Source organism: Saccopteryx bilineata, chromosome 11, assembly GCF_036850765.1.
Source record: "Saccopteryx bilineata isolate mSacBil1 chromosome 11, mSacBil1_pri_phased_curated, whole genome shotgun sequence".
NCBI lineage: Eukaryota > Metazoa > Chordata > Mammalia > Chiroptera > Emballonuridae > Saccopteryx > Saccopteryx bilineata.
The window spans coordinates 36809075-36881163 of NC_089500.1; the positions used below are offsets into that span (position 1 = coordinate 36809075).

A 72089-nucleotide genomic window follows, 5' to 3' on the forward strand; every position below is an offset into this window, starting at 1 on the left:
TGTTGGAGTCCCTATGCCATCATCCTGTGAGCTCTCTACTCCTCCTCCCCGCCTTCCCACCACCAGATCTTTGTTTTTGTGAATGATTAAGCTTGCTTTATTTATTTATTTATCTAGCTAGCTATTTATTTATTTATTTATTTATTTTTGGCCTTTGAGGTTTTCACTGGGTTTCTATCATTTGCAGCCAAAAGAATTTTAATTCAATAAAAATTCAAAAGCCCTTAGATTTCATATACTGTTTAGGAAAAAAATCACATTATTTAATTTTCTCTTATAATGCACTTGTTAAGGAGATGAGATAGAAGAAAGCAATTTTATTACTGGCTATTCCCACATAAATTTTCACTGCTGGTTATTTTTGGGAAAACAGGAAAAGACCAGCAGGAACAACAAAGCCTCTTAAGAAATGTAGGATTATGCCAAAGGAGGGGTAATAGCTACAAGAATCAATTTCAATAGTTATTTCTGACTATATTTTCTATTTATTATTTTGCATAAATGTAAATAATTGCACACCTCAATTTCTTATAGACCACATTTGCTACTGTATTTTGAGTTCAAAATACCACTGATTTAAAAAAAAATACTTTCCAAGTAAGCTAAATTTATTACACAAACATTTTTAAGTTCTGATAAGATATTAGATATGTTTATCTTTAATTCAAGTTGATGTTATTTTTAGTTAATTATATTAACAAAATCTCATAAGTGATTGGAAATAATCAATGTTCTTTTCTGAACCTGACACTTTCATCCCAATTTATCTATAATCTTAGTTTTGGTTATTATTTGACCTAACATATTAAACATTTTCAAACTTTCGAACAGCAAAATATCCCCAGATGTCTTATGTTCTGAACAATTGCAATGATTTTATTTTCATTGTTTATTAGCTTATCAGACCTGAATTATAATATTTAGTGTAATGTTCAAGTCTATTGTGTCTTTATTGATTATCAGCCTAACTAGCATAGACCATTACAGTTTCAGTCTATAGAGTCAAAAGTGTGAGATATAATCAAAGGGCCAGTGCACTTTTTTGAGCTTGCTAAATGCCATGCTTCTTGCCTCATGTGAAGTCATGAAAAATATGTTGTAAGGCCACAGGTGATGCTGACTATAGTGTTAATTTGTCTTTATGACAGGCATGGGAAAATCTCTGCAGGAATGTGTCTGCATTTCTCGTCAGTAAGTATGTGTTGAGCAGCCACTATATGCTCAGTATTTGAGATAGGAATTGTGAAAGAATCACAGTGTGTATAAGGCATAGTCTCTTTAAATTAATGTACATAAAAACACGAGAAAACAACAAGGAATACGTTATACTTTTCATTAGAATTTCAGCAAAAAAAATACAGGACAAATCTGTTTTCTTGGAAAATATAGTACCATATTTTTTGGAAATATAGTACTCTTGGAAAATGAGTGACATATATATACAGAAAAAATTGAAGAAGGTATTCCTAGTACCAGGCTAACCCCCACCCCCACTCTGAAGTGGAACCCTCCTGTATAATATCCTGATCAAATAATTAATCCATACTCATGTGAGTCCTCATTAGTGGCAAGGACCTTGCCTTGGAGGGAAAGTTATAATTAGAAGTTTTTTTCTTATGTTTGAGATTAATCTGGACTGAAAGTTTGGCACTATCTTATAATTGGGCTCCTACCACCTTCAGGCTAGTCACACAATCTGGCACCTTCTCAGGAGGGACTGAGCCCTGTCTTCTCGTTTTACATTCCGCCAAACAAGGAGTTGAGGACCTTGAAGCTTCCTGGAGTTGTGTGGAAATTCCTGTGCCTCGAAGACTGTTTGGAGAAAAAGATGCTTTAACTCTTTTGCCATTTCTTTGGAACAATGGCATTCATCTTAGACTTTTCTTCTGATGTGATAAAGGGAAAAGGGAAATGAATGAACTGAGACTTGAACTTTTTGAGAGCTTATCATGTTCCAGCCTCTTTTTTTTTTTTTTTTTTTTTTTTGGCAGAGACAGAGTCAGAGAGAGGGATAGATAGGGACAGACAGATAGGAATGGAGAGAGATGAGAAGCATCAATTATCAGTTTTTCTTTGCGACACCTTAGTTGTTCCTTGATTGCTTTCGCATATGTGCCTTGACCGCAGGCCTTCAGTAGACCGAGTAACCCCTTGCTGGAGCCAGCGACCTTGGGTCCAAGCTGGTGAGCTTTTGCTCAAACCAGATGAGCCCGTGCTCAAGCTGGCGACCTTAGGGTCTCAAACCTGGGTCCTTCTGCATCCCAGTCTGACGCTCTATCCACTGCACCACCGCCTGGTCAGGCTCCACCCTCTTCAATGCAGTGTTTGTTGAAGGAATACTTTACTTATGTTACTGCATTTAATCCTCATAACTACATTGTGAAATATATGTCATTATCTATATTCCTTGTAAAAAAAACTAACATTTAGGAGGACAAGCATTAGGGTTGAGCATTTCCTCTTTCTCTTTCCCCACTGTGGCTTTCTATTACCTTTCTTTTGGAGAAAGGCCTTTAGGTATAGAAATATGCACTAAAGTTAAGGTGATCTTAGTGATCACATATTTCTCACCCAATCCAGAAGACTTTTGGGTTAGAAGTTATAATTATATCTCAAAAAAGATATAGAATGGAGCTGTCTGGCCAAATCTGGATCTCAGGTTATCATAACTTAGGGTCACTCTCAAGCCACCAGAAGGTCCTAGCTATGAACACGCTAGCTTAAGGACTTGATTACAGTAGTCATATCTTTTGTTTCTAAGTTTCGTGGTCCTTGTCTCTATGCATAGTGTGAGAAAGAATATATCAACATCTACTCAAGGAATTGTTTTCTTGTTTTCATAAAGGATATATTTTTACCTAAACTCACCTGAGTTCCTGAAAAAAAAATTCCAAACAAACAAAAAAAGACTTATTTAACCTTCAGGACAATAGTTGAGGTGAAGTGTAGTCTGGCATGGCCTTGTTCCAAATACTGAGCAGACAGCTCACTTGTGGCTTCCTATCCACTCAGTTTCTCCAGGGTTGAACAGGTTAAAGCTGTTTTCCAAGTCTTTGCTCAGTCCTATGCAATTGCTATCCCTACATAGCTCAGGAAAAGGTTAAATTAGTATTTGCAGAATCCTCTTAAGATAGTTGATGAAAGATGGTATAAGATATTAAAATAAGCAGACCCTGGGATACTCTCCTAACATGAACACCATTGAAGAGATGAACTGCGAAGATCCACTTGGTAGTATCTCCTAGCACCTTTCATTCGTTTTGGATAAGCAAATGTTTAGTCCATCCACAGTGAGAAACGCTCCGTGTGATTGTTACTTAAGAAGAAACTAAAACTTGTTCTACATGTACAAGTAGATTGACTCATATTTTGAGTTGGGATGAGCACTAATAATACAGGTGGAAACTTGCTCAAATTGCCTTGAAAGAGCCAACTACCAAACAGAAGGTTAAATTTGTCAGCATTATCCGAATTGATTCAAGTTTGGAGAAAGCTGAATTAATAGGATCCTTGTCCACTTTTACTTTAAGTTACCTTAAAACTTGCAAGTTTAAAAAGGAATTCTGTCATTTTATGCTAAACTAAAGAACAAGGAAGTTGATGCTAGCTATACTCTATTAAATAAATTTATTATATAATAAAATATATAAAATTATAAAATTCAATGTGGAAAAATGATTTAAATTTATCTGTTTTTCTTAATTTTCATCAACCTTCAGACTTAAGACATTATTCTTTGCCTCAATTATATTTTGGATAATCTGATGTATCCTCATACAATGATAAGTGGTAAAATCATTATACAAAGGGGAGGGGAACATAAGCAGCTTTACAGCTGTAAGTACATAGAAACAGTTTATTCTTATTTGTTAATTATTTATTTGTATTACAACTATAAACCTACTTTTGCTTACCATTGTATGTTACTGAACTTAGCAACAGATATTCATGTATGTTTTATATCTTGGCATTTGAAAATATACAGTATTTTGAACCACAAAGACTATTTTTAAAACAAAATACTTGATTGTGAAAATTTACAATGAGATACTTATATAAACATTTCTTACATAAATGAAGAAAGATACTTTAAAGCACCGAGACACAACAGTAAGATATATTATTATAAGAGCAGACTAATGAATTTTTGATTTTGTAAAGTTCTCTGACTATAAATTTATTAGGATTAGGTTGGTTATACCAATCTTATTGAGGTATGATTTTGGATCTCTTTCATAGGAATAAAAGGTGTTTGTGTTTTCCCATCTGTTCACCACATCCAAGGAAAAATCAGGCTCTAAGATAAACAAGCTCATTATGTACGTTGATGTTCTGGTCCCAGGACTGCAAAGTCTAGGTAAAGAGAATTACTTTGCAGTTATTTCAGTACTACAGATCAATGTAAAAATTGTACATGCGGAAAACTTGTAAAGCAGTAGTTTCCAAACTTTACGGTAAAGAAATACTACCTGTGAGTTTTGCTAAACATGCATTTTCCTTGATTCCTTCCCTTCCCCCATCTCAGGACAAATTTCTCCGGTCTGGAATGAGATCAGGTGGTTGCCAGTTGAAAGCTTTGTTTGAGAAGAAAAATGCTATTAGTTAAATACCTGCTAAACTTGTTGATGACACAAAAGACTGGAAACAAGGACTCCAAGAAGATAAGGAAATAAGTAAACTACTTTACATTAGAAATAAACATGAATTCAGAGGATAAAAGAGAAGGGAGCAGAAGAGAGAGAAAAGTACAGAAAAGACATGGAATTCAAGCAGGTTAGCATGGACCAGAGCCCAAGAATGACAGAAGCTGCTAGGAAATTCTTGTTACATGGTTGGGTAAATTATGAGATTTTAAGAGAAAGCATTTCTAATGTTATAACATTCTGTTTTGTTTTGCTTTGTTGTTTTTATTCCTCATATCTCTCATATGCATTTCTTCTGGGTGCTATTGTGAATACAGGGCAGGACTGGAAAAGCCATGTGGCCGACTGGACATGACACAGAGAGAAAGAGTGGTCAAGGAATTCCACGGGGTGAGTTGCAGGAAAGCAAATGGCAGACTATGGCAAAATTGAGGTTGCTTAGACAAGCAGTTACAGGGTTGCCGTGACTTGGCAGTGGGCAAGACCACCTCTTTCTCTCCCCATTTAGTAAGTAATATGTAATACATTGAGCATACAATATATGCAATGCACTATTTATGTACTATACACATATATATTATCACTTAAACCTCTCAAGAAACGATCAGGTAGGGACTAGTATGCCTTTTATATAAACAAAAAAACTTGCCCTGGCTGGTTGGCTCAGTGGTAGAGCGTCGGCCTGGCGTGCAGGATTCCCAGGTTCGATTCCCGGCCAGGGCACACAGGAGAAGCACCCATCTGCTTCTCCACCCCTCCCCCTCTCCTTCCTCTCTGTCTCTCTCTTCCCCTCCCGCAGCCGAGGCTCCATTGAAGCAAAGATGGCCCGGGTGCTGGGGATGGCTCCTTGGCCTCTGCCCCAGGCGCTAGAGTGGCTCTGGTCACAGCAGAGCGACGCCTAGGATGGGCAGAGCATCGCCCCCTGGTGGGCATGCCGGATGGATCCCGGTCAGGCGCATGCGGGAGTCTGTCTGACTGTCTCCCCGTTTCCAGCTTCAAAAAAGTACAAAAAAAACAACAACAAAAAAACACCTGAGGCATAGTCAGTCTAATTCATTTGTCTAAGATCATACAGCTAGTAACTGGCAGAACTGGGATGTAAAAATGGCTGTCAGATCTAGAGCACTGTGTAACACTCTTCACTGCAACACTGTGATACCTTGGTTGACTTTGGGGATGGAAGGATAATGGTAGTGAGAGCAGCACAGACAAGTTAAGTGGGAACCTAAGTAGTCGGTATAAACAGGAAGGTGGGTGTTTAGAGCTAGTAATGACTGTAAACAGCCAAGGCAACAGTTTGGGGGTGGCAGAGACACCTCTTGTCTAACTAGGATTTTGTAGCTCACTGTGGCATGATGTGGTGGAAGGTCAACCCCATTTAAAGCATGAAAGGGTAGAAAATCTTTAAAGGTAAAACATGGCTGCTCCAATTAAATTTAGAAATGAAAGAAAAATGCTTCATTGTGCTATTACTTAACATTATTCTAAGTATAATAAGACCTACAATAAAAAAAAATGAGATAGGCCCTGGCCGGTTGGCTCAGTGGTAGAGTGTTGGCCTGGCCTGCAGTAGTCCTGGGTTCAATTCCCGGCCAGGCCACACAGGAGAGGCACACATCTGCTTCTCCACCCCTCCCCCTCTCCTTCCTCTCTGTCTCTCTCTTCCCCTCCCGCAGCCAAGGCTCTATTGGAGCAAAGTTGGCCCCGGGCACTGAGGATGGCTCTGTGGCCTCTGCCTCAGGTGCTAGAATGGCTCTGGTCGCAACGGAGCAGCGCCCCAGATGGGCAGAGCATCGCCCCCTGGTGGGCATGCCAGGTGGATCCCGGTCGGGTGCATGCGGGAGTCTGTCTGACTGCCTCCCCATTTCCAACTTCAGAAAAAAATACAAAAAAAAATGAGATAGAAAATTGGAAAAGGTTAGAAGAATACAGAAAAATTGTTGCTGTCTGCATATAACATTTTAATTTCAATCACACATTACTTGGGCATGAAGTTAGTAAACAACTCATAGATGATTGCTCATAGAAACCTTGGTGAAACACATCTTAATTATTTATTTTATAGACATATTTATAGTAAACTGACTATAGTTCTGATTAGAAAATATAGGTTTGGTCATCTTTATAAATTCTTTTGCCTTCTTTATGAGGTTTTTTAATTTAACCCTTAAGGTATTATTAACTATAAATAGAAGGTCTTGACAAGTCAAAACACCAATGCCCAGAAACTAAGCAGCAACTAGTATTTCTATCCCACTGTACCTTTGTTCTGAGAAAGCATATTAGGGTTTAGTGAAAGAATAATTTTAAAAATTAAGTATATTGCTTGTGAAAGTGGATGAACAGAAAAAATATATACAAAAATTTACATAGCCTATTTTAAAATACAAATATTACAAGATTAATCTTCTCTCCTCAAAACACAGATACACAAATGGATAACATGGGGTCTAGTAGGAACCTTTCTGTGAAATAAAAAAAGAAGCTATTCTTCTGGCAGACACAGCTAATATCAGGGCACACAGCGGGTGCAAGAGGACTGTGGCTGAATTTCCTCTCCCACTCACCCTTCCCTTGCTACACTTATTCAGGGCACACCTCAAGTAAATACAAGTTCTTTTGGAAAAAGAACTTATTAGCAACCACAACCACAATAAAATATGTTACAATTAGGTTTGGCCTAAATAAGATACAAGCATAATTTATATGAAGAAAATTGCAAAAATTTATGGGTAAATATAAAATAATAAATTGAGAGTCATAGCTTGTACCTAAATTGAAAAACTAAACATTTTAAAGACATCAACTCTCCGTGAAGATATTTATAGACTTTGGAAACTTTTGGCCCTGCAGGTTGGTTCACTGGATAGAGCATTCGCCTGGCATATGGACATCCTGAGTTCAATTCCCTGTCAGGGCACACAGGAGAAGTGAACATCTGCTTCTCTTCCCCTCTCTCTCCCTCTTCTCTCTCTCTTCCTCTCCTGCAGCCAGTGGTTCCCTTGGTTCCAGTACTGGCCCTTCGAGCATCTGCCCCAGACCTGTGTGCAGGTCCTAGTCAGGGCATATGTGGGAGTCTGCCTCACTATCTCCCCTCCTCTCACTTAAAAAAAAAAAAGAAAAAAAAGGGAAACTCCTGTGTTTGGAAAATACTATGTTCTACATCAGAGGCTGGGAAATCTAAAAGGTGTTTCTTAGATCAGAAAACATTTATTGACCACCCACAGAAATGCATGTCGTCTTCAACATTCCAAGTTTGTATAAGCAACACTCACTCCCAAGTGGAGATAACTTATAGGCAACCAGAAAAAAGGTAAGGAAGCTGAAATGCTGAATGTTTATTATAAATAGACTGATACTATATAAGATGAAACTAATATTAGCAGATGGATCTGTATATTATTGTTCATTTTTACCACTACTATAACCATCACCACCACACTTCATCCCAAATTTCTCCAGTCTTCTAATTTTATTTTCTCTGAGGATTTTGACAAAACAGCCTGGCCATTCATTACTGCTGCCCAGGAGTTCACAAATATCCATAGTTTAGGCCGCTTCCTCCTCTATACAGTGTAAAAAACCAAGCACAGGCATCCTCGGGTTACCATAGTCTTGATATACGGTCTTTTGAGTTTATGACGCTACTCCCATAAAAACTTAAAGAAAAAATGAGACGTGAGTGTTTCGGCTTACAATGTTTGCGTTGTACTTATAGATGATGTGGGTGAACTAGTTCGGTTGCGTAGAGTGAAAGAATACACAATAACATGGCGTATAATGGAGAGAGTTGTGTTTTTATGTTCTAGATTATGATTTTACAACTGTGTTAGGATAGGTAAGTGACTTAGGCTATGATGTGTTTTGACTTACACCAATATTTGGGTTACCTTACTGTGGTAGGAATGGAACTGTGTTGTAACCTGAGAATTCTCTGTATACTACTCTTGGCTTTACCCATTGGGAGAATTTTTCTTTATTATCTAGGCCACTTCTGAATGAGTCTGTAATGTGGCAGTAGTCTCCTTATAATTAGCTCCAACATATTGTGCTAACCTATTTGTAAGCCAGGAGCAGATCTTGTTTTTGCTTCTGTTTTTTTTCTCTACTTCATCAGTTGACCATAGTTAACCTCCTTGAGGTTTTGTGTATAGTTTGGGAAAAGTCATGAATATAGAAGAAATGTGTGTCATGAGCCATTCTGGGCCATCTGGTCATACAAGTTACTTGCATCTTCTGGGCCTTGTGCCCAATCCCAAATATAAAGCATTGACCATCTAATGACTTTTTCATGCTTTCACAAGTGAGACCAAGATCTTATGTCTTGGTGGATTTTATAACATACAGAACATGCTAGAAAGACTCAGTTGCCTTATAGGACCCTTCCTCCTGGAGACCCAATTTAGCCTTTAATCAATGGACTCTGGATCTGTTAGGTCACTTACATCTAGAAACTAGATGAAGAACAATGAATTTTCTATTACTATGGTTATCAGCCTTTTGCTCACCACCTCTTGATGAAGCAGTATCCTGATGGCTCATCCTCTAGCTCAACTCTTAGAAGACCACACTATTAACCATGACCACAGATACCAGTAGGTCCAGGCACCTTAATTGCCATTCTAGCCTTACCACCCATAATAACTATGTCAAGCTTACAGTTGGCCTCTCCCATCCTGAAATTTAATTATTCCCATTGCTACTAGGATGTTGTGGTAGCATCTTCTCCAGTAAATTCCATCCAATAGAGGACAATCACTATCAATTTTCTCAAAATACCAGTGTTCTTGCACCAGTGCATTCTTCATTTCTCTCAGTTAAGTAATGCCCACTAGACCCTCTCAAGAGACATAATCAGATGATGGAGTCTACCATCTCACATAATAAATTCATTAAAGTATTTCCACTTCCCTACCCTACTGATCTCTAACCTTTAGCATCTCTACTTCATTTATGTAGATCATTTCCATGCCCAGAGTTCAAGAAACATTCTCAGCAGTGTATTAGGACTGGTTCAAAGTATTCTTGAAAGACATTAAATCCTTAGTCACAGAAAAGTGCTCTTGTATAAAAAATTCTCTCTTATCCATTTCGTATTCTACCTTCTATAAAACAACACTAACTCCCATCTATAACCTCATAGTTCCTGCCAATACAAATGGACCAGCACTTTCAACTCCTAAGGTATATCAGCTATTTCTCTCCAAAAAAGAGATTGTATTTACCCAAAAGCTATGTTGAGACTTCTGTTGCTTAATCTTACGTGTGAACTAGGCAAGTCTGGTATCAATTGTTTGTTCAAACACCAGTCTAAATGTTGTTATGAAGGTATTTTTTACATGTGTTTAGTCGATAGACTAAGTAAAACAGATTAACCTCAATAATATGAGAAGCACTCATCCAATCAATTGATGGTCTTAAGAGCAAAGACAGAATTTCCCTGAAGTAGAAGGGATTCTCACGCCTGCAAATCCTGCCTGAGTTTCAAGACTGCTGCTCAGTGGAATTTGAACTCATGATATCAACTCTTACCTGAATTCCACATAAACCAGTTTCTTAAAATGAGTCTCATTTTTTTTTATCTCTCACTCTCTTTTTACACACACACACACACACACACACACACACGCACACGCACACACGCACACACGCACACGCACACGCACACACGCACACACACCCTTGTTGGATATATATTTTGGTTCTATTAGTTCTCAATCTCCACAGAACTAAACGCAAAGCCTCAATTTAATTATAGACCTGAAGGCAATGAATAGGGACAGGTTTGATCTTGAAAGAGGATGCTCACTTACAGCCAGGAGCATTCATGTTGACGATTTGTTTTCTAGGGTTACTTCCTGTTGTTTTGGTCCGGGTTCTTCCAGAAGCAGAGCCTGAGGCAAGATAGAGCCTTGAATTCAGGTGTTTATCCTTAGAATTCTCTGGCCAGAGAATGAAAGGAAGAATCATTTATCTATCACTTTGCACCCTCCATTGTTCATGACTGTGCTCCATATTGTAGCCACATGGGCACAATATGGACTCACTTTCTCCATAATGGACCTTGAAACTTGTCACATAGTTACATAAGAAGCAAAATAATAAAGTCAAACATTCTATTCTCTGACCATAACCAACCTCCTGTAATTTAATTCTTTTATTTTCTTACTTTCATTTTACCTGCTTTCCAAATCCTAACTTTTGATTTCTGCATTTTGTCCCATTCAAAGCCCTACTGGTTTCAAGTAATCTCAAATCTTGTCTTCATCACTTACTAGCTCTCTGACCTTGAGGAAGTTACTTGAACTCTAGGCCTCAGTGTTCTTGTCTGTAAAATGGGATAATGACAGTACTAACTTTTTAAAGTTGTTATGAGCATGACTGGAAATAATGCATGTGAAACATTTAACAGTGATACATAGATAACAGTCATTAAATCATAGTTATTATGACTATGATGGTGATTATAATAATGATATTTGTCTAGCTTAGGTACTATAGTTCATGATTTCATCCACTTCTTACCATTTGACATTTGGGCTTTTTTTGGTGTTGACCAACAAACTTTAAACCTTATTTTATAATCTCTTTATCTGAGTTGAAAAACTATAGCAAAGTTAGATATAATTACCAAAAAAAAAAAAAAGAGAAGATTAGGGTTTATATCTATTCAGGGTCCCTAGCTGAATTCTGTCCTAATCTCACCTCTGCTCTACAATGAGGTCTTTACTTCTGAGCGAAAACTAAAATTCTGACATGAACCACCTCAAAACCTCTCTCCTCTCCTTGCTTGTATGCACATATATGGGCATCTCATCCTTCCTCCCTGCCTTTCCTATTGAGAAGATACTTTGCACCATTGTCTAAATCTAAGAATCTAACATTTGTTCTTGCTTCATTAAATCAACAAACATTGCGTTACCTAGATACGTTAGACAGGGTGTAAAACCCAGTCTTAAAAGAGCTCTAGAACTTGCTAGGCTCCCAATTTTTGCTCTGTCATTTCCTAGCAGTATAGTATTTGGAAAGCCATTAGCCCCTGGATTTTTCAGTTTGATTTCTAATAAAATAAAATGTAATTAATTACATAGGGTGGTTGTAAGGATAAGTTAATATCTGTAAAGTGCTCAGAACAGGGATTATAATATAATGAAGGTTGTATGACAAATAGCTGTTATTCTTCTTGATGTATGGGGAACATCCACTGAGAGGCTCAGTGGGAGGCAGTGTAAAAGGGAAATGCCCTCACCCTGCCTTCTAGAGTCCTGAGCTAGGAGAGTAGATGTAGATCCCCCCTCTCAGGGATTTGATACCTGAGCAAGGAAAACAAAGACTGAGGAGTAGGGGAGAAGATTGTTAAGGCTATGTCAGGGACTTTCAAGGTGACAATGTCAAGTGTCCTCTGGTAGTGTTGTCAGCGTGACAGGACCTTCACTGTACTTTCTTATGGCCAAGTCTCCCTAGTCCCGCCCAGTTGTCTGAGCCTTGTTCATCAGCTTTTCTATTGATCCTGTGATGTATTTGTTACTACTTCATTAAACTTATTTTCTGTTATGTTAACTGGTGCCCATTTCCCTGGTTTGGGGCCTGGAATCCTAGTGACTATAGTGATCACTACTGCTTCTGAAGTGCCCTCCTTCCATGGGAAACATCATTCTCTTGTTCCTACCTGAACACTCTTCACATTTATATTTTTCTGATTTTTTTTTGCCAAACAGTGATTTTTAACTTTATAATATCTTTCTGTTCCTTTCCTGGATTTTATTTTTCTTTCATTATTTTCATTTTTTCTAATTGAGCTCCCCCATGTCAATGTCTTCAACTACTTCAATTTTAATTGAAATGATTCCCGCACTCTCTTCCCACTTAACCTATCAGTCTTAAAGTCCAGATGCAGTGTCTGACTTCCTACTTGTTTTGAGACTGGGACGAACTGACTTTATCACCTCTACACCAGAATGGGCTCATATCTCTGCACTCTCCCAGTAAGTGATAGATAAGCCAAAATTATGCAGGAACCGTTCTAACTCTCCCCTTTCCTCCTATTTTCTTCTCCTTTTGTTACTGCTTTATTTCTGATCTCTCTTCTTCAGACTGAACAACTTAAGTCATTCTAAACCTGTACATGTAAAAATGCAAATCTGAAATGGCTCTCTGTTCAGCTATTACAGATAGTTCTGATTATTTTCCATGTCACACAAAGTAATTCTAGTCAAATTATTTCCATTCAAACTAATCAACTCAAGACCATTGTGGAGGCCTTACTAAGAGGTATGAAGGACTAGAAATGCGAAGACACATACAACTGATTCCTTACTCTTAGAAAGCTTAATGTCTTCTGGGAAAGAAAACACAATGTTTCAGACACTTCTCACGTTCCACTTTAGGTCTCTCAGTGTTGCCTTTCCCTTGTCTCTCTCCCAGATGTGCATGATTCCTGGATTGCTTAACACAGACACAAAGCATTTTGCCTCCTGTTCACACAGATACTCTCTTGCCACTTTCTTTCCACATTCCAGTCATCACACAGATCGTGAGTGACATAAAGTCTTAAATGTCATTCAGAAAATATTATTTTAATTTAATAAAATTTAAACACATCAGCATTGATTATAAACAGAACCTAAATAAAAATGACCAAGCAGGCATGGAGGATGTTTGGGAATTTATTCCTTATATATACTTTTATATTGTTTCTAGTCACTTCTAGTTTATAATAGTGGGAGGTATCTTTTTAAATAAAATTCTCCCCATAAAGCCAGCAGCTACTTCGTTGGAGTGATGTATTAAACAAGTAAACATACTAAGAGTATTAATTAATTCTTTTTTTTTCTTTTTTGTATTTTTCTGAAGCTGGAAACGGGGAGGCAGTCAGACAGACTCCCGCATGCGCCCAACCGGGATCCACCCGGCACGCCCACCAGGGGCGATGCTCTGCCCATCCCGGGCGTCGCTCTGTTGCAACCAGAGCCTCTCTAGTGCCTGAGGCAGAGGCCACAGAGCCATCCTCAGCGCCCGGGCCATCTTTTGCTCCAACGGAGCCTCAGCTGCGGGAGGGGAAGAGAGAGACAGAGAGGAAGGAGAGGGGGAGGGGTGGAGAAGCAGATGGGTGCTTCTCCTGTGTGCCCTGGCTGGGAATCGAACCTGGGAATCCTGCACGCCAGGCCGACGCTCTACCACTGAGCCAACCTGCCAGGGATTCTTTTTATTAATGAAATTCCCCTCAGTCATTAAGCTAAAACTAGAGTTTAACATTTTATATCCTCAATAAAATAAAATTTATTTTATTAAATTAAATTTATTAAATTTTCTCAAATTATCTTTATTAAAATGTTCTCTCTTACAAATGAAAAGTTAAGTAAACAAAATTCCTGCAACCACACATCAGGATGTTTGCTGTAAAACATATTTACATTTTAGGATCACTTATAAATATTTGCTTAAGACATCAAAATGCCTTGACTATTTGACTTGTGTATCAGCAATTCAAAAAATATTAAGACATATGTGTCTATATTACGATCTTTGTTTTTAACTTTGAAATCTTGTATTATGAGAGAAATTTATACTTACACAAGAATTGTGCAAATAGCATACATTCTGTACCCAGCCCTTTCACACATTAACATCTTACATAATTCTAGACACATTATAAAAATTAAGAAATTAATCTTGATACAATACTATTAACTAACCTGCAGAGTTGGAGGAGGGGTTCTACAATTTCTTCACGAGTGCCATTTTTCTGTTCCAGAAGCTAATTCAAGATGATATTTGCATTTAATTGTCTTATCTCTTGATTTCTCCAATCTGTAACAGTTCCTGAGTAAACTTTTTGGCTTTCATTACCTCAACATGTTGAGAAATATGATCAACTATGTTGTAGAATATCCCTCAATTTAAGATTGTATGATATTTTCTCGTTATTAGATTGAGGTTCTACATTTTTTTGAATGATACCACAAAGGTAATACGTGCTTCTCCGTACATTGTAGCAAAAAGTATATGGAGTTGATATATATTATTAATGATGTTAACCTTTATTGTGTGATTACTGTGGTCTCTGACAAGATTCTCTATTATAAAATCATAATTTTTCTTTCATAATTAATATTTTAGCCGAGATACCTTGAGGCTATGCAAATATACTATTTATATATAACTTTAATCCACACCTTTTTATGACCATGGATGGATCTTGCCGGTGGCAGTTATTATTGTGGCATTCTAAAGGTGATTTTCTATTTCCTTCTTTCCTTGTACATTTCATTAATTAGAGTTCATCTATAAAGAGGATTGTCTATTTACTCTATTTATTGGGCTAGTTATTTATATCAGTCTAGGCTTGTAATAATGTAATGTTTGTTTTAATTTTGGTGTTATAATTCAATAATAATATATAATTATTTCATTCTTCAAGTTGTTCTAAATTTGATTATTGGGAACTCTTTTATGTTGACTTCTGTGTTTTTTGGCATACCACCATGCCTTTTTCTTTTTGAAAATTTCCCTACTGTCTGACAAATTGAAAATGCTCTAAGCTCAACTTATACTTTTCCTGCCCCAGACTTTCAATTGATCAATTATCAAGGATATTTGGATCATTTATTGGAGATTTAGAAACAAAGATCTGAACACTGGGTGTGCTCATTGCTACCAGGGCATCAGAAATTATAGAATACCCTGGCTGGTTGGCTCAGTGGTAGAGCGTCGGCCTGGCATGCAGGAGTCCCAGGTTCGATTCCCAGCCAGGGCACACAGAAGAAGCAAAGAGAAATCCACATATAGAGTTATATTGGCAATTTTTTTCACTCCAGGTCAAAAGAATTCTAAAAGTACACAGGCAAAAATATAACAATTAACATAAAATAAAGTAAAATATGTTAAAGATAAATAAATAAAAACTGTGACTCAAGAATATTATACCCTGTCTACTTTGTATGAAGTCAATGAAAACATTCAAATATTTTAATGTTCACAAAACATATACCTACTTAAAACAATTTTTCATATTTAGTCCAGTTGACAGTGCATTTCACAGGTTGAGTGATTTGCAGAGAAGTTTTTTTTAACTTACTCAAAGTAACTATAAGAGGAAGAACTAGCACTGAAACTCTGGTCTGTTTGACTTTCCCCATGATGCTGGGTGGGAGCATTATTCTGGGAGCTTGGCAATGTGTCCTCTCCCCCTTCTTCCTTTTGTTTTTCTTTATGTTTGTGTGTGTGTGTGTGTGTGTGTGTGTGTGTGACAGAGACAAAGAGAGAGACAGAGAGAGGGACAGACAGGAACAGACAGACAGGAAGGGAAGAGAGATGAAAAGCATCAATTCTTCATTGTGACACCTTAGTTTTTCATTGATTGCTTTCTCATAAGTGCCTTGACTGGGGGGCTACAGCAGACCAAGTGTTCCCTTGCACAAGCCAGCGACCTTGGGTTCAAGCTGGTGAGCTATGCCCAAACAGAATGAGCCCACGTTCAAGCCAGTGATCTTGGAGTTTTGAACCTGGGTCCTCCACATCCCAGTCTGACGCTCTATCCACTGTGCCACCACCTGGTCAGGCGTGTGTGTGTGTGTGTGTGTGTGTGTGTGTGTGTGTTTATATTTCTCTCTCTCTTTTATATGCTTAAAATATATAAACAAACTCTGTAACAGAATTTTGAGGAAGGAGTTCCAGACTCAAAATACAAAAGTCTGTTAATTTGTTAATTTTTCTTAAAAGGAGGAAGAGAGAAATAATCAATTCATATCCATATGTATGGTTTTTCTAATAAAACCATAGCAGCAGCAAAAGAGACAAAACCTTTGTGCTGGACACTGCTGGATTCTACAATGAGGAACAAGACTAATATGGCCCCATCATAACAAAGGGCATGTTTTAATGGGAAAATTAGAGACAAAAGAACAAAAATAAGTCAAATATAGTAGTACCTATCAGGTTGTAATAAATGCAAAGAGGGAAAACAAAGAAAGGCTATAGAGAAAATGGGGACTACTTTAATTTGGGATCTACTGTAAGTTGCGGGGCCAGGAGAAACTCTGAGAAGATGACTCAAGCTGACTCATGGTAGACGAGAATGAGCAAGCCATGTGCTAGCTGGTGAGTAGGCATTACAGACAGAGAGACAGGCAGAGACCGGACTGAGAGAAAAAATGACTACTGAATTGTGTGGTCTCTTGTGGACAAACTTCTTATTACTTAATCCTGTTATTTTTTCATTCAACAAATATTTATTTGGTTCTTCTATGTGGGAGGGATAATTCCAGCCATTGGTCAGACACAGTCCTGAAGACAAAGAGTTTATTTTCCAGGAAGGAAAATCTACAAGTCAACTGGAAAAGACTGACCAGAGTGAAGAGGCTTCATGTGAGAAGGGCACCTAACGCCAATTTGGGTGGGGTAACAGAACTAGGAAAGGTTTCCTACACAGGGAGTGTCTAAGCAGAAACCTAGACAAGCCTAGGACTTATATGTAACAGTGCATGAAAACACAGGGAAGTGACTGTTCTTTTTCATTGGATTTGAAAGAGTTAAATAAAGGACTTCAACATTGTTAGGGGTTGAATTGTGTTCCCCCTCCAAATTCATATGTTAAAGCCCTAACCCCCAAGTACTTCAGAATTCAACCTTATTTTGAAACAGACACATTGCAGATATCATTTGTTAAGATGAGATCACTAGAGTGGGACATAATCCAATACGACTGGTGTCCAAATAAAAAGGGGAAATTTAGACACAGGGACACATATAGAGGGAAGACAATAAGGAGAGGTAGGGAAAAGACAAGGCAAAGAGAAGACTGGAGCAGATCCTTTTTCCAGAAGGAATCAGCCCTGCTGACATCTTGTGAACTGGGAGATAATATACTGCTCACAACAATTAGGGGATATTTCAAAAATGAATATGAAGCGATAAAATATCCCCTAATTGTTGTGAGCAGTACAGGTTTCTGTTAAGTCATCCAGTTTGTAGTATTTTGTTATAGTGGCCCTATAAAACTAATTCCAACTATATGACATTCTGGAAAAGGCAGAACTGGGAATAGTAAAGAGATCACTGGTTGTCAGAGATGAGGAAGGAGATAAGGATGAGCAGGCGAGAACACAGGGTTTTATGGTGGTAAAACTACTCTGTATGATACCTTAATGATGGGCTCATGTCCCTACATTTGTCCAAACACAATGTATACCATCCAGAGTAAACTCTAAGGTGAACTATGGACTGAAGATGATAATGATGTGTCAATACGTCATCGATTGTAACGGATGTAGCACTGTTGTGTGAGATGTTGATAATGGCAGATGCTAATGTGTAGGGGTGGAGAGTTAATGAAAAATCTCTACTTTCCTCTCAGAATTGCTGTGAACATAAAACTGCTCTAGAAATAAAGCCTATTAAAAATGTTATACCTTGTTTCACAGAGCAATAAATTAAAATGGACCAAAAATTATGTGAAAGCAAAATAAATTTTTCTAGTTTAGTAAACACAAATTATGTTTCCCTGTCTGTTCAAAGAAAATAGTTACAGGTAAATGTGCCATATTTGTAACTTTTACTTGATAACTATATTAATTCTCTATCTTATTGCATAAGTAGCAAGGGAATTCACAATTGATCTAAACTAGAAGTGTTAAGCATACTCAAAAAAAAAAAAAAGGTTAAGGTTTTCTCCCACAATATTAATCCTAATCATGTTTTAACTGCATAGTGTGCTGCACTTTCCTGGGCTTGCAAACTCTGAAGATGGGAGCAACCTGACTGGGGACTTGATTATTTTCTTTTATTTAGATGCTTATTGGAATTTTTTAAAGTTAAAGGAATGTATGTTCTTTACATGATTGAATAATGAAAATAGAAAGGTAATTTTCAAATAACAAGCAGGTATTTGTAGACATGGGGTAGGCTCAAGTTTAAATATTTAAGAGAATGAATGAGATGTCCTTAAAAGTTGTAAATACTCAGAATATGAATAATTTCACGTTATTTCCCCCCTTTCACTTTTTTATCTATTCAAAAATGAACACATAAAATGACAAAAGGAAGGAATAGATTCCCCTCTTTGTAGTCATCAAAATATCTAGAAATGCTCCCAAATTGCTATCTTTTCTTCTAAACTTCTATATATATCCACAGATTGGACAACAGGCATTTTTGCATGACTTCATTTGTTCCTTTCCTAGAATAGTACTCTGTCAAATTATTGTTTAAGTAGGCCACTGGTTCATATTCTTGGCAGCATATAAAACCATCTGGATGGTTGTGTGTGTGTGTGTGTGTGTGTGTGTGTGCGCGCGCGCATGCTTTTAATGAAGGTGCATGTGCTCCAATCCTGGAGATTCTGATTTAATTGGTCTGGGATGAGGCTCAGACATCAGTATATATTTTTTAAACTTTACAACTGATAGAAATATGTTGCCAAAGTTGAAAACCCCTGATCTAAGGCAGTGTTTCTTGTCTTTGGCTCCTCATCAAAATCACCTTGAGCACTTCTTAAAAACTTAGATTCCTAGGCCACTCTCTCAATATAATTCTCTAATTCTAAGGTGGACAAAATAAATCTTGACTTTTACAAGCACCCTCAGTGCTTCTGATAATTAGCCAAATTTGAGAAACACAAGACATTTAATAAAAATGCAAAACAAGCTAGACTGGTCTGCTTTTGCCTTAAGACAAAATTTCCTCAAACACATCTTACTGCTGCCTCTCATTTAAAAACATTTTTCTTTTTAACATTTTATATTTTTTCTGTGTGTGTTTGTACATGGGTATTTGACTTAGCTATCCATTAATCCCTCCACAGCATTGAAGAACCAATTTGCAATATTTATTTTATAGAAACATGGGCAGATAATACATTAAATAGTGGTAAAATATTTGTGTATGCGTAATCACTCTAAACACACACATGAACACTTTTTAAAATATTATTCTTTGGGGAGCATATATTTCTTTACAATCAGATACTACCTTCCTCATCAATTCTGAATCACCATGTTCTAACCAAATTTGGTATTCTTTTTGTTGATGTTATGTTAGTTACAGGTGTACAGCATAGAGATTAGGCATTTATATAATTTACGAACAACTCTCTCTGAAGTCTAGTGTAACCACCGGGCACCATACAATATTACAATCTTAAAGAATATATTCCTTATGCAGTACTTTACATCCCCATGACTGTTTTGTGATTACCAATTTGCACATTTTAAAACCTTCATCTTTGGTATTCAAATTTGGTATTCTTTTTTTTTTAACTTTTTTTTTTTTTTTTTTTTTTTTTGAGAGAGAGGCAGGGGGAAAGAAAGAGACAGGAATATAGAGGAGCTCCTGTATGTGCCCTACTGGGGAATTGAACTGGCAACCTATGCTCTCTGGGACGATGCTTCAACCAACCAACTTATCCAGTCAGGGCTTAATTTTTATTGATTTTTAGAGAGACAGAGAGAGGAAGGGATAGAAAGGAAGGGGAAAGGAAGCATTTGTTGTTCCATTCAGTTGTGCATTTTCTGTTTGCTTTCCGTGTGTGCCCTGACCGGGGATCAAACCTGCAACCTTATTGTTTCTGGACGACACTGTAAACCAACTGAGCTGACCGGCCAGAGCATTTGGTATTTTTAACTGACATTTTTAGAGTCTGATAGTATTGGGTCTCAAATGCATGTATTCAAACACACTTCTTTCAATTTCCTTCAGGTCTTTCCTGCTGGAAACACTTCATTCTCATCCCCATTGGGGAAAGAACAGCACTAATTGGGCTGAGAAGGGAGTTCCATTCTGCTGACCAGCCTATTCAGGTGGCTCTGCCCAGTGAGACTCTACAAAACTGCTTCTTGTTGAACAGGTATCTGTCAACCAAGGAACAAATAATAACTACCAAGTCCCGGTGGGTGGGGTGGGGATGATTGTCGTATTTTCACTATTTAAATACTATGTGCAGTATTCTAATTACAGTATCTGTTATGCATGTTTGTGCTTCTCAAATTGACATGGGTTCTAGAATTATACATTTCACCTAAAAAGATATTTTTGCAACTTATTTTCATGTAATATAAAGTTGTGGCTACAGATACAGTAGGATTTCCACATTAAAGAACAAATAAAAGAAATACAAATAAATAAACAATATCATCAACAGTAAGAAAAGCACACATTTTCAGACAACAAGAAATCAGGTTTTCTTTCTTTATTTCCCTTCTTTATTATACACTTCCTTTTTAACCTGTGGATATTTTTCAGTTAGATCTTCAAGCCCTTTGTATTTAGATTTGTTAAACATAGTCTCAATACATTTATTTTGTTTTAATTCTTCTACCAGAAAGTAAAATGCATTGATATATTTTCTCTTACTTTTCTCTCTCTCTCTTTCCTCATAATTGGAAATGGAATAAGGTGGTCCGGGTCTAAAAACAAAACAAATCCTATTGAATAGGAGATCAATGTTATACTTATTGGTTGTTTAACAACCAACTCTCCAGAAAACAGAAACAGAAACAAACAAAAAAACCCTTCTGATTTTGAACATTTGTGATTGTCTCTATCAGAAAACCTGGCAAAATAATGGGCCTATTCTGATCTGAATCCAAACTCTGAGAATGAAATCTGGAATTGCCTAAACTCAGCATTTTTAAGACTCACTTTCCCTAAATTATTCCATTGCAGGGCAATTGTCTGTAAACAATTGATTGCAGAAGCTCTATAATGTAAAGGTAATTTGAGCCCAGTGCCCAACTGAGGCTATTTCATAAAGGGAGTATGCTTTAAAAGGGGTGTAATTTCTTTTGTTGAATATTAATCACTCCTAATCCAGTTGCATAAAGGGAACCACAGTTAACACAAATTAAAGTGTATTTTTGAAGTAGTTTAGTCTAAAACTACTTATGAGTTACTATCTTCCCTTTCTCCAGCCCATAACTATTTTATACACTATTTACTATATCTGAAAGTTAAAAGTTCTTTTATACTTTATTAATGAAAATAGAACTACTTATATTAATATCTAGATGTCTAAGAAAAGGTTTCTTTCCATTCTTTTTTGTCTATTTTTTTTGTATGATATAATTAATAACATAAAAGATTTTTACGCCCTGGCCAGTTGGCTCAGTGGTAGCACATTGGCCTGGTGTGTGGATGTCCCAGGTTCGATTCCTGTTCAGGGCACATAGAAGAAGCATCCATCTGCTTGTCCACCATTCTCCCTCTTGCTTCTCTTTCTCTCTCTCTTCTCCTCCTCTCCTGCATCCATGGCTCAATTGGAGCGAGTTGGCCCAGGTGCTGAGGATGGCTCCATGGCTTCTGCCTCAGGCACTAAAAAAAATATGGCTCTGGTTGCAAACGAGCAAGTGCCCCAGATGGGCAGAGCATTGCCCCTTAGTGGGCTGGCAGGGTGGACCCTGGTTGAGGCACATGTAGGACTCTGTCTCTGTCTCCTCTCCTCTCACTAAAAGTAAATAAATAAATGAATAAATAAATAAAAGATTTTTTACCATCTTTGCTATTTCTTTTAACTGAAATTCACTGCAAAGTTTCCAGAATTTAGAAATATAAATAACATATTGCAATGATAAGCATTTAACATCTACTTCTAGAAATTATGATTATGAAAAAGAAACACTATTTTATAGCTTTGATTTTTAAAAAATTTTTCACTAGTTTATTGTTTAAATCAGGAAACCAGATCTCTGGACTGATAGAAAGACTTCTGACCAAGATTAATAGTGTAATCTCGGTCACATCGTTTTTCTCTCAGCATTTTCTCATTTGAAAATGGAAGATTAACTGAGGTAATGTATATATAAAGGTTCTGTAAACTGTAATGTGGTGTTTTAGTACTTTTAAGAAGATACTCATTCAAAATTTTAAAATTTGAAGAGTAAAAGGAAAACCTGAATAACTAGTAACCTTAGAAGTTCCATTGTTGAAGGCCTTCAGCATCAATTAACAATTTAACAAAATTTAACAAAACAATGAAAAATTTAACAAAATTTTTGGTGAAAGCAATTTTACACTCATTCAGACTTTTCCAGTTAGGTTAGGACACATGTAAGGTACTCAACACAAAGGTATTATTCCAAGTTGATTTATGATAATTTTCTTAATCAGCTCTGAAGTAAACTTCTGTTTTATTGTGTCTCCTTTTGTTCTAGCCATGTAGAGCCACTTTGATCTTGTTCTCTCTCCTCTGTGACATTGTTGATTGCACTATCCACATAGGAAACCCTTCTCTCTTTCTTCTTTTATCAATAAACTCCTGTAATAAACTCCTGTACCTTCCTCTAGCAACCTTTCAAAGGTCATGTTTCTGAAAAGATTTTACTGACCCTTCCACTCTGAGTTGGTTAATTATCACTCACTTGTGCTCCCATCAGAGAGTGAGCTTATTGTGGTCAGATCACCTTTCACTTTTATTTGAGTAGATCCTGATCTTGAGCATGGGATGTAATCAGTATTTAATAAACTAGATGAATCAATCATTCTTCTATCCTCTTGTCTTCTATCTTTTCTCATGCCTTTTCTATTTCTTCTAGTATTTTTTTATCTCTTATTCCTTTTTAATATTCTTGTCAAGCATATTATTTTAAGATTTACAAACTTGGATATTTTCTATTAAGTGTTTGCTATCAATGCTATCTAATTTTATGCTGTAGAATTTAAAAACCATGAATATTGTGGTTTTGTTCTGATGCACTGAGATGTGTGCAAGTATTTTAACAAAGACTAAAATAGTAGAATGCGTCATATTCCATTTTAAAAATGGTACAGCTAAACTACTTCCTCAGTCTAGTATTCATTTTCTAGTATCCATTTTCTAGATTATTAGGTAAACAAAATATTTGTTTATCTACTAATAAGTCAACAGGAATTGCAACCTGCTTCTTGTCTGTGACCCAATTTCTCCTATGATTCTCTTTCTAGCCATTTTATCTCTCTTTTTCCATATCTAATATATAAATTTAAACTTATATATTTAAAATTATAAATATAAAATACATGAAAATTTATAATATTGAAAAAAATTAAAACAATTCAAAACCTGAATATTCCACTCAAGTCCAAGTAGAAGAAGAAAAAGAAAAAGAAAGTCACCAGAAGTTATTTATTGATTCTACTTCCTAGCCTGGCCCAATATCTTGCCTTTGGTTGTTCATGGTATAAGTTCGTATATTCTCTTCTTCATTAAGATTAATATCCATTTTCCTTCCCCCACCAGATCAGTATAAAGAACATAATGGTAAAACCATGCATTCCCTAGAATTCAAATTATTTGGTTTAAAATAACGCTCTCAGGACTTCAGCAAAACATGCAATAAATAATGTGCTTCCCTTTCAGAATAGCGGTAAATTATCAAGAGTCAACCTAACAGTCAAGGCTAAATTGAAGTAAAGTTGAGCTTTTTCTCTTGACCTGAGACCTCTGATCTGTATTAGGAGAAACATAATTTGTAGGCACCCATATATATACATCTTCAAAGTACAGGCAAAAATTCTCAGAAACATTCTAGTTCAAATTCACATGGGGAACATTTACCAAATGACAACCCAATGTACAAAGTGTTTCTCTGTCCACACAGGAGGAAGTGTTTTGTTTGATTATGCAGTTTCTGTTTCCTATTATCATCTTTTCCATCATCTTTCTGTACCCAAGAAATAGTTGCAGCTCAGAGCAACCATTGTAAAGACCAGTAATCTAATTCTCATCTTCACCCTTAGACAAGAAAAGCGACAGCAGGACCACTGAAATGACAGTCTGTTTAATTTAATCTTAGGCAGGAACATTCTTAGGGAAACACATCATGAAACACTATAGAAAGTCTGAGCAATAGGCATTGATTTTTGTTATATCCAAAACAAGCTGCAAGAACCTTGGGAAATGGGTTTTATTTTTAGTTCAATAGCAAAGAAATTAAAAATGGTTCCTTTTTTAAGTATGTATTACATTTGCTATATAGAGATAACGACACATATTTCTATCTAGTCGACAAATCAATTGGTAAAGCTCTGGTTGAATTTTGTGGTTGTTAATTCAGAAAACACCAGTAGATTCTCAGAGAAGATTAACATTTCAATGGATTTATAAGGCAAAAATAAATTTGCAATATCATTAGATTTAATCACAAAGATATAATATATAAGAATAGAAACTAAAAGGATAACAACCTCTTATCTCAGAAAAGCTTCACTAAAGAGTTTTCATTAACTTGTTTGGCATGAGGGGCTAAGTCACTGGCCTATTTAAATGTATCAATTTCCATATAGTTCCAAATATATGCCAATGTATTGAAAGAGCATATACATCATTAAAAATAAATTGGCTCGAGCTACGCCTGCATTTACAATATCCCTGGACTTTCCAATGACATGATCTAACACATCCCTTTTATTTTCAACAATTTTGTTTTGTTTTGTTTCTCTTAAACCAGTTTGTTAGGTGTGTGTGCTGAATAGAGAAAATTCTACATCATACAGAGATATATACTGACATTTCCTTTTCATAGGTTTGCCAATGGTTTTTAACAATAATAAGAAGTTGTCATTTTGTGTAATATGAATCAGTATTCTGTGTAAAGAGCCCTAACAAATCATTGCCAGTAATTGTTAGTATCTTTGCGTTACTTCTAATTTATAATAACCTTTTACCTAGATAAAAGTCTATGAGTCCAATGGAATTGAAGGGGCTTTCCACTGAAAAACTGAACTAATGGGACCAAAATGCCCTTTAAAGCTAAGACTTTTTTTTCTTTGTTCATATACTTCTATTCTCCCATATGAAGATCACACACCCTGTTTTACACCTGTAGTATCTCTTATCTTTGGTCATGCATATTTAACACAAAGAGCCTGTTATGGCTTCCTTAATGTGTACAACATTCCTACCAGTCCAGAGTCTTTTAGAATAAATTGGATCCTCTGACAGGTAGTAATTCTATGAATAAGTGGCTATTTTGGGGCCTGGAGTTTATTTAAACCCAGCACTTTGTGCAAGTTGGTTGTGCATAAACATAAAATTTGTTGTTGTATTTCTATAAGGCACCTACTTTGACTTTCTGAAAAAAGCATATTTTCTTGACATGCCTTTAGTTAAAACCTAAAGAGCTGCAAGAGTCATATGGGTCTTTAATTTAAATCTTTATTCATATGACCATAAATTTGTGGTGGAAAATAAATTGTGTAACATTTACATATTTAAAATAAATTCTTCCCTTCTACAACAGACTCTGCACTAAGAATGTAATTATTGTGTATTCTTAATTTCTCTCTAAATTGCTGACGTATTTGATATTTGCTACAGTGCCTCTTTTTACCCCATATTTTGATATTCTTCACAAGGGATGTCCTTTTCTTTTAAATAAGATTTCTTTATTATTTATTCTGTATATGGTACTCATTGCCTAGCAAAATTCAGGCTTAATATATGGACCCTTAAATATTTGTTGAATAAATAAATCTGTTTGTGTATCTTTAGAGAACTATTACCTAAGATACTTGGATTGCAATAATTTTGTTTGTTTCATTTTAATTTCAGTCTCTTTAACTTTTTATTGCATACCTAGGGAATTATATGGTGTAAAAATTAATGTGTTGTGAGCCAGACCCTTTTCAAATTGCTTTCTATGTAATATCACATTTACCTTTATAACACCCTATAAATTAACAGCTATTATTACTCACATTTTATAGATGAAGAGACTGAAGCACAAGGGTTAAGTAACTGGCCTATTCAATTAAAGTGATTTTATTTTATTTTTGAGAAATCAAATTTCAATGCAGACACAAAATACATTTATTGGTGGTTATACCTTTGGCAATAAAATACTACAAAATACCTTTTAGTTCTTACTCCAGAGTTTTTATTTCTCAAGTCTTTCTGGCCCATAATTTTAAAGAAGCAGTTATATTATTATTTTTACCTCTATATAGAAGAAAGAATTGCTCTTAGTGTGAAATTAACAGAAGGAATTTTTATCCTTTATTCAGCAGCTTGCGTATGTTGACCTTGACCTTTACTTTTCAGTCAAGCATAAGTTAGAAATGTAAGTAGCAAGAGCAGGAAGAGTAATTTCTAGTATAAACATTTATAAAGTAAGCAGTTTAACAGACATTTTACTTAACTTGTGCATAAGATTACTCTCACACAAGAGCCCAGATGCCAGTATTCTAGAATGTTAGCTGTTTCTAAGAGGTGTAGATTATAAGTGCTTCTGAATACATTTTTTTTTTAATTTAAGTGAAAGGAGGGGAACTGGAGAGGCAGACTCCCACATGCACCCAACTAGGATCCACCTGGCAACCTCTGTCTGGGGCCGATGCTTTGCCTATCTGGGACCATGCTTGCAACCAAGCTATTTTTAGCACCTGAAGCAGAAGCTTCACAGAGCCATCCTAAGCACTGAGGGTAGGCAATTGCTTGAATCAATCAAGCCGTGGCTGTGGGATGTGAAGAGAGGTAGGGGGGTGAGGGAAGGGAGGAGAAGCAAATGGTTGTTTCTCCTGTGTTCCCTGACCAGGAATCAAACCCAAGACTTCCACATGCTGGGTTGATGCTCTGCCACTGAGCCAACCAGCCAGGGCCTCTGAATACAGTTTACTAGTCTCAAACTGGTTTATTGCTCAGCGAGACAGAATCCTCACATACCTGATCATCCTTTTCAAAATGACAGCACATTGTTGACAGCCAGACCTGGGTTCAAATGTTTAATTCTCCATTGTCTATGGACTAATGGGCAAAGGATGATTACTTACTTTCTCGTGGTTTCATCATTTGAAAGGTATCCTCTGCCTAGCCTGCGATGGTGGTGGATGCCGCATCAGCCTGGGGTGCTGAAGTCCTGAAGTCGCCGATTCAGGACCCTGAGCTTGCCGGGTCAGGGCACGTTTGGGGGTTGAGGCTTCCTTCTCCTCCCCGCCTTGTCTCTCTTTTTCCTCTCTAAAATGAATGAATGAATAAATAAATAAACAAACAAACAAACAAATAAATAAATAAATAAAAGGTGTTCTCATAGGGCTACTTGGGAGGATTCACTGAAATGCCTGTCATAGTTCCTGATTCTTAGCAGTAGCTCAGTAAATAGGACTTTCAATTTTCTCTCTATACCCCAAATTGAGCAATTGCATTTGAAAATATTTTCCCTCCTTTCTTAAATTCCATTGCTGATATTGTGCACAATTAATAGTGAACTCATTAAGTTGTGATGGCAGAAATGATGCTAAAGTGTTCATTGCAAGGGTCCTTAGTATTTCAAAAAGTAAACAGTGAATTATTGTACTTTTAGCCTAGGATATCCTACATGTACCAGTAATTTGGATGAATGGAGTGATTTTAAAGATAGTTGGTCCCAGATAATAGTAGTTGCTTTCAAATAAAGGTACTTAAGGAAAGAATATTGCTTCATAAACAACAAAAAGAATGTAATAACAAAATCATATCTTGGCTATTTCTTTATCTCTTACTTTTATGAGGTCTATATACATTCTGGTAAATCCCTTGGGACATCTAGGACCAAACCTCAGGGGACAGATATCAAAGGGAGTAGACAGTGCATCTCCAAGGTTACTGCTGTGGGTGAGTGCCAGCTCTCTGAGGGCTGCAGTGCTGTATGAGACAGCCTCCACCTGAATGCCTAGATGGGGAGATAACTGCTGATGAGAGGATTACACGTGCACGTCCCTGGATTTGCCAATGGCAGCTGAGTAGGTATCACTTCCTTGCATGGGGTTTGTGCACAACTGTACCCAGGGGCAAGGTAGGTTAATAAGGCCGAGAAGGAGGGGAGGACGTGGGAGTGGGTAATAACTGGGGAGGACTTCAGAGCATCAACCTGGGGGGAAAGGGAGGAGGGCCAAAGATCGAGGGTGTTTCCTCTTGCTTCTGCTTATGTGTCAAGTGGCAGAAGTTTTGAAAGCTTCTGTGAGGAGGAGCTAGTGATTGGGTTTGGGGCTGTTTTGTACTTCACCCTCCCCACTTGTAGGGAAACCTCTTTCCATTCAGAGGTAACTGAATCGGATGGGGAAAGACTGACCCAGGAGTAGGAGGAAAGCAATTCTCCTGTGCTCCTCCTCTTGTCACTTATCACGACTCCTGACTATTCTCCAAATCCAGCTGGTCTGTGCCAGTGTTGCAGCAGAATACCCTGTACAGTGCCAGCCTTTGGGAATCTGCTTAGCTGCCTGTGCGACTGCCCTATTCTCCTGTCACTGTCCCTGACCACTGGGACCATTTCTGATGGCTGTGGCCTCCGCTGCCCCAGGGAGCCTCTTCTGTAAGCAGCTCCTTTTCTGTCTCCTGGTGAGTAACAGCCAAAGGATTAAGGAATTCAAACAGGTCTCTACGTGCTTCCTGCCTCCAGTTTGGGCTTGAAAGAGAGTAGGGATGGGAGCGGAAGGCAGAAAAGTCAAACTGAGAAAAACAGTAACAGATACAACAGAACTGGGGAAAATCCAAGGAAGAGTAGAAAGACTTGGGACCCCGGTGGGTGTTTCGCTTACTCTTCAAGTGTGCAAGGCCAGATTGTTAGTTTTTTGTTTGTTTGTTTGTTTAGTTTTTTAAAAATCAACCTTCTGAGAGAGAGAGAGGAACATCAATTTGTTGTTCCACTTATTGATGCATTCATTGGTTGAGGTTTGTATGTGCCCTGACCAGGGATGGAACCTGAAACCTTGGCATGTCAGGACAACTCTGTAACCGACTGACCTACCCAGGCCAAGGACAAGACTGTTAGTTTTTTTAAGAGAATCCTTTGTTCAGTTTTGCTGTGTTTTCCTAAGTAGTACTGAACGAATTCACTCTCTAGGCATTTGACCCAGAAGGTTCTGAAGTTTGCTTTTGCTGCTAGTCATTAAATAAGCTCTAGTTGTTTAGCATGCTTTGTTCCATTAAGCTGTGAAAAGATGAAAAGCATTCTGGGTAAAGATGTGAATTATCCAAGACATTCTTAATTGTTTTAGGAAGAATTAAGAGAGGGTGGAACTCTTAGTTCAAGCAAAGGATTTTGGAAAAATGATAATAAGAAAAATGTAACAGTCATTTAAAAAATAACATTAACTTGGCTTCTACTTATGTTTTTAATGGCTCTGTAACTGGGTCCTCAGGTGCTAATTTTTATTTTGGTTGGGAGGGGAGAGGGGGAGTTGCCTACCTAATATAGCTGACATTTTTAAGCACTGATTTTTTTTTTCATTTTAGCAAAAATATTTTAACTTCAAATTATTTTCAAAATATACAAATTTTATCATATGGAGATAAATATTTTCTCCATATAAATAATATACAATGATGGTTTTGTTCTCATCCTGTGACTGCCTGGGGGTGAATAAGACTTGAAGACCTATTTGATTAGTATTAGTTAGGTAAAGGCGAAAGCTTTCCAAGGGTTCACCCAGATTTCTTTTGTTTTTGGTCTGTTTTGTCCAGCAGCTCTTGGTTCATCCCTGCCCTTTCATCCTTGATCCTCATACTGATCCACTTCCCTCCAAATCGCTAAACTGCTCATTTAACCTAAAGACTTGGGCTGGTACTTCTAGAGCCTTTCTTTGGCTCTACTGGTAAGGCAGAACCAATTAAATGGTAGTCTTGGGCAGGAAGGAAAGAAGACGGATGTAGGAATGGGAATGTGGATATATTCTATGAGAATAATGAATATATATATGCAAAAATATGCATATATGTATATATGTATATGTATGAGTATATTTGGATATGTATATATTTCCACTTACAAAATGCCCTTTCCACATTATATATATTTAGATTATTAACAATAGAATTCTTTATGCTCAGCAAAGTTTTTAGATATAATCTAGTTTGTTACTTGGCACTAAGAATAAAAACATTTAAAAAGTCAAATTAGGTAAAATATCTCATATTCTAAAAAAGTGGTTATTTAAATTAAAACTGAAGGCAAATCTGATCTCTGAAATTGCAGTTTTTGGTAATATCTGCCTAACAGGGTTTTTGTAAAATTACAAACTATAATCTTGCATTACATAACAATGCTAGGGTTGACAATGAGACCGTATATCCAACAGTGGTCCCATAAGATTCCAGTGGACTTGAAAAACTCCTATCACCTAGTGACATTGTAGCTGTCCTGATGTTGCAGTACAACACATTACCCACATTTTCGTAGTGATGCTTGTGCAAAAAAACCTTCTTTTCTTGAACTATTTATCTTTTGAAGATGATGATAGTTGTAGCTTGGATTTAATTAGAAATGTCTACCCTATCTAAGGCTACTTTCTATATTTTGAAATACATATAGTTTAGTTTTGTCAATGAGATTATTTAGACTTTGATGTTTATAACAAGCCAATCCAAGGAGTGATATGATTTCTGTGAATATTTGAGGGCAGTGATCTTTAAGAAGTTAAAAAATTTTTTTCAAATATTTTCAAGATTTAATCAACTATACATACCTTCAAAATTTTGAGGTCTACAAAAATGATGATTTGTGTACAAATCTGTGATTATTATATTTCAGAATGAAGTACTTTCTTTATGCTGAATAATCAAAATGACACTTCTGAATGGCTTTAGAGATGATAACTTTTATAAAAAATCAATGATTTATAACACATTTTCTTAAAATTATACAGTATGATTTAAGTTCTAAGAACTACTGTTCATATTAATTTTTTCATTGATACTAGACTGTGTTGCCCCTGCAGCCACTTTCTTTGCTGTTTCTTTTTAAAATGAATATTCAATAACTGAAGGATAGGAAGATGTCTTGGTTGCTGAAATTGACAATATTCTTATCAATAAGAAAAAACTGTACTGTGAATATTTGTAATCAAATGTAATTCCTGATATTTTTTCTCTCTCTTTTGAGGTTTTAATATTGTTTTGTGATGCTTGTCAGAAAATTTCTCTTCAAGTTCCTTCTCATCTCCAGGCTGAAACCCTTGTAGGCAAAGGTGAGAAACAGCATTAAGAATTTCATAGTTTTGACTGCTATATTTAGCTTCAGGCTGCTCTTGTAAAGTTCAAGATAAAAGCCGTATAGTAGCTACTTGGCATTAAAATCCAACATAAAGTGAAAGATGAACTACTTGTTTTTCTGATAGTGGTTAGAAACAACTAAAGTGCCAAATTCATTGTGTACTTTTTATGCCAGAAAAATTAGTTCATATCAGAGGCTAAATTATCTTAGTTTAGCTCAAACAAAGTAAGACATCAAAAGCAAAAGCACATTTGAATTCATATTGACTAATCTGCTGCCAAATTCCAAAGCCAAGATTCTTTAATTGATTACATACAAAATAGATGTGTCAAAATTTAAATGTTGCTCTGGCTGGGTAGCTCTGTTGGTTAGAGCAGTGGTCCCCAATCTTTTTTGGGCCATGGACCAGTTTAAATGTCAGAAAATATTTTCATGGGCCAGCCTTTAGGGTGGGATGGATAAATGCACAAAATAAAATTATGCGACCGGCGTAAAAACTGTAGTATTTTTACATATAATTGTCGAACTTACGAGACAAGAGTCAAGAGTGAGTCTTAGACTGATGTAACAAAGGGAATCTGGTCATTTTTAAAAATAAAACATTGTTCATACTTAAATATAAATAAAACAGAAATAATGTAAGTTATTTATTCTTTCTCTGTGGACTGGTACCAAATGGCCCACGGACCGATACCGGTCCACGGCCTGGGGGTTGGGGACCACTGGATTAGAGCATCATCCCGACATGTTGAGATTGTAGGTTAGATTCCTACTCAGGGCACATATAAGAATCAACCAATGACAGCATGAATAAGTGGAAAAACAAATCAATGTTGCTCTCTCTCTCTCTCTCCTTTCCTCTGTCTAGAAAAATCAATAATAATAATAATAATAAATTTAAATGCCTTAGAAGAAATTTTGTGCTTGAAGTTCATTACAGTAAACCAGTCAGTACCCAGCAAGAATTTATGTGATCTATTTCACAGATAGTTTGTGAAAATAAATAAAATTTCAGCTACTCTTACTATCACAGGCATACCTGAAGCATAGGTTGGTAGTTTTGAGTCCAAAGATAACATTCCTTCCATCAAGATTTTTTATTGGCTTAAGTTTACATTTAGAAAATACACATTTCTGAATACAGAAGTGGTACCGCTTCCAAGATAGAGGTTGCTTGGACCAGTGCTTTAGATTGACCCTTTAGATGTTTTAAAAATATTTCAAAGATATACAGCCTATTCTTTATAGACATGTAGTAAATATGCTAAATGTATTAATTTTGAAAACAAATACAAATATACTAAGTATTGAGTTTATTAAACCTCCAAAAGATATTATAATATGGCTATTTGCAATATTACTGATAAATATTATGTAACTACTGATGAGTTTTATTATTATTTTTGAATGATCAAAGATGATTGCAAACAAGTTCAAAATGATGTCATAGACATACTACGTATAAAGCAACAAAATTTTGTATATGTACAAATCAATAAATAAAAGTTAAAGTGGAAAAAAATAAGTCCAGTGACACTAAAAACATTTTGTCTATTCATCAATTAATTTATGATGAAAGTAGTGGAAACTGTGAGTACATTAATTTAATTAATTCTCATGGCCTCCCAGTTTTAGGTACTCCACAAATCCCAAGTGTAAGTTTCTGCTTCTCATGCACTAACTTGCAGTTGTTATTCTTGTAAAACTTGCTCTATTCCTATTTCATCTTACAAATTACTGTGAAATTTCTTCCCTGCAGTGAATCTGAAGGAGTGTTTCCAGTCGGCCAGGCTAATCCTGTCAAGTGATCCTGACTTCAGAATTCTAGAAGATGGCTCAATTTACACAACACATGACCTCACTTTGTCTTCCCAAAGGAGGAATTTTTCCATTTTTCTTTCAGACAGTCAGGAGCAGAAACAAAAAGAGGTAGAAATTGTACTGGAAGCAAGAGGAATGAAGGTATATTAGTCAAAGTTTTGACCATATTAATCTTCTAGTGTGGGTCCTTCATTTCATAGACTTCCTTACATGATAAAGTCATTGTTCTTTAATGCTCACTTATTTGTCTATTCCATTGATAATTAACACATTTAAATACTAGACTGTTTAAAGAAATGGTCAAGCTATTTACAAAATGGTATAGAAATGAGTAAGTCTATAACCAGGGAGCAAAGTCAAACTATCAAATGTTTCAGACAGTGCTTTTCGGTGTGGTAATAAGAACAAACAACCTGAAGAACAAGGCAGGGGTGGGTCTGAAATAGTGGCAATTGATTTAGGCTGGAGTTGTGGCACTCCACCCTGAATGGCTCTCTCCCAAGTTACTATGGAGTGTGAGTCTCTCTTTAAAGAGAAGAACAGATTGTCTAAAGCTTATATTCTCATCTTAACTGAAAATCCCATGAAGTCTATTTCTTTGGAGAATAGGATAATGGCCAGTCCACAGGATTGGCTTGATGTTCTGACTCTAGGTTCACTTTCTCACAGTGAGTGCTGGTGATCAAAGAGGGGAAAGGAGAAGGTTATTAAAATTCTCGGAAATCTCACTTTAAGCCAACTCTATCTATGAATTTGGTCTTAGAAAATAACTTATAAATAAGTGATTCGATTTATAAGTCTTTTGCAGCTAAATACCTTTTGAACTCCTCTTCATCAAATTTAGAATATGCTTAAAGCTTATAAAACATTATTTTATGTCCAAATTGGAGAGAGTTTTCACATCACATAAAATAAAATATACTCAAACAATTGCTGACCTGTATCTTTATTATACAGATGTTTTGAAATGCAGCTGGTGTTTAAAAAATTAATTTGGTGCTACCACTTATAATAAAATAAAAAAATCAATTCTTAAATATTTTAATGGATTATCTATTATTAGGGGGTCTATACTCTCTCCCCAATGCCTTATAAAGTTCTGATTGCTTACCTGGTTAAATCAAGAATTAGGTGAAACTAGTTCTTACACTTGTGTATGAGTTATGTGGTGTTTATCTTATTAATAAAACAATAGTCCTGGCTGGTTGGCTCAGTATAGTGTCAACTAGATGGTTGGAAGTCCCAGGTTCGATTCCTGGTCAGTGCACACAGAAGTGACCATCTGCTTCCCACTTCTCCCGCTCCTCCTTCTTTTTCTCTCTTTGCCTCCTGCAGCCATGGCTCTAATGAGCAAGTTGGTCTAGGCAACTGAGGATGGCTTCAAGGCCTGCCTCAGGCACTAAAATAGCTGGGTTGCTGAGCAATGAAGGAGGGGCCCCAGATGGGCAGAACATCAGTCCCTGATGGCGATTGCTAGGTGAATCCTGGTCCAGGAGCATGCGGGAGTCTGTCTCTCAGCCTCCCTGCCTCTCACTTGATTAAATAAATAAATAAATAAATAATAAATAATAAAAATAAACAAAAATAGTTTGGAAGTTGGTGATTCATGATATTGTTCTCTACACTAGTGGTTTTCAACCACTGGTCTGCGGCTAACCCTGGGTAGTTAACTCTTTGGCGAAGGGGTCAAAATTTCTGACAGACTAGCACCAGTTCGCAGACCTGAGGTTGAAAACAACTGATTTATGCTGTTTACCTATTTTCTTCATGTGTATGTATATGTAAAAAAAAATCATATGATTTATCTCTCCCTCTCTCATAAAATGTAGGTTCGTAAGAAGAGACACACCAAAGACACCATCCTCAGGCGCAGCAAGAGACGATGGGCTCCTATTCCCTGTTCACTGATGGAGAACTCATTAGGCCCATTTCCACAACATGTTCAGCAGGTATGGTACCTTTCATTTTGTTTGATTTCACGTTAGAGGGCTTTTTTGGGGGGGAGGGGTGTTTGTTTGTTTTTTTGTCTGTTTTTAAACTTTATATTTGAGTTGAATCAGGACTTTAACTTATTGGTTTTAATAAGCATTATGTATTCACCAGAAATGGAGTCCTGTAGAAATGAGACAGCATAATTTGTTCCTTTCCTTCAGAAACCTTATTTTGCACTTAAAGTTTCATATCCTCAGTTTCTGATGCTTTTATGTCTACACTCAAATTTTCCTAAATACCTTACCAGAAGTTAGCATTCACGTACAGAAAAACATGCTTACAGATTTTGCATAATTCAACTTTACATTTATCACATACCTTCACCAGAAAAGAGCCCAATATTTCTATTTCCCACACAGGTGCTGTTACTACCACAGAGCTGTAGTGTAAACATAGACCAGCTTTGAAATTATGCAATTATTGAAGAATTAACTGTCGAAGAGTGCTGCATTACTTCTACCTTTTTTTAATCACAAAAATTTCCATTCCAAATAATTTAAAATTACTGAAACTGTTACTATAATTTATATGTGAATAAGAGAAAGTGAAAAAGAATTGTAAAAGTATTGACATATTTAACTCCATGAATTTTCCATAACTATGCAGATAACATGAAATAATATGAAATCAAATAAATCATAGAGTTCATGGCTTTGCACATTCGGAATATAAATAAGAATTTGAAAAACATAAAAACAAGTGATAAATATAAACCATCACAAGATGTTAGGTTAAAGATATTTTTTACCCTAAATTTAATATTTTAGGTCCAATCTGATGCTGCACAGAACTATACTATCTTTTATTCCATAAGTGGACCGGGAGTGGACAAAGAGCCCTTAAATTTGTTCTTTATACATAAAGACACGGGAGATATCTTTTGCACACGAAGCATAGACCGCGAGCAATATCAAGAGTTTGCGGTAAGGTTATTGAAATACTTATTCAGAATGATGTTGTTTATTACTAGTTTAATATTTCCAGCATTGTTTGTTTAGTTATTAGAAGAATCAATGATTTGGTTTTATATTTTAAATGTTGTTAATGTGTAATATGAACTTCAATTTTCTATTGATGCTTTTAATGAAGCAAGACCACAGATACTGTAAAGGAAGAAAAGTGGGAGATAACCATAGAAAGTATAACAATAAAACTTTAAAGGACAAGTTTTAATCTGTTGAATCCTAGGACAACAGTGAATTTTATCGAGTTCAAAGTGCCTTATGGTAGCCTAGTTTAATTATTTCCAACCTTGCTTGTCCATTATAAATGACATGAGAACTTAAAAAAAAAAATACCAATGCTCTATTCCCTAAAAGTCTGATTTAATTGTTCTGAGAGGGAGTTCAGCCTATTGAAAATTTGAAGTTATCCACAATGATTCTGAATATAGCTTAAGGTTGAAATTTACTACTTTACTTTAGCCTCTTAAGTAGCATTGTGCTTTTCTTTCCCTCTGACTTCTCTCAGCAACAAGAATCTTACTTTATTTCCTTATTAATCCAGAATAAGTTTACCAATTCATTTTATTCTATCTAATCTACACAAAGGGAAATTCTAACTCTTCTGAAAATTAAAATGTTTTATTCTTGTTTCAAATTCATGTGTCTTTTTGGTGTTCTGATGCCTATTGTCTAATGTGACATACAAGAAAAAACCACCGTACATTTTGGGGTGATGGAGAATCAAACTATATAAGCAGTTGTATTTTTAATTAGAAGAGACTATAGTAAAGAAATTCTTTGTTAAAGGAGCACATAAAGGGGGAATTTATCTCATACTTGGGCAGTCTAGAAAGTAAAATCTTAGCAAACACCCAAAAGATGAGTAGGAATTGATGGCTTACATAAAGACAGCTATGAAAGAAGTTTATGATGGGGCAGGGAAAAAGGATTTAGCTAAGTTTTATAAACACTGGTAATAAAAAGACTCATTTGTTAAAATGAAATCAACAAAAACAACAACAAACCCTGCCTGAAATGTTGTTTGAAGCCGAGGAAGAGCATGAAATAGGAGGATAGGATGGTACGAAAAGGGTAAACTATAAAGGACCTTATAATTCATGTGAAGGACCCTATCCTAAGGATGTCAGAACACTGTAAAAGGTATTGAAAAATTTAAAACAATATAAATGTTTCATTTTAGGAATTTTATAATTAAATGGTTTGCAAACATTTTGATCTTTCTGTCAAAAAGTCAAATAAATAAGACTACAAGTGAATGTAGGTGGGAAACAGATGATCAATTTCACTGAGGAGAAAAACTAGCAAAAAATAGTGTAAATTAGAGCAGAATGAGCTTAGGTTTGATATGGATATATTTTAATGCCAATCTAATGAGATAGAAGAATTCATTATAAGTGATTTATAGAATATTCATGACATTTTTTAAACATGGGTATGTAGTTTGCTTTCTCAAAAAGAAAAGCTAATGAATTGAATGCAAAAAGCTAATTATTGAAGAGTTACCCAATGCAAGGCTCTGTGTTAAGTATTTTAGACACATGACTATCTCCAAGACTCAGGCTTTATCCCTGAGAACAATTGTAATCTGATAGAGACATAAAACAATTTTATGATTTTCTCTAGCCAAAATTCTCAAAATGACAAAGTTTAAGGGAAATGTAATTCATATCAAATATGAGGGGAGAGGGATAGAGGCTGAGTAGTTTGGCATCTGGATGTGACGGTGATGATGATGGTGGTGACGGTGATGATGGTAGTGGTGGTAGGTAGTACATTTCTGTATTATACTCCTGAGTGCAGAACTTATTGAGAAATAAGATATAGGGATCAGACTGATCAAAATCAAAGTATATATTTTATTACTAAAAATCCCATCTGGAAGTTGTTTGGGAAAAAGTGAAGAAGGGCATAGAGAGAACTTGGATGGTTATTTCAGAACTTCCCATCCTAAAGACTGGAGTGGAAATTCCTTCTTCTCAATGTTAGAATGAACAGTGAAGATGAAGTGTTGCCTTTTAACACAACAGGGAGTGTTTTGTGGTTACTTTGGTCAAAGATAGGCAAATCATTAAAGAAAGTGATTAAGGAATATTATTATTAAAGTTGTACTTTATAGAAATGAATCTGGCTCTTGAGTTCTACATAGATTGGTGAAGGTCAGTTAGAACAGTAGCAGGAAATTTGGTAGGACAATTTGTTGGCAGAATACAACATGAATGTTGGTAGGATACATTTGAAGTAAAATGAGGATGATGGCATTGGCAAAAGAAAAGAGAAGATAAATGATGGAGGTATTGAAATGCCATATTACTAGAACTTCACAACAGACTGAAAAGGCTAATGAAAGAGAAGGAAGAGTTAGATATCTGGAACTTTAATGAGAAGATGGGTACAGGAGGGAAATCAGGAAGGGCTAATTGTGGCGAAGAACTGAGTTAATACAGATTGCACTTTGGGTAGGTTTAGTTAGTCCTTTCAGGGAAGAAAATGTGTTTAACTCAACAACTATTCATTGCACACCTACCACATATAAACTACTCAAGAAGAGTGCAGAAACAATTTGATGATGTTTAAAGGGAAAGGCACCAAATCCTGGCATTTGAGGCCAAGATATATCATCTTGAGATGGAATTCGGAAGATGTATTTGATTTCATTAACATTTTTATTACACAAGAAATGCATGTTTATGGTAGAAAATAAGAAAATGTAGGTAAATAGAGAGGAAAAAAAAAACCCATAATTGAATCACCGAGAGATAGTTGATATATCAAATACAAGTAAATAGAATTAAATTTTTATTAAACTTAAAAAATACTTATTATTAGCATGCATTCTAACTAGCAGAACAGCAGGCAGTTAACTCAGAGAATGGAAGAGCCTCATTTGGTGGGAGCACATGGTAGCTGGGAGAAGAATGAGAAGGCGGAAAGAAGGCTGAAGCCATATGGCAGACATAGACAGTGTTGCTGTGTTATCTCTCCATTGAATAAGTTATTAGCTACATATACCTTTTAAGTATTATGTCTTTCTCCAACTCTTAGGTTTAATTTTGTGCATAATTTCTTATTTAAGAATAAGCTGATGGTGTTTGTCTACCTTTCAGCTATATGCCTATGCAACAACTGCCGACGGTTATGCACCAGAGTACCCACTCCCCTTGGTATTCAAAGTTGAGGATGATAATGATAATGCCCCATATTTTGAAAACAAAGTGACTATCTTTAGTGTGCCTGAAAATTGCCGATCTGGTAAGTTCACATTTTAGGAAAACACTAGATTTTTGCTTTGATTGAATTACTCGTGAATGTTTTAAACACGGTTATGTTAAATATGTTTAAATGTTTGAGTTTCAAAGATCTTATTCTATATAAAATTTTGTATAAGATCATATTCTCTTCAAGTGCAAACTCTTTTTGTGCTTATTTTTCTATGCATATATAAAATGCAGATGATACATAAAGTTACTAACTTGATTAGATTAATCCACAATGAATATGAATGTGTGACAAATATTGTTTATATTTTCTAATTTGACTTTGTACAAATGTGTCACAGATATATTTATAAAACAATGAATAATTATAATATTTACAAAGTTTCAATACATTTTCAAAGACCCAGAAATATATTACAGCATGGAAATGCTCATCTGACTTATAAGAATGTACACATTGCTTTATTAGCATATTTTCCAGACAAATTAAAAAAATAATTTAAACTTATTTGATGTTATGGACAGCCAAAATTGTGATCTTTGTATACTTAGAAGCATAAGAGAAATGCTTAGTTGTCTCTTTTAATCTGCAAGAAATGTTGTTAGTTCTTAGCCTCTAGTCAATTTCCATTATGTGTGTATATTTAATACTGCTATCTCACAATAAGTACAGGCAGTCCCTGGGTTACAAACAAGATAGGTTCTGTAGGTTTGAAAATGTTTAAGTATTTATATGCAGAGAAAGATAAGAATAAATACCATGTTAAGACAAACATCTGTCTAAGTTGAATTTAATAGGTAAATGTATCTGTTCCATCTTACGTACAAATTCAACTTAAGAACAAACATACAGAACCTATGTCGCTTATAACCTGAGGACTGTGTAGTTTGTTAAAGTAACATTCAGTACACTGATTTCTGGGCCATAAAACATGACCAGTGATACTCAGACTGATGCATAATGTTTGTGTCTAACATTATTAGTAATTAATTGCTTAAATTATTAATTCATCACATTTATTAAAATATAAAATTATAAAATCTTTGTTATCATATGCAAAGCTGTCCTGTTTCTCTAATTAACATTATCATGTTGAGCTATAAAAGAAACAAGATATGTACAGAAGGTCTCATCCAAAAATGGCCCATGAACTGGGGTAATGGGATGTGGGGGGAAGAATTTGAGAACCACTGTTACCAAGGATGGGGTGAATGTTCTCATATACGTAGACTACAAATCATGTTATTCACAGTAATCACTTAATTGAAGTTTCTAAGACAGTTAAGCTTAGAGTTTTGGAGAGCATTTATGCTCTTCCACTTATCTGTAAAATTAATGTACTTGTGGTTTTGTGGAGAATATGCTACAGCAATGTCTTGATTTTATGTTTGTTTATAGTGTTGTGATTTTATAAATTTTTGACAATATTGAATTTATGTAAACAGGAACTTCAGTTGGAAAAGTGACTGCCATAGACCTCGATGAACCTGACACTCTACATACTCGTCTGAAATATAAAATCCTACAGCAAACCCCAGATCATCCAAAGCATTTCTCCATACACCCAGACACAGGTGTCATCACCACAACTTCACCTTTACTGGATAGAGAAGTAATGAATTGATTATTAATTTCCCAGTCACTAAACTGTATTTAAACTGATAATGAACTCCCAGAGAAATTACAATAAGGCCCCATGTGGCCACCTCTCCAAGCATGCTTCCATACAGCCTGTGGTTAAGCCTTCTCTGGACACTTGCTTTGTCTGTACAAAGAATTTGGAAAGGTACAAGGTATTAGATGAGGTCTCACTTGAGATCATTGACTTGATTTGATGTGTGGATACTAGAGGAAAAAAAAAAACACTTTAAATTTTGAAATGTTATCTTAGACACATCAGCTTTCCCTTGTCCTGACTGGCCAATCTCTTGCTCTATTTTTACTTATGCTGGTTTTTAGAAAAATGTTCTTCAGTGTTCCTTTTCTTTTTCTTTCAGAAATGTGATACATACCAATTAATAATGGAAGTACGAGACATGGGAGGCCAACATTTTGGTTTGTTTAACACAGGAACAATTACTATTTCACTTGAAGATGAAAATGACAATTCACCATTTTTTACAGAAACTTCTGTGAGTACATCTTTGTATTTATTTATTTAAGTCAGGAGTCAAGAACCTATGGCTCACGAGCCAGATGTGGCTCTTTTGATGGCTGCATCTGACTCGAAGACAAATCTTTAATAAAAAAAGAATAACGTTAAAAATATAAAACATTCTCATGTATTACGATCCATTCATTTCCTACCACTCATGTTCATGGTTGCGGTGGAGCCAATCACAGCTGTCCTCTGGGCCAACACTAATTTTTTTTTTTTTTTTTTTTTTTTTTTTATCTTTCTTGAAGCTGGAAACGGGGAGAGACAGTCAGACAGACTCCCGCATGCGCCCGACCGGGATTCACCCGGCTCGCCCACCAGGGGCGACGCTCTGCCCACCAGGGGGCGATGCTCTGCCCCTCTGGGGCGTCGCTCTGCCGTGACCAGAGCCACTCTAGCGCCTGGGGCAGAGACCAAGGAGCCATCCCCAGCGCCCGGGCCATCTTTGCTCCAATGGAGCCTTGGCTGCAGGAGGGGAAGAGAGAGACAGAGAGGAAGGGGGGTGGGGGTGAAGAAGCAAATGATCGCTTCTCCTATGTGCCCTGGCCGGGAATCGAACCCAGGTCCCCCGCATGCCAGGCCGATGCTCTACCGCTGAGCCAACCGGCCAGGGCCAACACCAAATTTTTATTGGATAATGCGTAACATACCCGGGTCATTGTATGGCTCTCATGGAATTACATTTTAAAATATGTGGCATTCATGACTCTCTCAGCCAAAATGGTTCCCGACCCCTGATCTAAGTATTTATTTTTCAAAAAACAAAGCTGGAATATGGTAGCTCTGTGAGATGTTGGGTTTAATAGCTACTACTTACAAATAACATAGGCAAAAAGAACATGATTTCTGTAAAAATCATTGAAGTTCCAGATATTTCTGGATGCTAGGGAAATAACTGCTTTCTTGGCCATATATAAGCTTCTTAGCCCTTAAAACTGTTCATGCATTTAGTGTTTTCTTGGATGCCAAGCTATGGTATAAGATATTTTGAATTTAAATGCCTCTTATGGGATGAAAGAGAAGAGGCCCTCTCTCTGGTGTCATTTGTACTTCAACATCTTAAGATGAAAAATACTAGCTTTATATCCTTTGCTCTGCTGGAAAGTCAATAGAACAGGTTCTTCCTGTGTCATGAGTGAGTGAACTTTCCCTTTAGAACTACACATGACAAGAAGTACAGATAGGACAAAAATTACAGGAAATAATTCTTTTTCTTGAGCTTATAGTAAAGAATCTTTATATTTTTCATTTATCTATAACCAGAAGACAAGTCAACGAAGGGAAAATATGCCATGATAGACCTATCCATACAATTTTTTACATCAATTGCTATAACTTATAAGGATAGGTCTTATTCTATATTTCAGGTGAGAAGATGGAAGGTAAGTTAACTAACTTGCTTATGATCTCCTACATACAGGTTATGGCAAAAGAAGGTTTATAGTTGTGTATGCAAAACAAGAGTTTATTCTTTATTATTACTTATTAATGATTGTATTATTTTCCACATGAACAACTGTAACCCTGCTTTTGCCCCACCCTGTACAAACCATGTAAGAGGAAAAACTGGGATTAGACTCAATATCTGTTATGCTCCAATGGCTATCAGGCATCATCCTTCTGTGAGTTCACCTTACATTTCTAGAAGATACTGATTTACTACATTTTTTAGCCTTTTAATATCATATGCTTCCAGCACCTTATTTTTTTGGAGGAGGGGGAAACTATGATTTAATTACCCTCCCCAAAAAAGGAAAGACTTTTTTTCTTAAAGAGCATCAAATAGAATTTTTTTTTAAATTGCCATAATAGGCTATCCAGTGATAATAAGAAATCAAGGTAGCTTATAATTATCTATAAGTATTGAAGGCTAAATATATTACTATAAAACATTTATTAAGTGCTTGCTACATCTAAAAAAGAGTTATACACTATAAATATTGTAGATTCAGAATAGAGACAAATTTGAGGGCTTGAATAAGTAGGAAAATCATATTAGAGAAGTTGGAAATTTAAGACATAAGTTAATCTTTCAAGGATGAATAAGATTTGAAAAAGTAGTAAGGAAAGAAGTGAATTATGCATTGTTTGTAAGTTCTTCCCAATATATGATTGTACATTTTCATATTTGCTTTTTTTACTTTAAATATGTTTTAGAGGAGAAAATCGTATTGTTAAAGCTATAAATTTATAATAACAAGAGCAATTGTTTTTAGTATTTGACAGAAGTAGAAGAAAACAGAATTGATGTTGAGATTTTACGAATGGCGGTACATGACCTAGATTTGCCAAACACTCCTTACTCAAAGGCTGTGTACACAATCCTGCAGGGAAATGAAAATGGAAACTTCAAAATCAGCACAGACCCAAATACAAATGAAGCAGTCTTGTGTGTTGTCAAGGTAAACAAAAAAGTTATCAAGCAATACTTTGAAGAATTCTAACTGAATATATAAAATTCTAGCTTAATTGATATGCAGGCATTTATATATATATTACACATGTGCATATATATATATACATGTCTGTGTATAAATTTCTGTGTGTACATGACTAGAAAATGCGATGGAATGATAAAAAGTTACATGGCTTACAAAATGTATCACTATTATTTTATCCTCATTTTTTCTCTTAGAAGAAAAGCATGGCTGGTACAAAACTTGTTTTAGAGATAAGACAAACCAAGGCAGAGAAATATTGAATTACTAATCAGATATTATCCCTAGAAGCATTCTTAGACATCCACTTTTCTAGAACTCTTACTTTCTAGAACACAAGACAGACAAAAGTGGAAGAATCACTATTTGAAATTAAAACTCTTGACTTTTCAATTTCCTTCATGCTCTTATTGTGCCTTTGCCTCTCTGTAGTATATTTTATAAGATGATAAATTACAAGTGTAGTATAATTTATTAGTTATGAGACTAAATGTAGAGCAGCTATTCCCATTAATCCCCCTATATTTGAGGTAGCCAATGTGTTTGGATTTTAAAAATTCAATTGCAATTACTGGCACCTACAATGATTACTTTAACTAAAACTGGTTCTGTTCTAAGTCTTTCTGCCTATAGCCCTCACTAACTGGTTACATAGGTTACATACTTCTCTCTTTAATTTCTTACAGAGTATATTTTACTAGAAGCTTTATGGAAGATTTTTAGAAAATGTTTTTTAATTAAAATATTTGCTGTTCTTTCTCTTTCTCTTTTATTTCCTCCTCCTTCTTCTCTTCTTTCTCCTCCTCCTCCTCCTCTTTCTTCACTTTTAGGGGTTTTTTTTGTTTTCCTTGTTTTTATTCATTCATTATCTTGGTAGATTTAAGTCTCTAACTATTTAACTATTGTTTTGGATTCTTTCTAATTTTTCAGTTCAGAACTAAGCATTTTGATTAGGAACTAAGTAAACCAAATATAATATAATGAGCTTTGAAAGGTGCTGCTAAATAATATCATTACATCTTTTGATTCAGATACTCAGATAACTACACCATTATAGCCAAATCTCATATGCTAGTGATCTAATTATCTTATGCACTTAACTTGGAGGAACTCCTGCTGTTTTGGTTATCACTGTTATATTGCTTGATAAGTAATGAAATAAATACTTATCTGAATTTAGTCAAACATTTATTCTGTATTCCCATTAACATTTAAACTTGTAAAAAAAATGATGGCAGGACTTTCCCAAAGAAAAGTGAGAAGAAAAATTGGTTAAATTTAAAAACAATTTTACATTTGATAGTGTTTGTCATTATAGCAGCCTAATTATTAATCTTTAACTACATTAGCACCTTTTTTTTTTTTTTTTTTTTTTTTTTTTACAGAGACAGAAAGAGTCAGAGAGAGGGATAGATAGGGACAGACAGACAGGAACGGAGAGAGATGAGAAACATCAATCATTAGTTTTTCGTTGCGACACCTTAGTTGTTCATTGATTGCTTTCTCATATGTGCCTTGACTATGGGTCTTCAGCAGACCGAGTAACCCCTTGCTGGAGCCAGCGACCTTGGGTCCAAGCTGGTAAGCTTTTGCTCAAACCAGATGAGACCGCGCTCAAACTGGTGACCTTGGGGTCTCGGACCTGGGTCTTCCGCATCCCATTCCGAAGCTCTATCCACTGCGCCACCACCTGGTCAGGCGGCACCTTCTTTTGGTACATAAAATTATATTCCATTTTGTGCTAAAACTTGGAATCATCAGTATAAGTCTTCTATAAATAGTATTATATATTGACTAATTAAAGTATGTTTATTTAACAGCCGTTGAACTATGAAGTGAGTCGCCAAATTATTTTGAAAATTGGTGTAGTTAATGAAGCACAATTCTCTAATGCACCAAACTCACAAGCTCCTACTATGTGTACTACTACTGTCACTGTTAGAGTTAAAGACAGGGATGAAGGCCCTGAATGCCATCCAGCAGTAAAAGTTATTCAGAGTAAAGATGGCCTGCCAGCTGGCCAAGAACTCTTAGGATACAAAGCATTGGATCCAGAAACGGGCAGTGGTGAAGGCTTAAGGTAATGTACTTTTCAAAAAGTTCCTGATGTATTTTTAATTGTGATGTACATTGCTTTCAAGATTAAGAAAGTTCTATGTATTTTTCAAAATGACAGATTTTGAGATTATGTTCATATTTTGATTTGAGCATTTCCATTTGATTTCTTAAAATTAGGTATAAGAAGATAGGAGATGAAGATAACTGGTTTGAAATCAATGAGAACACCGGTGACTTGAGAACTGTAAAAGTTCTAGATAGAGAATCAAAATTTGTAAAAAATGACCAATACAACATTTCAGTGGTTGCAACAGATGCAGGTGAGTGCAGTTTTCTAGAAATAAAATATAAATATAAGATATATTTTAAAGAAAATATTGAGATGAAATTTGTTTATTTCCACATTAAAATTTAATGCAAAAAAAATGTTTCCTGAGGGAATCTTGCAATCATAATAAGAACCACAGTGGCCAATCTAGCCATAACATTGTTCATCTATAGACTAAGACCAGAGCACATACTTTTAATATAATTCTTTCAATATATGTTAAAAAACACACTAAAGAATAAGGATAACATTAACTGAGAAACAGAATTAATGTTGCCATTACTTTATAAGCTTGGGTGATTCACTGCTCCTGTATAAATAAAAGTGAAATCTGAGTGGCTCAAACCTACAATGATGCTGTATACAATAATTTATATTTACTAATTTATTTCACAAACATTGATTGTCTAGGCAAGTTACCAAGGAAACGACAGTACATATAACAAGGTCAAAATCTAGCATGATGTCAAGGAAAGAATTATTATATTCTCATAAGAGTTTCTATGATATAAAAACTTTCCCCATAAAAGAAAGTATAAATATTATAAGAAGCAGAAATCAGTTCATTGCTGCCCAGATTAAAGGACAAAAGTAGATTTCACAAAAATGCAGTAGCTTGGTGAATGAAGATCTATTTGGGGAGATGGAAAAAATAAAGAACAGAACTATGAAATGCTAATTTTGTCTGTAAACACAGTGAAATTCCAAATTCAGAATATAGGGATGAATGCCCTCGTCTCATGGATAATCCAGGTATGCTCAAGAAGTAAAGATAAGGATGGTATAACTTTTAATGGAAAACCATATGGTGCCATGAAGGGTTTTGTTTATTGGAACTTTAATCCATTAATATATACTGCCAAAAGCCAAATATACAATATAAATAATTGTTTATATTTCCACACGAACATTTAGTTTTGATGCTTATAAATCCTTCAGGATGATTACCTAGATATCCTTCTAGCTTTTTACAATCCAGTTCATTTCCTGTTCTTTCTTATGTCAATCATTTCTGTCAGACTGGTTTTCCTGCTGTCATAAGAAAACACTCTTAAACACCCTTTGCCTAGAATCACACTGCCCCTTCTCTTTGAAATTCAGATCCCTTAACTTCTTCAAGTAAATAGCAATGACAACTTTCTGTGATTGTTCCCAGTAGTGTGTGTTCAATTCTTCTCTTATTACCTTTAAAGCCCTCCTTCCCTGGAATCCCTGGAATATGTTAATTATACAGGTGTTACCAAACTAAAGGGTTTCCTTTGCCTGAGTGCATCAAAACCCAGTCACACTCAAACAGAAGTTTGCAACAGAGAAAGTTAAGGTTTATTTAAGAAAATGGCACTAAGCCCAGTGTCATAGGTGAGCAACTGCTCTGAGACCTGGCTCCCAGATGGTTTTCAGGGGATGGGTTATATAGGGAATATAAATCATTAATCATGGTGACCAAGGGAGTTCAGTTCGTGGTTAGCATCGTGGTCTCTATTGATTAGTAGGTGCTAAGGTAAGGGGCAGCTGATCATTGCATCTGACCCTAATGTTAGCCATGGAGTTGCTTCATCTCATTTTGCAAGGATTGGTCTGTGGAGTTGTTTGGCTTTTCTGGGTCTGAGTCCAAATTTATTTATTATGGTAATACATGCTTCAAAATTTAGATGAACATTAAAGCAAAAAAAAAAATAGAAGTTTCATAAATTATTTTTTATTTCAACTTTGAAAGCACACAATTTATTGTAGTTATTATCCTATTGCAAATAGTAAAATTTGAACATGTTTTCTGAACTTCATTATCTATTAAACACAATTAGTAAGCACTATTTTACTTAAAAATATTTAGTGAGACTTGGGTGAGCATTAGGCCAATAATAGTGACTATCTAGTGATGAGAAAGTGTTCCTATTCTCAAGAACACATTAATTGAATTAGGATGAAGGTGCAGACTTATGTTTATGGTTTAATTATTTCTTTTACAAAGTAAAACAAGAGTAAATGCATTCTGTTCCGTGTGTTGTTAACTTACAAGTTAAGCAACACACACTAGGCACTTTCACTAAGATCTCAAGATAAATATGACTTAGCTCTGAAGATGAACGTGTTCACAGTTCAGTGTGTGAGCCAATGATAAGCCAAATGTGAGAAACGAAAGGAGAATGTGGCTACTATTATTTATAGAAGTCCCAGCAAATTTCACGAGGAAGTGATATTTGAGTGGATTCTTGAAGAATAATAAGGTTTCGTCAAAGAGGAAGAGAAAAATATTCCCAGCAGTGGCACAGAATGTGTCAAAGCAGACATGGGAAGGAGTAGACCTAACGGGTTTGATGACAAACTTCACAAAGTTTGAGCAAAGAGTGTATAAGAAAAGGGTGTGGAGGGGAGGTTGAGGAAATGATTGATGACTGTTAGGTATGGCCAGAAAGGAGTCTCAGGGCATCAAAACTGTGCAAGAAGAACATCTATTTGAGGCTTGAGTGGCAGAAGGTTGTATTTTAGAGACAACAACCTCCCCGAGCAAAAGTAGGGGACGATATGTAGGGGAATGGTTGGTGCAGATTGCTGGCATCTGGCTAGCAGATCCATCGGTCTGGCAGACATTCACACAAATGATCTGGTTTCTGGTTTCTTTGTGCTCTTGGGGACAGAAGGGTCCTGCCAACCTTCAGTTAGAACTTACAGAAACTATCATGACTCATGTTTAATTATTTTTACAACTAGACTGAAACTATTGTGATTTTGTGAGGGTCAGTTATTTCTGTAATCTTAACTGAAGCTGGCAGCTTTTGGCAACAACTTTTAGCTTATGCCTGACAATGACCAAATGTAACGTCTTTGTATTTTGAGCATGAATATAGCTCTTCATAAAGACAGATGTCAGAAATTCATTTTACTTTCAATTGATTATTCTGTTAGTGACATTATTCTCAATCTCATACCTTTCAGTTTTAAAAAAACACCTGTCATGATTGTGTGTTTAGTAATGTGATCTGGAAAATGTGAAATTCAAGTCATTCAGCTAGTAGAAAACAGTCATGTGTATACCGTAGAGCTAGTGGAAAACAAATTTTTAAGTGAATATATGTCTTATGTTTTATAATTCTTAGGTGGCAGATCTTGTACTGGAACATTAGTTGTTCTTTTGGAAGATAATAATGATCACCCACCACAAGTCGACAAAGATGTGACAATCTGTCAGCATACTCAGGATTTTGCTGTTCTCACACCTGTGGATCCAGATGGACCTGAGAATGGCCCACCTTTTCAGTTCTTTCTGGATAATTCTTCCAGCAGACATTGGACCTTAGACACAAAGGATGGTGTGTAATTATGCTAAAGTTTGTAATTGATATAAACTTAAATTGGCTGATAGATGGCCTTGACTTTCACTTAACTTTATAATAATAAATAAATATTCATTTTAAGAAATTATATTACTGATTCCCCCAAACAATAATATCTTGCTTTTTAAAGCAATAAATAATATATCTATGAAATACAAGCTCTTGTTTTAAATTATATTAAGAAAACATAAATTTGTCTTAATGTAATATTAGTCTAATGTAAGCATAGAGCACTATCAATTAGTTTTCCTTGTTTTCAAGAATTCAAAATCACTTTTAAGAAAGAAAAATGAGCCACTAGAATTTTTCTCTTAAGCTAAACTCTATGCCTCCTATCCCCTTTCAGCATTCCAAGAATACCAAGTCAAGATAATATTGCTAGTGAAAGAATATATCTATATATTCTCTGTCTTTTTTCTCCATAGGTAAAACTGCCATTCTTCGGGAAAAGCAACATCTTGATTATAACTATTATAATGTGCCTATTGAAATAAGAGATAGACATGGTTTTGCTGCAAAACACATATTGTCAGTCAGAGTATGTGACTGTACAACTCCATCCGACTGCAAAATGAGTAGTAAACTCCGCGAGAGTGATGTTAAGCTAGCAAATGTAGTACTTGGAAAATGGGCAATTCTTGCCATGGTGTTGGGTTCTGCATTGTTGTTATGTAAGTATACTTATCTAAAATGTGTTAGCTAAAATTTTTTTCTAATATTTTAAAAAAAATATGGCAATTCTTTGTATTAATGACATTTATAACCTTTGGTGAATGTGCCTTTTTTAAAAGCTTGCATGTACTAGAATAAAAAGAAATACCTTTTCTTTTTTTTTTTTTTTTGTATTTTTTCTGAAGCTGGAGACGGGGAGAGACAGACAGACTCCCGCATGCGCCCCACCGGGATCCACCCGGCACGCCCACCAGGGGCGACGCTCTGCCCACCAGAGGGCAATGCTCTGCCCCTTCCGGGGCGTCGCTCTGACGCGACCAGAGCTACTCTAGCGCCTGGGGCAGAGGCCAAGGAGCCATCCCCAGCGCCCGGGCCCGGGCCATCTTTGCTCCAATGGAGCCTTGGCTGTGGGAGGGGAAGAGAGAGACAGAGAGGAAGGAGGGGGAGGGGGGTGGAGAAGCAAATGGGCGCTTCTCCTATGTGCCCTGGCTGGGAATCGAACCCGGGTCCCCCATACGCCAGGCCGACGCTCTACCGCTGAGCCAACCGGCCAGGGCCGAAATACCTCTTCTTTATGTTCTTTTTGCTCATCTGTAAAATAAAGAGGCAGGATAAAATTAATTTTAAGATTGCCTCTCATACAAAATATTAGTCTTTCAACCAGCCAGTTGATGTATGTAGTAGTGAATGTATGGAAAGAAGTAGTAAAAAAAATTAACTCCCAAATGTACTTCAATGTTTTGCTCAATGTTATTCATGAAATGATATAGTTCACATCTTAAGAAGACTCCAGTGAGTGGAGTGAGCGGGAAAGAGTCATATGGTGAGCCACTGAGGAAAAGTAATATATGCAAAGAATGCTAAGGCTGCATTCTGCAAACTTTGTTAAATATGCAAGAGTGATAAAAATCATTGCCCACATTTCCCTACCTCTCTCCCACCTTTCTTTATTAAAAATATGCTTTTCTATATGCAACCTATTTGCATTTATAAACTTTTCCCATAGTCTTTAGTGTGCCCTAATTCATTGATGTGAGTTTCTGGTTAAACTGGATGCTCCTCCTAGTACTGTGTTAGTGATGTACTCTTTCAAAACCTATCACTGATTTTATATAATGGCCTTTCTTGTTTGTATTTTTGTCTAATGTTATTTTATAGCTCTAAACCCTTTATGTGCTCTGCATGGATTTTAAATACCAATAGTACTAGCTTAAATTTCAGTCAAATAAAGTTATTATTTTAGTATGAAGGAAATAAGAAAAGCATTTAAGTTAATTCTGGACCTGGGAAGAGAATAATTAATAAACTATGCTCACTTCATTCTCCTTACTTTTTATTGATCTGTTTCTTTTTTAGCCTAAAAACATATTCTCACTAAGACAGAGATGGTCTATATACTAATATATTTGTAATATTTTGTTTTCAAATTTATAACCCAAGGGTATCTTAATTTATGAAATAAATGTTTTAAGTTTTATGAAGAAACTTTTAAACAATCATATCATTCAAATAATTTAATATATATCAGCATGAAAAAATACTATTTTCCTAAATATTTTTATTTTTTAGGTGTTCTATTTACGTGTTTCTGTGTTACTGTTAAGAAAACAGTAAAGAAATGTTTTCCGGATGATGTAGCCCAGCAAAATTTAATTGTATCAAATACTGAAGGGCCTGGAGAAGAAGTAATGGTAAATCATAATCACATTGTACTTTCTTTTGACTTGTATGGTGATACAATGAAGACAGTTGATGTTTACATAATAGTACAGCTATTGTTTATTGAGCATTTACTATGCCAAGTAGAGCTCAAAGTGACCTTCATGTGTCAATTCATTCAAACTTCACAATTCTATTGTACTAGATTCCCAGGGCTGTCATAATGAAGTACCATGACCTGAGTGACTTAAACAATAGAAATGTGTTGTCTCACAGTTCTGAAGGCTGGAAATTAGAGATCATGGTGTTTGTTGCCAGGGACATGTTCCTTCTGAAGGTGCTAGGGAAGAGCCTGTCTCAAGCCTTTCTCTGAGAATCTGGTAGTTCCTTAGTTTAGGGTAGCATAAATCAAATGTTCAAATGGCACTCTTCTTGTGTGCATGTCTGTGTCCAAATTTCACCTTTTGAATTAGGGCCCCACCCTAATTGAGTATGACATCATCTTAATTTAACTAATTCTATCTATATTGACTTCCAATAAGATCACATTCTGAGGCACTAGGAGTTAGGACTTTAACATATAAGTTGGGGGGGGCACAATTCAACCCATCATACCTACCAGTGGTCCCCACCCCCCAGGCCATGGACCAGTACCGGTCTGTGGGCCATTTGGTACCGGTCCGCAGAGAAAGAATAAATAACTTACATTATTTCCATTTTATTTATATTTAAGTCTGAACGATGTTTTATTTTTAAAAAATGACCAGATTCCCTCTGTTACATCCGTCTAAGACTCACTCTTGACACTTGTCTCGTAAGTTCGACAATTATATTTTAAAATACCACAGTTTTTACGCCAGTTGCATAATTTTATTTTGTGCATTTATCCGTCCCACCCTAAAGGCCGGTCCATGAAAATATTTTCTGACGTTAAACCAGTCCGTGGCCCAAAAAAAGGTTGGGGACCACTGATACCTACAATACTGGTACTGTAAAAAATGTTATTATCCTGATTTTGTATAAGGGGAATGGAGAGACATGGCACTAAGTGATTTGCCTATAGTGGGAAAGACATTAAAGTAAATTGTTAGTTTCAGTTTGATTCATTCATTTTATAACTCTAATTTTATTTTTAGGAAGCAAGTATTAGACTCCCCACACAAACCTCCAACATTTGTGACACAAGCATGTCTCTTGGCACTCTTGGTGGCCAAGGAGTGAAAACCCAGCAAAGTTTTGAGATGGTCAAGGGTGGCTATGCTTTGGATTCTAGCAAAGGAGGTGGACATCAAACGCTGGAATGTGTCACAGGAACAGGACAAGGAGGAACCGATACTGGCAGATATGCATACACTGAATGGCACCGATTCACCCAGCCTCGGCTTGGCGAAGTAAGTGTCGTTGTCTTCAGGTTCATAGTCCATGGAAGTTAATCACTATTTATAAATCAGGATTTCCCAGAAGTTTTACTCCTCATAGACCTGGAAGTCATCACCTTTTTAATGTTGAATTATTGTAGATATGGATGTTAAGTTCAAATCCAAAGGGAAAATGATTTTGTAAAATTCAATTTTTAAAATAAGATTTACAAAACTTATGTAGGTATGGCATATGTCAACACATTTAGGAAGTATAAGAAGAGGGATAACTTCTTCCCTAAAAATTATAAGGACTATCACTTAAAGTGAAATATTTGTTAGAGAGTAATACACAGATCATAAATTATAAATATTTTTTAGTGTTTTGAGTCCTTTGTGTGGTTATAAAATTCTGGCTGTCAACATCAACCAGATAAACTATTATGGTTTTATTTTGAGTTTTACTTCCTTGTTATATTTTCAGATTAATCAATATCAGATAATATTTGTTCATTTAATATAGTTTTAATATAGCTATTTAATAGTGTATAAACAATAAGAATCATAGCCAATATTGGTTTCCCCCCAAATATGTGAAGCTATAAAGACCCATTTCAACTATGCAAATCTATATTCAAATGGGAAATAGTAAGTTGGTTGTAATATATATGTGTAGCTTTAGTTTTCATAAATGTTATCACTGGGAGAATTTATATATTTGCTGTATTTTAATAATGACTATAATACAGACCAATCGTGTGCATTTTTTATATGTAGGAATTCCTTAGAGGACACACTCTGATTAAAAATTAAACAGTAAAAGGTAAATCAAAGACATTATTTTTATGCTAATATATTTAGCCGTTTTTTAAAAATAATAAAATGTATAACACATAGGCACAGTAAACAGTATGGTGATAGCCAGAGGGAAAGGGGGGTGAGGGCTAAGTAGAGTGGGCAAAGGGAGGGAAATGAAGACAGAAAGAGATGTTGCTGGGGCAGAGGGCGCGTGACGCAGTGGGCAGATGGTGGTTTGTTGAGTTGTGCATTGGAAACATCTGTGGATATGTGAATCAATGTCATCCAATGAATTCAATAAAAAATTTTTAAAATGAGTATTGCCACAAAAAAGAAATGTACTTTTTTTTTTTAATGCAGAAGGTGTATCTGTGTGGACAGGATGAGGAGCATAAACATTCTGAAGACAACGTTCGGTCATACAACTACGAAGGCAAAGGGTCTATGGCCGGCTCCGTCGGCTGCTGTAGTGATCGGCAGGAAGAAGAGGGGCTTGAGTTTCTAGATCATCTGGAATCCAAATTCAGGACGCTAGCAAAGACGTGTGTAAAGAAATAAGTGTGCCTTTCAAATAGAGTAACATCCACAAATGCTTATATAAGGAGTTTATTGAATATAACATGATAGCAGCATCTGCTAATGTGTTTGTTTGTTGGAGGTAAACTTCGAGTCATGTAGATAAGGATACTTACTATAAATGTAAAGCTCCCTGAATTCTCCTCATCTGATGTCACTCCCATGTTCTCTAGAAATAACAGTTTCATTGGTTCATTTAATTTCCATGCCTGTACATACTACCCTTTTCAGGACTGTACAGTGTGCTTCTTGCACCTTACGTTCTTTGTATGCTACGGAAGAGTATGTAGGAGAGCTGGGTGTTGTGGAGACTAATAAAAAATAAATTTTTTATTTTAGATGAAAATTAAACACTTTCTTCAAAATCTTGGGGAGAATTATGATTTTAGAATATTATCTTGGTGCCAGATAATTGCTTCTTCTACCCAAGTGGCTATTTGTTGAAGGATTTTTAAGAATTCTTTTGTACCATCTTCAATTTGGTAAATAACTGCTTGTTTCTCACTACACTTTTCACCTGCCAAGCTGCTCCTAGCACTGTTTATTTTCAGGAGCCTTTAGAACTTAGTCCTTAGATCTTCTTCCCAAGTGAATGACTTATCAGGTTCCTACAGCTTCTAGAATTATTGGAAAGACATGGACCAGAACAAAGTTCACAGCAATTTAAGCCACAGAGATTCTATAAGGATCACATAAGAAGATTTCTATGAAAGAATTGCAACCTTGATGTCCATGGGTTGACTTGGACTCACAAATATGTTTTGCTTGCTTATTATGATATAGAATTAATTTTAAAAATATAAATACTTTTACAAGAACACACACTCTCTAGTTTGCCACAGGTCCACCATCTTCATTCATTTGTGAAATCAGCCCTGCAGGCATTAAGCTTGCAACACTGAAATATAGTGCTTAGACCTTGAATATGCTAAAAATTGTGTGACCATTCATATTGGAACTTAGCACTCAGTCTACCGTAATTACTGTAAGAAAATGGGAAATAAGAAATAAAGTATGTCTAGTATGTATATGTAAAAACTGAGATCTAGTAAAGCAGCATTTACTAAATATTTGTTGAATCATAGATAAATGAACATGTGAGTTAATAAACTATTTTAAATGCATAATATATGGATAAGATACTATATATTATTCATTTAGAATGAAATATTTAAATAATATTTTGAGTCTTCTGTGCCAAATATACATTTAAAAATAATAACAGAATATATCACACAGAAATTTCTCAATCAGTGAAAACTTTTTTCATAAAACTATAAACTAGTAAATGAATGAAAAGAATAAGTGGTTACTTATTAAAAAATATTGCGATTAATCCTTTATTTTCAATTGCAGTTTTTAAAGTTTTTTTTTACATGAAATTGGATATTAGAGAAGAATAAAAAAGTAGATTTAATAAGGAAGATTTTATTTTATAAGCTATCCATATTCTCTGATTTTTATAGTCATTGGTTTTTACAGTAATTGTAAAGAAAATCATTTTGGGGGTATAGTGCAATTGCTGTTGTCTGGCATACATGTTACTCCAACAATGATACCAGTTTTAAAATTTTACAATCTAGTATTAAAAATCTTGAAACATATCATAATATCATGATAAGTTATATTCTTAAATATAGGTGCAGAATATTTTCTAAACAGTTAAAAATTGCTAGCCAGACATTAACATGTTTGTTTTTGTTTTTATATTTCTTAAATTTGCTTAAATATAAAAGAGAAAATTTATATCTGAACATAAAGTACAATTAAAAGCCAAAGTAGTATTTCTTGTTCAACAAGAGAAGATACTCTAAAAGTATTACTAGAATTATTAGAAAGTATGGGAAGTGAATATCTACTAAGAAGTTTTGGCTATTTTAAATGCATTAAAATATCTATCAAACTCACAGAGTAACTGTAACTGTTTTTTGACTTATGTAAAAAATTCAAAGTCATTTCTGTTTACACTAAAAAATAAATGTTAATTGTATGATTGATGAAATTTCTGAAACTCCACTGTACTGTTTACAAACTTAGTTTATTAATAAAACATTGTATTTTATGGATTACTCAATATAAATTAATTGTGAATCATTATAAATTATTTTTCTTTAATTAAACCTATAGGTAAGTAAAATGTACAATTAAAGCATTATCAAGAATAGAAAGACTAGTGTATTATGTAGGGACCAATAAAATTAAGGAAGCATAATTTTTAAACACTACTTGATAGTGTTGCATAAAAAATAAAAAACACACTTGACCTCTAATTCTTACTAACAAAATAATAACCATTTTCAAATATATAAACTAATTTAAATATATAAGAAGCATTTTGAAAACAACTGTGTAAAGTAGATTTATATTATAATATGCCTTTCACAGAGATAGAGCAAATTATTTAAACACCTCTACTTCTTAAAGTAAGTTTTGTGATTGATAGAAATAAAAATGCCCTTCAATAAAACCAATCTGTAGAGTTAGAGGTTGTTTATCTCACAACTTTAGAGAAAATAAACCAGTTAAAGAGAAGTGTGGCTTTCCTTTGTTTGGCCTGAAAATATATAGGATTTCAAAATATTAAAAATTTAGTAGCAGCTGACCACTGGATAGAGTGTTGACCTGGAATGCTGAGGTCCAGATATGAAACCCCAAAGTTGCCAGCTTGAGTGCAGGCTCACCAGCTTGGGCACAAAGGCTCTGGCTTTGTGTGGGATTATCAATATGATCTTGTGGTCTCTGACTTGAGCCCAAAGGTCACAAGTTTGAAGCCCAAGGTTGCTAGCTTGAACAAGGGGTCATTGGCTCTGCTTGATCCACCCATCGCCCCCCTTGTTCCATCAAGGTACATATGAGAAATAATCAACGAAAAATTAAAGTGACACTACTACAAGTTGTTGCCTCTCATCTCTCTCTCCAACCTCTCTCTCTATCTTTCCTTTCTTGTCTGCCTTTTTGTGTGTCTCTCTCAGAGAAAATAAAAAAAGTTTAGTTGCCTATGTGCAACAATTAATATATTATATGTAATTGTGGATTATTTTTAGTTCCCATGTTTAGAATATTTAAATATAATCATGTGGAATTATTAATATAAAAAGAAACTTCAAGGCTTCCTTTGAGATATGGAAGGTTTTACCTAGATTTCACAACAGAAATACACGCAGAATTATTTTTTGCCAGGAATCATTCAAGAAAAACTAAAAGGAACTCTCATCCAAAGTAGAAATAAAAGAATTTTCTTGTTCTGGCTTTACCTCTACTAAAATACATAGGAAATTTAGGAATTAAGGGTAGATGACCTTTATATAATTCATTTATATAAAACTTAAAATATAAATTTTCAAAGATACTTTGCTCATAATAGGTATTTTATTGTAGAGATAGGTTACTGTTCTATACCCACAATATTTCTTACCTCTTTGAGATTCATACTGAAATTCTAAATCAGTGGGGTTTTTTTTAAAAAAATTATTAATTGATTTTGGAGAAAGAGCAGGGAGAGAGAAAGAGAAAAACAAACATCAATTTGTTTTTCCACCTATTTGTGCTCTTATTGGTTGATTCTTGTATGTGCCCTGACAAGGGATGGGACCTGCTACCTTGGTGCATCAGGACGATGCTCTAACCAACTGAACTATACTTCCAGGGCTAAATCAGTGGTTTTTGAAGTGTGATTCCTGGACGAGCAGCAGCAGCATCACCTGGGAACTTGTTAGAAATGCTCACTGGGGGTTCCTCTCCCCCAGATCCACTAAATAGGAAACTCTCAGGGTGAGATTCTCTAAGTATTCTTGAAGTCCTATCAAATTTACCTTAGTACTACTAGCTCTTTGCTACTCAGTGGTGTTCACAACACCTGACAGTTTGTGAGAAAAATGGATTCAGGCCTCAGCTCAGACCTATGGAATCAGAATCTGCATTTCAACAAGATTGTACATGAAACTTTGATAAGCACTGAACAGATAGGAATCTGCAAAGTTTAATAGAGGAACAACACAATTAGCCAATTAGAGTTACAACACAGGAGCTTCAGGAGGTAGGTCTATGGCCTCTGCATGGTAAGAAAATTTGTCCCAGCTCACCTGGTTGACCCAAATTCATGACTGCCTTGCCTCTCACTACCCACAAAGCAGAACCCCCACTCTGATTTCTTATGTATCTTGATATTGATTTTCTGAATTTTGTACCTAACTGCGCCATATCTTGGAGGGTATGCAAATTTAAGTAACTGCATCTTCATTGCCACTTAGTAAATTTATTTTGCTAACTCATAATTAACAGGGAAAATAATCACATGTTGACATTATTTTTTTGTCAGGTGTATCTAACAAATTTACAAAATTGTGTTTTAAAACCAATATGAATAAAAAACCTGATAGTTTAAGCAACATACAGCATCCTGAGATCATTCTGGCCAATAGGTGTCTTCATGTATTCTCTTCTTACTGAGCCTATTTATCACCATGTACTTTTTAACGTTTTATTTTTCTGGGTGTAGCTGACTGAGTATCATGGGTGTGCCTAAGAACCTCTGAGAACCAGTTGTGTTATAGTAAGTAATCCTATTCTGTCATGATTATTTCTTTCTGTATCAGTCTGGAAAATCAGATAAAAGACAAATTTTCAGAGTTGGTTTAATTTTAATGTTTTAATTTAATATTAATGAATATTAAATATAGTACATAATAGAAATATATAGTATAGTTATTAACTATAGTATTGATCATTAATATTAAATATTAATTTGGTACTGATGCTTCAATATTAAATATATTTAATATTTGCTACTGACAAACAGATATCCTTTGGTATTTTGTAGGAGTCGTGGAAGAAACTACTGGCTATCTCCCAACCATCCCTTAACCTAGTTTTTTTCCAAGAGGTCAAGCTCTGATTTCACCTAGAGTAGCATATACCTACCTAAGAGATCATTATTTCCCAACCCTGTTGAACTAAGTGCAATGTGTCTTAAATTCTGGCCAGTAATAAGCAAGTGAAATGCTGTGTACAGTATAAGATTTCTGAGAAGGTGACTTGAAGGAACTAATTCAGTAGACAGATTTTTTTTGTTGTGTTTGCTTGTATTTGTTGATACCTAGAACACAGATATGATGCCTGGTGCTCCAGCAGCGATATTGTGATGCTTCAGATTAGAAGCCATGTGCCATTTGTTGGGCATGGTGGAGCATACACCAAAGAAGGGGACTGGATCCCTGATGACTCTATGGAGCCTCCAGATCTGCTATGGACTTCCTGCCTTTAGACCTGTGCACTTGAGTGAATAAACCTTTGGGTTTTAAAGCAATGACATTTTAAGTTTTCTGTTAAATGTATTGAATTTAACCTGATTTAGGGAGAGAACAGACAACGGATGAAAATAATCGATTTGTATAAATCATGATTCAATAAACTTAATCTGCTTTGGGAACTCCTTTTCTTTTGGGCAAAGTTTCAAAAATAATGAGCCTTGAAGACATTTCATTGTTCTCTAAATAGTCTCAAGGCAAAAAGAAATATTAATTATTTCATGGAAATTCAAAAAGGTATACCTTTTTTGGGTCACTCTAAAACATTTTTTTCTATTCTCTCTAAAGTAAGAAGCCTGGCTTTGTAGGAAAGCATGGGTCTAGGATTAAGGAGACCTGAATTCTTATTTTAACCTATTGCATATTCTTTAACAAGTCATTGAATCTCATTTACTTCAATCTTTTCAGCTATTGAAAGAATTTTATTTGATGGTTTTATCAGCCAAACTATTTTGTTTTTCAATGCAGGGATAATGTTCTTTTTATCATTACATTTTCTTTACACCTGTGTGTATGGCCAGTAGTCACAGCTGTCACCACCATCATGGCCATGCACATGCACTTCCCCATTAGATTCAGGCAGACAGTAAAGAAACAGTGGAGCTAAAAAATGGTGGGCCATTCCTTTATTCAAGTCTCGTACTGGCTGAAGAGAAAACACACAGGGAAAAAAACACTTCCCTTTCACTCAGAGCTCACAAAACTACTGACACATTCTCCAATACCACAACCAAGAATATCTTCTTTGGTTTTTCCTAGAATCATAGGCCTCCCCAGTCTCAAAGCTCCTCATCTCTGGTTCCCCATCTGCACATTATCTCCTCTCTGCACAAAACTAGCTTTTTCTTGGGGCAGCAACATGGCGATGGAGTAGGTGGATGTACCAACTTCCACCTCCCAGAACCAAAGTGAATTACAACCTAATTTTAAGAACCATCATCTGGAAAAACCAACTTTGGACTAAATTAAGAGGACTCTTTAACCAAGAAACGCTGAAGAAGCCACACAGAGACTGGTAGGAAAAGTGGAAACACGAAGAGGGCTGCCTAGCTCCCAGGTGCAAATGGTAGCCCAGAAGAACTCGCATGGCAGGAAGCAAGTTTAGCGGAGAGGGGAGGGTCCTGGGCCCCAGGAACAAAGCCCCAGCCTGCAGCCCCAGAGCCTATAAGAAGTGTATAAACAGTGTTTAGCTGCAAAGCAAGTCAGGATACTGTTTGTGAGAAAGAGAGATTTCTCAGACCCAGGATTCTTCATAAAGGGACCATACAGAAAACCTCTTTCACAACCACTAACTCAGGGCTCCAGGAGACAGGGAGAGTTGAGAGGACCAGAGTAGCAGGAAGAGAGTATAATCTAGAAGGCACAGGGAGAAACACTTTGAGGGACAGCCACCCTAACCCCTGAGTCACCCCCCAAATATAAAGTGAATATTTCCCCTGAGACCAGCAATACCAGCAAATGGAAGCAGGACATCAGCCAAACAAGCTCCCCACTGCACTCAGAGCAGAGTGGCTTAGAAAAAGGGAGCCTTCAGGAATACGGCATTGAGTGCTGAGGTCTGAGCAGCAGCACCCCCACTCACACTTCTGAGGGCTTGCCGAAGAGTGAGCAGCAGTGAGATGCAGAAGCATGGTCCCTTTGGCGGGGGTGGAAGCCTGACCACCACAACTGAAGCCTGGCGTGAGCTCGGTCTCTCCTGGCAGGGACAGAAGGGGCTCACAAAAGTAGTCCATCCCGGCTTTGGGCCAGGTGAGCAAAAGCAGTCCTGCCTGCAATACCACCCACAGGGGGAAGGTGTAGCTGGGGAACTGCAGAGACCCGCAACTGAGCACCAGTAAGCAGCCCTGCCCGGCCTGTTGAACCGGGGCACGTAAGTTCAGTTTTGCCTGTGGGGGCAGGGTGAAAGCCAGGGAACAGGCTGAGACCTGCTTCTGAGCACAGGTGTGAAGTCCAGCACAGCCGGTGGAGCCAGGGCATGTAGCCGGCAAAGGAGCACAGCTCCACTTGGGGGGGGGAGGGATGAAAGACAGGGAACAGGCGGAGACCCATGGCTGAGCATAGGTGCGCAGCCCTGCCTGTGGTGCCAAGGCCTGCAGCCCTGGTGCAGGCACAGCCCCAGCCATGGGGCAGGGCAAAGGCCAAGGCCAGGCCAGGCTTGTAGACAAGACACGTGAACACAGCCCCTTCCGAAGAGGAGAGGTGGATACCGCAGCGACTGCCGCAGTGGGCCAGCACCAGAAATGCCCATACCCGAATGCGCAAGGCAGCAGCAGAGGGGGTGGTGGGCCTGCAGACAAATCGCACCTAGGGAACGCAGAGGTCACACCCATTGGACTCCAGTGGCCACATCCTTCTTATACACAGACAAAATGAGAAGGCAGAAAAATGCAACCCAAATGAATCAAGAGAAATCCCCAGAAAAGGACTTGAATGAGTCAGATATAACCAAATTACCAGATGCAGAGTTTAAAATAATGATTGTTAGGATGCTCAAAGACCTTAGAATAACAATAGATGGACATAACAAACATCTAAATAAAGAGATAGCAAGTATAAAAAAGGACATTGAAATAATAAAAAAGAATCAGTCAGAAATGACAAATACAATATCAGAAATGAAGACCACAATGAAAAAAATTAAAAGCAGGATGGATGAAGCTGAGAATGGAATCAGCGAATTCGAGGACAAGATAAACAAAGGCATGGAAATAGAGTAGCAAAAAGAAAAGAGACTCAAAAAGTCTGAAGAAACTCTAAGAGATCTCTGTGACAATATAAAGAGGAATAATATCTGCATCATAGGGATTCCTGAAGAAGAAGAGAAAGAACAAGAAATAGAGACTTTGTTCAATAAAATCATAGCTGAAAACTTTCCTAAATTGTTGCAGGAAAAAGCCAAACAAGTTCAAAAAGCACAGAGAATTCCATTAAAGAGAAACCCAAAGAAATCTACATCAAGACACATCATAATTAAAATACCAAAGCTAAGAGATAAAGAGAAAATATTAAAAGCTGTTAGAGAAACAAGGCTGTCACTTACAAAGGAACCCCCATAAGAATGACATCTGACTTCTCAACAGAAACACTTGAGGCCAGAAGGGAATGGTAAGAAATATTCAAAGTAATGCAGAACAAGAGCCTACAACCAAGACTACTTTATCCAGCAAGGCTATCATTTAAAATTGAAAGAAAAATAAAAAGCTTCCCAGACAAAAAAAATCAAGGAATTTATTACAACCAAACCAATGTTGCAAGAAATATTAAGGGGCCTGTTGTAAACAGATCAAAGGGAGAAAAGAATATAGGATAGAGAAATACAGCTTTAAAGAACAAAATGGCAAGAAACAACTACATATCAATAATAACCTTAAATGTTAATAGATTGAATGCTACAATCAAAAGACATAGGGTAGCTGTGTGGATAAGAAAATAGGACCCATACCTAGGCTGTCTCTAAGAGACCCACCTCAAAACAAAAGATCCACATAGACTGAAGGCAAAAAGATGGAAAAAATGTTTTATGCAAATAGAAATGAAAAAAATCTGGGGTAGCAATACTTATATCAGACAAAATGGACTTTAAAACAAAGGCTATAGTAAGAGATAAAGAAGATCACTACATAATAATAAAGGGAGCAATTCAACAGGAATATATAACCATTATAAATATCTATGCATGTAATTTAGGAGCACCTAAATATATAAAGCAGACTTTGATGAATATAAAGGGCGAGATCAACAGCAATACTATACTAGTAGGGGATTTCAATACCCCACTAACATCACTAGATAGATCCTCAAGAAAGAAAATTAACAAAGAAACAGTGGATTTAAAGGACACACTAGATCAACGGATTTAATAGATATCTTCAGAACCTTCCATCCTAAAGCAGCAGAATATACATTCTTTTCAAGTGCTCATGGTACATTCTCTAGGATCGACCACATATTAAGGCACAAAAGCAGTCTCATCAAATTTAAGAAGATTGAAATCATATCGAGCATTTTCTTTTATCACAATAGCATGAAACCAGAAATTAACCACAACAGAAAAAATAAAAATACTCAAACACTTGGGAACTAAATATTATGTTATTAAATAACAAATAGGTTAACAATGAGATAAAAAAAGAAATAAAAAATTCCTAGAAACAAATGATAATGAGCATACAACAACTCAAAATTTATGGGACACAGCAAAAACATTACTGAGTGGCCCTGGCCGGTTGGCTCAGCGGTAGAGCATCGGCCTGGCGTGCGGGGGACCCGGGTTCGATTCCCGGCCAGGGCACATAGGAGAAGCGCCCATTTGCTTCTCCACCCCCACCCCTCCTTCCTCTCTGTCTCTCTCTTCCCCTCCCGCAGCCAAGGCTCCATTGGAGCGAAGATGCCCGGGCGCTGGGGATGGCTCCTTGGCCTCTGCCCCAGGCGCTAGAGTGGCTCTGGTGGGCAGAGCGTTGCCCCTGGTGGCTTGGTGGGCGTGCCGGGTGGATCCCGGTCAGGCGCATGCGGGAATCTGTCTGACTGTCTCTCCCCGTTTCCAGCTTCAGAAAAAACAAAACAAAACAAAAAAACAAAAAAAACCCATTACTGAGTAGGAAGTTCATACCTTAAAAAGCTAGAAAAAGCTCAAGGGGAACAAAGGTGGGAGCCTTTATTCTAAAGAAAATCAGAAAGATTCTCCTAGTTGTGGAACAAGAGATCATGTGAGTGGGTTGTGGTACCTCGTGTGTTTGTCTTTACTCATTGGCCGGTACAAGTCTAGAATAAAGGAAAATAGCCCACCATTTCTTGGATTCATTGATTCATTACCATCTGTTCGAATTAAATAGGAACCTGCATGGGCCAGGCAGCTGTGATGGTGGCTGCGGCTCCTGGACTTACAAGTGTCCTGATTTTATTCAAGTGAAAAATCACACTTTTCACTTGCAGATTGAGATGAACATGTGACTAAGTTCTCCAAAGGGTGTATAGGCAGAAGTTGTTGAAGAGAGTTTCTGAAGATGCTACCTAAAAAGAAAGTCTTCCTCTCTTCTCTTTTGTTTCCTGTGATGGCTCAAGTTGCATTTGTCATTTCGTGGTTCTGAAATAATTTATACAGAAGGTTGAGCAGAAAAAGTGCAGGTTCCTAGGACACTGCTGAAAGTAAGAAGCTTCCTTAGCAGTCCAAGACTCTGAATTTGATTTACATTAGTGAAATAAACTTTGACCTTGACTAAGCTACAGTTTCTGTTACCAAGTCACTGAAATCAGGTTTTAAATACCTTTTAATATAGCTTCCAATGTGGAAGAGCAGAATTCCAACTCTGGCATTTAGCATATAAAATCACCGTCTGTCATACAGAAAAAAAAACCACACATTATCTTCCTTGTCACATGCTGAAACTTCTGCAATTTCCTGTGTTTGTTAAACTCAACCTTACTCATTTTGAAGTCTATTTGAAGTGGTATAATATAGTACTCCAGCCCACTGGGAACTACCAGTGTTGCATAGAAAAAAGCTACTCAAGACACAAACTTATGTCAAGAGGAAGAGAGAGGGGAGGCCTGCCAAGGGAGGCAAAGAGAGACCTCCTGAATCTCCTTCTCCCTTAGCTTTTATTATCAGAAGAAGAGCAGAGGTAACAGGATTACAAGGGAGGAAAATCAGGTGACAAAGGAAGAATGATTAATGGCCATGGAGACATGGAGAAAGGGCTAAATTGATTAGAATATTCTTTTTTAAAATAAATTTTTATTAATTTTAATGGGGTGACATTAATAAGTCAGGGTGCGTAAGTTCAAAGAAAACATCTTCAGGTTATATTGACATTCAATTATGTTGCATACCCGTCACCCAAAGTCAAGTTGTCCACTGTTACCTTCTATCTGGTTTTCTTTGTGCCCCTACCCTCTAACATCCTTCCCTCTCCTCCCTTCCCCCCATAACTACCACACTCTTATCCATGTCTCTTAGTCTCATATTTATGTCCCACCTATGTATAGAATCATACAGTTCTTAGTTTTTTCTGATTTACTTATTTCACTCTGTATAATGTTATCAAGATTCATTCATTTTGTTGTAAATGATCCGATGTCATCATTTCTATGGCTGAGTAGTATTCCATAGTATATATGTACCACATCTTCTTTATCCATTTATCTATTGAAGGACTTTTTGGTTGTTTCCATGTCTTGGCCACTGTGAACAATGCTGCAATGAATATGGGGCTGTATGTGTCTTTACATACGGATGTTTTTGAGTTTGGGGGGTATATACCCAGAAGAGGGATTGCTGGGTCATATGGTAGTTCTATTTTTAGTTTTTTGAGGAACCACCATAATTTCTTCCATAATGGTTGTACTACTTTACATTCCCACCAACAGTGAATGAGGGTTCCTTTTTCTCCACAGCTTCTGCAACATTTGCTATTACCTGTCTTGTTGATAATAGCTAATCTAACAGGTGTGAGGTGATATCTTATTGCAGTTTTGATTTGCATTTCTCTAATAACTAATGAAGATGAGCATCTTTTCATATAACTTTTGGCCATTTGTATTTCTTCCTGGGAGAAGTGTCTGTTCATGTCCTCTTCCCATTTTTTATTGGATTGTTTGTTTGTTTGTTGTTGAGTTTTATGAGTTCTTTGTATATTTTGGATATTAGGCCCTTATCTGAGCTGTTGTTTGAAAATATCATCTCCCATTTAATTGGCTGTTTTAATGCTTTTAAAACTAAGGTCCATTGCCTGACCAGACAGTGGCGCAGTGGATAGAGCATCAGACTGGGATGCCAAGGACCCAGGTTCGAGACCCTGAGGTGGCCAGTTTGAGCGTGAGCTCATCTGGTTTGAGCAAAAGCTCACCGGCTTGGACCCAAGGTCGCTGGCTCGAGTAAGGGGTTACTCAGTCTGCTGAAGGCCCATGGTCAAGGCACATATGAGAAAGCAATCAATGAACAACTAAGGTGTTGCAATGCTCAATGAAAAACTAATGATTGGTGCTTCTCATCTCTCCGTTTCTGTCTGTCTGTCCCTGTCTATCCCTCTCTCTGACTCTCTCTTTGTCTCTGTTAAAAAAAGATAAGAAAAAAAAAATAAAACAAAACTAAGGTCCATGAGTTATTAGTACCTATGTTTTCCTCTATGTACTTTGTTGTTTCAGATCTTATATTTAGGTCTTTGATCCATTTTGAATTAATTTTAGTACAGAGGGATAAGTTGTAGTCAAGTTTCATTCTTTTGCATGTGGCTTTCCAGTTTTCCCAGCACCATTTGTTGAAGAGGCTTTCTTTTCTCCATTGTGTGTTGTTGGCCCCTTTATCAAAACTTATTTGACCATATATATGTGGTTTTATTTCTGGACTTTCTATTCTGTTCCATTGGTCTGAGTGTTTATTTTTCTGCCAATACCATGCTGTTTTGATTGTCGATGCTCTATAATATAATTTGAAGTCAGGTATGTAATGCCCCCAGCTTTGTTCTTTTTCCTTAGGATTGCTTTGGCTATTCAGGGTTTTTCATAGTTCCATATATATATTTGATGATTTTTCTGTTCCACTTCTTTAAAAAATGTCATTGGAATTTTGATGGGAATTGCATTAAATTTCTATATTGCTTTGGATAATATGGTCATTTTGATTATATTTTTCCTTCCTATCCAAGAACAGGGAATATTTTTCCATTTCATTGTATCTTTTTCGATTTCCCTTAACAATGCTTTGTAGTTTTCATTATATAGGTCCTTAACATTCTTTGTTATGTTTATTTCTAGGTATTTTATTTTATTTTTTTGCAACTGTGAAGGGAATTATTTTTTTGAGTTTGTTTTCTAATGTTTCATTGTTGGCATATAGAAAGGCTATGGACTTTTGTATATTAATTTTGTATCCTGCAACCTTACTGTATTGGTTTATTGTTTCTAGTAATCTCTTTGTAAAGTCTTCGGGGTTTTCAATGTATAGGATCATATCATCTGCAAAAAGTGAAACCTTTACTTCTTCTTTTCTGATATGGATGCCTTTTATTTCTTTATCTTATCTGATTGCTTGGGCTAGAACTTCTAGCACCATGTTAAATAAGAGTGGAGAAAGTGAAAAACCCTGTCTTGTTCCTGATTTAAGGGGGAAAGTCCTCAGTTTTATGCCATTTAATATAATGTTGACTGATGGTGTATCATGTATGGCCTTTATCATGTTGAGATATTTACCTTCTATACCCATTTTGTTGAGTGTTTTAAACATAAAATTGTGTTGTGTTTTGTTGAATGCCTTTTCTACATCTATTCATAGGATCATGTGGTTTTTGTTCTTTGTTTTGTCAATATGGTGTATTACGTTAACCGTTTTACATATGTTGAACCATCCTTGAGATTCTGGGATGAATCCCACTTGATCATGATGTATTATTTTTTTTAATATGTTGTTGTATTCAATTTGTTAGTATTTTGTTTAGTATATTATCATCTGTATTCATTAAAGATATTGGTCTGTAGTTTTCTCTTTTTGTTCTGTCCTTACCAGGTTTCGGTATGAGGGTTATGTTGGCCTCATAAAGTGTGTTGGGAAGTATTGCTTCTTCTTCAATTTTTTGGAAGACTTTGAGTAGAATAAGAACCAAGTCTTTGAATGTTTGATAGAACTCACTAGTATAACTGTCTGGGCCTGGACTTTAATTTTGGGGGAGGTTTTTAATAGTTTTTTCTATTTTCTCCCTGCTTATTGGTCTGCTTAGGCTTTCTGCTTCTTCATGACTCAGTCTAGGAAGGTTGTATTGTTCTCGGAATTTATCCATTTCCTCTAGATTGTTGAATTTGGTGGCATATAGTTTTTCATAGTATTCTACAATAATTTTTTATATATCTTTGATATCTGTGGTGGTATCTCCTCTTTCATTTTGTTTATATGAGTCCTTTCTCTTTTTTTCTTGGTGAGTCTTGCCAAGAGTTTGTCAATTTTGTTGATCTTTTCAAAGAACCAGCTCCTTGTTTTGTTAATTTTTTCTATAGATTTTCTGTTCTCTATTTCATTTATTTCTGCTCTGATTTTTATTATTTCCTTTCTTTGCTGGTTTTGGGTTGTCTTTGTTCTTCTGTTTCTAGTTCCTTAAGGTGTGAAGTTAAGTGGTTTACTTGGGCTCTCTCTTGTTCGTTCATATAGGCCTGAAGTGATATGAACTTCTCTCTTTTGTTGTATCCCAGAGATTCTGATATGTCGTATTATCATTTTTATTTGTCTGTATATCTTTTGATCTCTGCACTTATTTCTTCTTTGACCCACTCATTTTTTAAAAGTATGTTGTTTAGTTTCCACATTTTTGTGGGTTTTTTAAATCTATTTTTTTGTAGTTGAATTATAGTTTTAAGACTTTATTATCAGAAAATATGCTTGGTACAATTTTAATTTTTCTGAATTTGCTGATGTTATTTTTGTGTCCCAGCATATGGTCAATTCTTGAGAATGTTCCATGTAAACTAGAGAGAAATGTGTACTCTGTCACTTTGGGATGAAATGTCCTGTAGATGTCTATCATATACAATTGCTATAGTGTTTCGTTTAAGGCCAATATTTCTTTATTGATTTTCTGTTTGGATGAATGATCTAGAGCAGCAGTTCTCAACCTGTGGGTCATGACCCCGGTGGGGGTCGAACCACCAAAACACAGGGGTCACCTAAAGCCATCGGAAAATACATATTTATTATACAATACATTTTTAAATGAAATATGTATTTCCGATGGCTTTAGGCGACCCCTGTCTTTTGGTCATTCGACCCCCACCATGGTCGCAACCCACAGATTGAGAACCGCTGATCTAGAGCCATCAGTGGTGTATTGAGGTCTCCAAGTATGATTGTATTTTTATTAGTTTTTGTTTTTAGGTCAGTCAGTAGCTGTCTTATATATTTTGGTGCTCCTTGGTTTGGTGCATATTTATTAAGAATTGTTATGTCTTCTTGATTCAGTGTCACCTTAATCATTATGAAATGACCATTTTTGTCTCTGAGTAATTTTTCTGTCTTGTAGTCAGCAATATTAGATATGAGTATTGCTACACCTGCCTTTTTGTGGATGTTATTTGCTTGGAGTATTGTTTAACAGCCTTTCCCCTTGAATTAATTTTTATCCTTGTTGCTTAAATGTGTTTCTTGTAGGCAGCATACAGTTGAATTTTCTTTTTTAATCCATTCTGCTACTCTATGTCTTTTTATTGATGAGCTTAATCTGTTTACATTTAGTGTAATTATTTACACTTGAAGGTTCCCTATTACCATTTTATATATTGCTTTCTGTTAGTTTTGTATCTTGTTTGATTCTTCTCTTTTGTTTTTCTATCATTTGTTTTTGTTTGGTTGCAATTCATACTTCTTTTCTCTGTTACTACCTTTTTAAAGTCATGTGCTTCTGTGGTGGTTTTTTCAGGGGTGGTTACCATTAAGTAATTAAAAGGTTGCCTACCATGTTCATTGTAGTACACTATCTTATGAGTGCTTCTGCACTCCATTGTCCTTTGCAACTGTTAATCTTTCGTCCTCTCCCCTTTTTTTGTTTTTGTTGTCACAGTTTAAATTTGGTTTTATTGTGTTCTTGGTGGAGCTTTTACTTGTGGTTTTGTTTTGTTTTGTTCTTTGAATCTGGTTGGAAAACCCCCTTTAATATTTCCTGAAGTGGGGGTTTTCTGATGATAAATTCCTACATCTTTTCTGTATTTGTGAATGTTTTTATTTCTCTTTTGTATTTGAAGGATAGGTTTGATGGGTATAGTGTTCTTGGCTGGAAGTTCCGCTCTTTCAGGACTTTAAATATTGGGGTCCACTCTCTTCTAGCTTGTAGAGTTTTTGCTGAGAAGTCCAATGATAATCTAATAGACCTTCTATTATATGTTGTATTCTTTCCCCTGCCTGCCTTGAGAATTTTTTCTTTGTCATTGGTTTGTGCCAATTTCATTATGATGTGCCTTGAAGTAGGTTTGTTGGAGCTAAGATATCTCAGTGTTCTGTTTGCTTCTTGAATTTGAGGCTTTAGTTCTTTCTACAGGCTTGGGAATTTCTCATCTATTATTTGTTTGAATATGTTCTCCATTCCATTTTCTCTCTCTTCTCCTTCTGATATACCTTATGTTACTCTTTTTGATGGAGTCAGACAATTCTTGTAGGACTTTTTTATTTTTTTTAATTCTTGAGTCACTCTCTTCTTCTCTCTGTTGTGCCTCAAGTTGCCTGTCTTCTATGTCACTAATCCACTCTTCTATCTAGGCTGTTCTATTAGCTAAGCTTGTTACTTCATTTTTCAGTTCATGAATTGAGTTTTTCATCTCTGTTTGATTTGTTTTCATAGTTTCAATTTCCTTGGTAATATATTCTTTGTGTTTGTTGAGTTGTGTTTTGAGCTCCCTAAATTGCCTTTCTGTGTTTTTTTGTATATCTCTGAGTATTTTTAGGATTTCTATTTTAAATTCTCTGTCATTTAACTCCAAGGTTTCCAATGTATTAATTTTTTTTCTATAGATTTTTCCTATCTATCAGTGCTACATCTCTGTTTTTTGTATCCATGGTATTCGATTTCCTTTTCCTTAATGGCATCTGAGGGTGGTTTTGTTAATACCACTAATGAGAATTAATAAAGAATAAAAAGTAAAAAAAGATAATAAAAAATAATTTAAAAATTATTATTATTTCTTTTTTTTTCTTTTTCTTTCCTTTTCTGAGAAAATACCATAAAAAACTGAGACCTATATTGTGCTAAATGGAACAAAAACTACCTATAACTGAGGGCCTGAGTTGGGGAGAAGTGATAAAGTGGCAAAAAGGAGTTAGGAACCTACAAAATGCAAAAAAGGAAAAAAATTTGGATCAAGA

At 36.0% G+C, this 72089-nt stretch overlaps 1 protein-coding gene across 2 annotated transcripts; it reads left to right on the plus strand.

Moving 5' to 3' along the window:
* The first annotated feature begins 28751 nt into the window (after positions 1–28751).
* On the plus strand, positions 28752–55942 carry DSC1 (desmocollin 1). Of its 2 annotated transcripts, XM_066246496.1 has the most exons (17): positions 28752–28923; positions 31466–31550; positions 33336–33538; positions 35227–35346; positions 36157–36312; positions 39459–39603; positions 41016–41182; positions 41568–41702; positions 43945–44130; positions 45987–46246; positions 46402–46544; positions 49651–49863; positions 50313–50558; positions 52129–52250; positions 53355–53609; positions 54354–54399; positions 54735–54800. In XM_066246496.1, the coding sequence occupies exons 1-16, from the start codon at positions 28861–28863 to the stop codon at positions 54387–54389; spliced, it is 2535 nt and encodes an 844-aa protein (XP_066102593.1). In that variant the 5' UTR covers positions 28752–28860; the 3' UTR covers positions 54390–54399; positions 54735–54800. The 2 variants fall into 2 exon arrangements, with proteins under 2 accessions (XP_066102593.1, XP_066102592.1); XM_066246495.1 differs by lacking the exon at positions 54354–54399 and having other exon boundaries at positions 54735–55942.
* The last annotated feature ends 16147 nt before the right edge of the window (positions 55943–72089 follow it).

Bases quoted from the DNA above. Each gene is read 5' to 3' on its own strand.
- DSC1 (XM_066246495.1), top strand. From the start codon at position 28,861: ATGGCTGTGGCCTCCGCTGCCCCAGGGAGCCTCTTCTGTAAGCAGCTC. The intron at 31,551-33,335 runs GTGAGAAACAGC...TCTTCCCTGCAG, and splicing joins TGAAACCCTTGTAGGCAAAG to TGAATCTGAAGGAGTGTTTC. The intron at 46,247-46,401 runs GTAATGTACTTT...TCTTAAAATTAG, and splicing joins GGCAGTGGTGAAGGCTTAAG to GTATAAGAAGATAGGAGATG.